Here is a 72,089-nt window from a genome sequence, read left to right as displayed (position 1 = left end):
AGATGGTATCGAGGCGCACTGGGTCGAATAATAACAGTACTAAAGGGTATAGAAGCGCACTGGGTCGAATAATAACGGTACTAGAGGGTATAAAGGTGCACTGGGTCGAATAATAACAGTTCTAAAGGGTACAAAGGTGCACTGGGTCGAATAATAACGGTACTAGAGGGTATAAAGGCGCACTGGGTCGAATAATAACAGTACTAGAGGGTATAAAGGTGCACTGGGTCGAATAATAACAGTTCTAAAGGGTATAAAGGAGCACTGGGTCGAAAAATAACAGTACTAGAGGTTATAGAGGCGCACTGGGTCGAATAACAGCAGTGGTAAAGGGTATAAAGGCGCACTAGGTCGAATAATAACACTGCTAAAGGGTATAGAGGCGCACGGGGTCGAATAATAACAGGGCTAGAGGTATAAAGACGCACTGGGTCGAATAATAAGGGTGTTAAAATCTAAAGGCATATCTGAAGCTTCCAGATTATGGCGAGAAGCTATAGAGACGAACTGCCAGCTTATAGATTCAAACACCATTAGGTTTTCAGTGTGTGTGTGTGTGTGTGTGTGTGTGTGTGTGTGTGTGTGTGTGTGTGTGTGTGTGTGTGTGTGTGTGTGTCCTTTCTCCCCTTTCATTCCCTCTCCTCCTCCTCCTCTTGCCATTCCCTCTCCTCCTCCTCCTCTTGTTATTCCCTCTACTCCTCCTCCTCTCTCCCTACTAATCCACTTCACCGTCGTGTGTTGCATCAACCAAGTATATTTGGACAACGGGAGAGTAGAGGCGCCACCCTCAGCACCAGACACACTCCCTCTCTTGCCTCCACCAGCACACGCTCCAGATTTTGTCTACCATGTTAAAAGTAAACAGAGTCCCCCAAGGCAGGCAAATGGGTCCATGTATATCCAGAATGATTCCAGTGTGTTTCTTGGTGCATGCAAATGGGTTCATCGATGTTCAAAATGGATTCAGTGCATTTGTCAGTGTCTGGATATTATTTCAGGTACGATTGGAATGTTTTCGTGTGTTGCCTGATACATGCAAATGGGTTCAGAGAAGCTCAGAATGCTTTCAGAGGTGGATGGAAATGGGTTTCACGTACACCCAGAATGCTTTCAGTTGTTCCTAGGTGTATGCAAAAGCTTTCCTATGCAACCCAAATGCGACAGACGATTTCGTGTGCGTGGGTTCAAAATGCACCAGTAAGTGGCTGCTCACATCTCTGTCATCAACTTACTCTCGTCCTGAAGACAAAAACTTATCCTAGATTTTCTGTCATGTAAACAAAAAATGACCTAAATGCAAGCAATGAAGTTCATATACGCCCAAAATACGTTCAATGTGTTTACTTGGCAACTAAGTACGTTCATAAACTCCCCTTAATGGTCAGTGTGTCCCGGATCACATGTCTTTTATCACACTTCCTATTTTGTTGACAAAATTAATTTCAGAATTTCCCCCATCGCGTAAAACCACATAACAGTTCTTTAGGGGAGGTTTGTGCGTGTATGTACTGTACCCTGGGCATTAATGTAGGATAAAACCGCGGTGAATATCACCTGGGAGGAAGGAGCATTCACTGACCCCTAAACAGCGTAATGCTTAGTTGATAACATTTATTTTGACGACATTACCACTCAAAAAGGAAACAGGCGAGTGAGGTGGTGTTCGCCGGAAATAACCAAAGCGTCGCCGCGCGGGGTGGGGGGAGGAAGAAGTGTGTTTGTGCTTGACACAAGTATAATCAATGCGTCTCCCCGACAAGTAAGTGCGTTCATATTCATCCAAGCCAGCTAAAACACTTTTAATTTTTTAAAAGGTCTCGACGAGTGTGAAATCCGAGACTTGTAAAAGGAGTCTAAAGACCTCAGCTGGGGAATCACCCGGCTGCATTAAAACAACAACTATAACTTCCATTCAAGCCAAACATCTGGCCCTTCAACACCTGTACACACACACACACACCTCTCATGTGACCAGGAAAGATGAGGTTGAAGGCAGCAATTAAGGTGTGTGTGTGTGTGTGTGTGTGTGTGTGTGTGTGTGTGTAATAATAATTAATAATAATAATAATTAACGGTTTATTGAAAGAGCTTGGCAGCCAGAAGGCTGAAAATATACAGTTACATATTTGGGGAATGGGTTACGAGTTACAAATAATATACAAGTAACATAAGTGACACAAATAAGACATATAATAACTTAGATGGGGATCAGCTCAAACTACAGTTCATTTCAACATAGTGACAGTGTAAGGAGCAGTGTTTACCGGGAGTGAATACACTGATTTATTACATGTTATTGATAATTTTTACAATGGGTGGGACTGGGCTGTTCTTATAGCGATCGGTTCGTGCACGTATGGGCTGGATGCGGTTGTGGTGTCGAACAGCAATTCTCGGACAGGGGATGTCAGGTGGTAGTAGGAGCCGGTGTCGGGGATGGTGTAGAAGCTTCTTACCAAATTTGCAGATAAGGTCGTGGTGATGGTCAGTATGTGTGTGTGTGTGTGTGTGTGTGTGTGTGTGTGTGTGTGTGTGTGTGTGTGTACGTACAATTCTTACAGCAACAAAGTTTTAAAAGCCTCTTATCAGCAATATACCGGCTAATTAGACTCCAGGTACCGGAACGAAAGCTCTCTTACACCTCACCCTGCCACCACGACTTTAAGCATCGCCATGTGTTTACAGCCAATATCGTTTGCTGATAACGTTTGCTGTAAATAAAGTTGTGTTTACAACACTTGCTGGCAACATTTGATTCTGTAAATATCGTTATGTGTTTAGAGCTACGATCTTCTGTTGGCAACGTTGTTTCGATATTCACAGCAAGGAACCGTGATGGTAACGTTTTTCTCTGAATGTAGTCATTCAAGTGTTTACGTCTAAGAACGTTTATTGACAAGATTATTATGTTAATATCACCAGACGTTTATAACCATGAACGTTGGCTACGAAAATAATTGTAAATACGACCATATGATTAATATCATAAGGAACGTTTGTTTATGTCAGGGAACAAGACATAAACAATAAAGACGTTCCACCATCAACAAAAAACAAAACTGATTATCCCAGACATTATATAACATATCACCTCCATATAGAGCGTTACAACCTGGTTATATATTATATAATTCCGCTTATACGACGCAGACCAAATTAATTGCCCGGAACCTGATTTGAAATTTTATACCATTAAAATGTCTCATGTAAGGTTAAACAGAGAGTAAATTTACCTTGGTTGTATAAGGAGTAAGTGAAGCTTTGTTAGGTTAGGTTATTAGTCGGTTAAGAGGTACATTAGGTTAGGTTAGGTTATTGATAGGTTAATGGTGGATTATGTTAGGTTAGGTAAAGTATGGGCTAGATTGAAGTTATAGTTGGCATAGGTTAGGTTAGATCATGGGTCGATTAGGAATATATTAGAATAGGTTAGAACAGATTAAGTTAAGGGTCCTAATGGTTAGGGATAGATTTGCTCAGTTAAATTAGTTTAGGTTAGAATACGATAGGTTAGTTTAGGTTAAGTTAGGTCTCGGTTAGGTTAAGTTAGGTTAGGTTGGGTTTGGTTAAGTTAGTTTAGAGGTTAATTTAGGTTATGTTAAGGTTAAGTTAGGACTCGGTTAGATTAAGTTAGGTTTGGTTTGGTTAGGTTAGTTTAAGGTAGGATAGGTTAAGTTTGGTTTGGTAAGATTAAGTTAGGTTAGGTTAGGTGTGGTTAAGTTAGGTGAGGGTAGATTAGCATAATTTGTGATTTCCTCTACGTATTTATAACCTTAATAAATATTGCGTCGTAACTGCCCAAGTAGCTCCTTGACCCTATCCCATCTCTCTACTCCAAAATACCCTTAACCCCTTTACCCCCAAACACCCTTCCCCGCCTTCCCCTCCCTTCACTCATGTTGCTTCGGGTTCACGAGTCCATAATCTCGGGGTGTATTAGTCGGGAATGTCCCCAACTGCACCTGTATGCCACGTATGCTGAGAGGTTAAGCTATGAGGTTAAGCTGTGAGGTTAAGCTGTGAGGTTAAGCTGTGAGGTTAAGCTGTGAAGTTAAACTATACCCGTAGGGTCTGGTCACCCGCAAGACTAATTTCACTAACTACTAAACTACCACCCTAATCACCCAAACTACTTCAAATTATCAGAATTAATTGAGATAATTGCATAAGAGCATTTCACCTCTAATAACACCTCCGAGTACACCTTGAAATCACCTAACAAACAAACTACAAAGTCATTTTACATTTTATCCACGCCAAAATAATGAATTAAATAAAAAAAAATTGGATCACAGATTAATATTTATGTGTGTGTGTGTGTGTGTGTGTGTGTGTGTGTGTGTGTGTGTGTGTGTGTGTGTGTGTGTGTGTGTGTATGATGAGTAGTCTCGAGTGTAATATTATTTCCCCATCACTCAACTCAAGGAAGTAATTATCAGCATTGCTCGAACCTTCACTGTAATTAACGTCCTGAAAAGCAATTTGTTGCGTGTCAGAATAAATCATCATCTTTCATAGTATTTATTTCCACGGTACCAAAGGTGAATTTTCCCAAACAGAACATTAAATTAACATAACTTAACCTATTCTAACCTAAACTAACCAAGCACACCAAACCTAAACCTACGATACTTAAATTAACGTAAACTATCCTAACCAAACAAACCTAACCTAACCTAACTTACAATATTTAAATTAACCAAACAAACATAATCAAACAACCTAATCTCTCCTATCGTACCTAACATAACATATCCTAACCTACCTTACCTTACCTAACCTAACCTAATCTTTGCTAACCTTATCTAATTTACCTTAACACACCTCATCTAGCTTCAAGGTGATCAACAGTCTCCAGGTTAATTAGTCTAATGACTGCAGAAATTATTATTGTCTGCAGTCTTCATTTTCTCTGTACATTTAACTTAATTACTTTGGCTCGTTAACGTGTGTGTATGTGTGTATGTATGTAATATACACACACACACACACACACACACACACACACACACACACACACACACAAATTGGTACTGTACCTTAATTATCTTCCGACGATCAGAAATTGTGATGTTCTTCAATCACGCGAACACAACTAAGACTGTAATTTCGTTATTAATTTACTTATGATCGTTATACCATCGACTTAGTTTATACAAGAATCTCTCCTGTATAAGTGTCCTGTAAGACTATACTGAAAAAAGTGTCCAGTAAAAATGTCAAATAAAAGTCTTGATACTTATTTTTTACAACTGAAAATATTTACTGTGGTTACGTGGTTGGTGTTTTTTTTTCTGTGCGTGTAAACCATAACGCTGATGAGATTTGTATTACTGTACGGCGTTGATAAAGATCATTATATACATTTTCAACGCTAATAAATATTTACATTACCATATATATATATATATCAATGTACAGTATTTCCAACGCTAGACATTACGGCGTTGGCATGTTGGCATAAATATTCGCCCCCCCCAATTCATTTTCCCAACCCAAACACGAAAAAAAAAAAAAATATATAATGTTCACTTGTTGATGTAAATCTAATTTAAAACAAAGGGACAAGATTGCAACATCGAGAGGCATTTTTACAACTACGCATGTAAAAAAAAAAAAAAAAACTCACCCATTTACATATGTATATTTATTTAATCCTTTAATAAATTCTAGTTTTATTTTTGTCCCGAGTTTCACCTACCTGAGAGCGGGCCATCATTACCAGTGTATAATTGTTATGATCTTAGCTAATTACCTCTCTCAGCGTTGGTAACAGTGGTTTAGTCGGCGGGCGATAAAATGCCGGGGAATTTGTAGGATTATATCACTGAGGCTTTGGCAACACTGTAATGGTTGCTGGATAGGAGGAGGAGTGATGAAGAGAGGAACAGTGAGACAAGAGGGAGAGAGAAAAAAAGAGACACAGAGAGACACAGAGAGAGAGAGAGAGAGAGAGAGAGAGAGATATTTATGAGCCTCTCAATTATACAGATACACACATCCAATAACATCTGTTTTTTATTGGCAAGGGATTGAGGGAGAGAGAATTATTTACATCCAATTTACATAAGTCTCTCTGTCTCTCTCTCTCTCTCTCACTGCGTTGCGGGTTGGGAGGGGGGCTCTCCTGGTCAGCCTCTTATCGCAGTTGTTTATTACTGAGTCTCACACACAAGAAACTCCTATTTTTCCTGTGAGTGTTTCCTACGACCTATAGTGCATGAGTCTTATATTTCTTATGGGATTACCTATTGAGAGAGAGAGAGAGAGAGAGAGAGAAGGGGGGGATAGGGAGAAAGAAGAGAGAACAGAAAAAGAGGAGAATGAGAAAAAGAGAAAGGACGAAGTAGGGAGGTAGGGAGAATGAAGAGATAAAAGAAAAAGAGAAGAATGAAAAAAAAAGATAGAGAGAGAGAGGGAAAAAGAAGAGAGAAAGTAAAGAGAGAGAGAGGAAATAGAGACTTTCTTTATCTACATTAACAAACGTACATAAAAAGTTTTTGTTTTTCACGAATACGATGTTACAAAAACACTGTCATACTCTTAATAACATTCCATCGTGGAGACTCGCCTTTGTGTTCCTGACTAATTGATAAAAAAAAAAAACATTGTAGTATTTTTAGATAAAGTCCACATATTCGGGTGACGTGACAAGGACGGGGAAATACCCGAGACTGGGAATTTTCACTGATTTTTTGAACACGGTCATTAAATTCTACGTTATTTTGTGATTTAATTCCTGTCATTTAAATGTAGTGATTCAGGAATAATAGCAATAATAAAGATACAGGTACAGATGCTAATACAGGTACAGACACAAGAACAATTACAGGGCCAAACATAGATATGGATATAGTACGTGTCCCATTTTTTTCTAACTGACTAACTGCTATAATTTTCCCCGAGATTTTGCCTGATTTCCTTTTTCAGCTTTTTGTAAATTTTCTAATTCTCTCTCTCTCTCTCTCTCTCTCTCTCTCTCTCTGGAATATAACAACCATAACCTATAAAATCCACAACAAACTCACTAACAAACTGGTGGTCACATTACTCAGGGCAAAGGTCACAGGTTCAGGAGTAGGTGAATGTGGATGCTTACTGACCCTATATTTATGTGTATTGAAAGCTAAACCTTCTACAATGTATCTCATCAAAGACAGACCTTCTACAATGAATTTTTCTAAGATAGACCATTGACACTTTCTTTTCAGTGGTCTACAATGTATACTTCTAAGGCAGACCCTTTACGCTGTATACATTTCAAATGACCTTTCTTTGGAGTAATTTATTGATTTTTATCTAATTTGCTTTATCTACTATATAAGAGAGAGAGAGAGAGAGAGAGAGAGAGAGAGAGAGAGAAAGAAGATTGGACGCGTAATTAGTCACCCCTAAACCCTTCTCCTTAATATAAAACGTGTTAATATTTTGAAGGAAAAGATCTTTTTTTTTTCCTTGGTAAAATATGGCCTTGTGTATAGCATGTTATTACCTCCCTGTCTCTCTTACCCCTCTTTATCTTCCTTCTCTTTCCTCTCTCATTCTTCTATCTCTCTGTCTCTCCTTTCTTCATATTTTATCTCTCCCACTCTCTTCATATTCTTTGTCATCCCTCTCTCCACCTCATCTCTCTTTCCTCTATTTCTCTATTCTCTCTATACATACCTCTCTTTCTTTCTCTCCTCTGTATCTTCTTTCTCTCCTCTTTATCCTCACTTTCCTCTCTTTATTTTCACTCCCCCAGGTCACCCCCCAGGCTCATAACCCCAGGCCACAACATCCCCGGGCTAACACCGTCGCCCCACAATATTCCACACAGCGCAACCATTGTCACTCAGGTCCTGCTTTAAATTCCTTCACCATCCTACCTCCTCCTGCCGACCTCATGATCTCCCGACTTTCCGACCTCCTTTCTCTTATACTTTTCTCCACTGTTTTATAATTTATATGCTACCGATTTTACTTAGTTAAAACCAGAAGCCACAAACGGTTTACGATACTACTAATTAAACTGGATCTGACATATTTCGGGTTTTTATCTGTAATATATATACAGTGCACGTATAAGGGGGGGGGAGGAAGGCGCTATGGCTAGTAACCAACTCTTTAGTTTTTCTTCAAATATTAAAAATATAAAAATAAATAGACATAGCTAACTAACTAACTAACTAACTAACTAAACTAACTAACTAACTAGCTGAATAAATAATAAAACACAGAAGAATGGAGTATTTTAATGAGAGAATGGGGGTTGATGAGTGACCGAGCGAATGGTGAATGTTGAGCCTCGAGTCTAACAGGCTGAGGACAGAGGTGAATAATGGGACAGTCTATTACTCTGATTAACAGCGGAGAAAAAATGGGAAAAAAATTAAGAAAAAAAAATTACACTTTATTCTTTATAACAGATCAGTCCAACAATAGCACCACCAACAACAACAGCAACAACAACAGCAACAAGTTACAGCAACAGCATTATAAATAGCAACAAAAACAACAACAAAAACAGCAACAACAGCAGCAGCAGCAGCGACAGCAGCAACAATAACAACAGCAACAATAACAACAACAACAACAGCAACAACAGCAACAACAGTAACAATAACAGAAGCAACAACAGCAAACAAAACGAGTGTAGAAACAGCAACAAGAGCCACAGTAACAGCAACAACAGCAGCAACAACAGCTACAACAGCAGCAACAACAGCAACAACAGAAACAACAACAAAAAAACAAAAAGCAACAGTGGCGAAAACGAAAAATGGCAACAATTGCCTTACATGTGATTAAAGGCAACAGAGGGGCGAAAACGAAAAATGGCAGCAATTGCCTTAGATGTGACTAACGGCAGCAGTGGGGCGAAAACGAAAAATGGCAACAATTGCCTTATATATGATTAACGGCAGCAGTAACGGCAGCAATGGAGCGAGAACGTAAAATGGCAACAATTGCCTTACATGTGATTAACGGCAGCAGTGTGGCAAAAACGAAAATGGCAACAATCGCCTCACGAATGATTAACAGCAGCAGAGGGCGATAACGAAAATGCAACAATTGCCCCACATGTGATTAACAGCAGCAGTGTGGCGAAAACGAAAATGGCAACAATTGCCTTATATGTGATTAACGGCAGCAGTGTGGTAAAACGAAAATGGCAACAATTGCCTTATATGTGATTAACGGCAGCAGTGTGGCAAAACGAAAATGGCAAAAGTGACTGCGATTAATGGCAGCAGGAAGAAACGAAAATGGTAACAATTGCCTTACATGTGATTAACGGCAGCAGTGTGGCAAAACGAAAAATGACAACAATTGCCTTACATGTGATTAACAAAAAACTCCATGAACAACCACAACAAGCAACAACAAGATGAAAACAGCAACAGTGTCAATAACAGCAACAATGACAGCAACAACAACAGTAGCAACAACAACAGCAATAACAATAACAGCAATAACAGCAATAACAGCAACAACAGCAGCAATAAAAATAATAATAATAATAAATAATAATAATAATAATAATAATAATAATAATAATAATAATAATAATAATAATAATGACAGCCGAAAATGTACAACTGGGGTGGGGTGCAAGAAAAGACGAACAGACCAACGAAATCCTAAGTGACGTGTCCAACCTGATTTGGACACGACCAGGAAGAATACATCAATTATAAAAAATCAAACAAACAATTAAGCCAAAACAATAAAATAAATAAATAAATATACAAATCATTAGACGGGGTTTATGGTGCGGGTGATTGTAATGATCAAATTAAAATAACATTATCATTATAACATAAATAAATATAATAAGTTGTGGTACGTCCACTTTACACCGACCATCCCACAGCGCGGCACATAGAGACAGGAGGGGAAAGGGGGATGGATGAGGGTCGGAGAGGGTGGAGAGGACGATGGGGATTGGTGGACGGAAGGAGGAGAAAGGACGGAGGTGTTGGAGGACGGTTGGGGAGGGGAAACGAAAGGGTATGGGCGGAGGGGAGGAGGGGAGAAGGAGAGGGATAGGAAGGAGGAGGAAGGGGAGGGGGAGACAGAAGGAGAAGGAAGACGGAGGAAAAGGGAAGTGGGGAGAAGGAGGGACACAGGGGAGAAGGAGGGACGGAGGGAGAAGGGGGACGAAATGGGGAGGTGGGAGGGAGGGGAAGAGGGTGAGGGATGAGGGGCAACGGAGGTAGCAATAAGAACAAACCGCTGTAACGTCATAAACCTTATACAGTATTAGCTCCGTCCCGGTCAATGACGTCATCTGATAACATTTGATTGTTTAATTTTTTTAGAATTTTCGTATTCGTAAGGCTAAGGCTTTTCTGTGGCTTGGTAAACAAAGAATACCTATGTTTTCATAGTCCTCCAAAAATAAGTGATATAGCGAAAAAATATTACAAGGAGGGGAGGTTGCGGCATTTCGCTGATGGCATGGACGAAGAAACTTAATTTTGGTTTATTAGCAATGTAAAGATTTTCATTTTGCCAGACATGGAGACATGGCAAGGTGAATGCCTGAGGGTACTCTGGACCAAGGATGAAATACTAATAAGGATAGTTCACCAAGCACTTGTTTTACCCACAATGCACAGCTCGGTGACGTCACTTATGTCAACACGCATCTTTAGGTAAGCTCCGTGTGTGCCCGCGTTCGCTCCCGGCACCAGTGTGCCAACAATAATGGTTATTTGTACAATATAGGTGCACCAGCAATGCTCAAATCCCAAGCAGAGAGCACATCAAGTATTACAGGTTTCCAGAAATAAGAAAAACTTGTGAGAAATGGGTAAACGACGGCAAGTGCTCGGATAAAATAAACACCAAATTTTCCTGTGTGTGTTCCGTCCACTTCAAAGAAAGTGATTACCGACTTGAGGAAAGAGTAAAGAAAGTCCAGTTAAAAGTGTCATCAAGAAAAAGTAGACCACTGCATCCATGGGCTGTACGGACTTCTAATGGCAAAATCAGATGCAGATATGTATTGTATTATCAATATTCAAGTCTTCTAGTCCTTTCTGTATAAAATTAAACCTGAAATTGACTGACATTACAGAATTAGAAACTACAAAAAATCTCCCCTCGCGTCTTGAAACACGTGTGGTAATGACACCCGAAACCCACGTACTGAGATAATTAACTTAAATTTTTTCAAGATTATTAAATATGTTCAGAGTTGTTTTTGACCACATGTAGCAAGATGACTGTCTCACCTTCCTGTATATACCTGGATATCGACAAACATTCCAGACTTAAGGAGATACAAAAAGAAATATGAACCCTCTTCAAACAAGTTCTCGGCTAGCCTAATGTGGTGTTTATTTTATAAGCGCACTTGCAGGCATTTATCCATTTATTACAAGTTTTCTTATCTCTGGGAAGGTAAAGGGAGGGGACGATATACAACAACCAAAATAACACGGCACAATTAAAGACCCATCCCACGGTACAGTACACAGTAAGGCGAATATATTAAATAATTATCTATTAAAACAAATGATACATTCACCTTACCAAGAAACAGATATATGTAAATAAATAATAATACTATCAGGTAAAACATGTTAGTGAAAGAGATTGACTTTATAAATTAGTTTGTTTACTAACCATTGGCGATCTGTTGATGACGTCATAGCCTCATGTCCTTAATCTGTTGCCATTCATTTATCAAACTCTTCATTATGTTCACTTAAGTAAATTAACTTAGCATACTCGAGTTGTAAGTAAGCATACAAAGTATCACTGCTTAAGTTAAAAATCACTTACATAAGTTTTCAAGTTACTAAATTAATTGCTTGCCATGGAGTCCCCACAGCTGACAAACGAGTGTTACTCTATTTTCCTAATTAAAAGTTTCCTGAGTCTTTTCAACTCGCGATTTCTGTCACTAACGTTTCTTTAAATTTTTACTTGAAAACCTTTACACAGAAAATTCACAGAGAACTTACTGAAAGTAATAATTAGCAAAATTCAACAGTCAACACACTCCCGCACACAGTTTGACAGTGATCACTCGTATGTAATGGCGGCGGAGACGGAGGCGGTGCACCTTTACCTGAAATACATCCAGAACATCTTTACAAAGTGTCCACATTATTATTATTATTATTATTATTATTATTATTATTATTATTATTATTATTATTATTATTATCATTATTATTATTATTATTATTATTATTATTATTATTATTATTATTATTATTATTATTATTACACTATTATTATTATTATTATTATTATTATTATTATTATTATTATTATTATTATTATTATTATTATTATTATTATTATTAATGTTGCTATTGTTATTATTATTATTATTATAAATATTATTAATATTATCATTATTATTATTATTATTAGGATATTTTTATTATTACCATTATTATTAGTTACTACTACAACCACTACCATCACCACTTCTACTACAACCACTGCAACTACCACCACTCCCACTACCACTACTACTACTACTACCACTACCACCACCACTACTACTACTACCATTACTACCACCACCACATCTACTAGTACAACTATTACTACCACAACTAATACCACTAACACCACTAAACTACCACCACCACTATTATAACCAGAACAACCACAACAATTCTCACTCCAAATTAAACAATAACAACCACTACAACAACGCCAGTAATGAGGACCACTACTACTACAACAACAACAACAATTACCACTACCACCATCACCACAACGCCACACTTACGAAACACTTCGCTAATATGTAAACAATGAGAGTGGGAGTCGAACCAGTGTGGCAGAGAGAGTCGTTTGGGTCAATATGAACACACCTACATGTTTCTGTGTGAGGGTAAAGTATGAGTGTATTTTTATGATGTATAATTCAGTAATTTCCTTGGTTTACGGAGCTGGGAAGAGAGAGAGAGAGAGAGAGAGAGAGAGAGAGAGAGAGAGAGAGAGAGATAGTTTTATTTTAATTGTATTTGCTTTCTCTTTAATGCGGGTGTTTGTTTGTTTGATTTTACTTGATCTACCTGTTTTACTTTTTGTTTTATTGAGTTGTTTTATACACTGTGAATTACCTAGGTATAGTGTCTCCCCTCTTATACACCTGGATGATATATTAGTGTGGGAGAAATGGGGTGATAAATTATCTACCTGAGGGCTTGATTACCTACCTACCTACCTTACCACCCACCCACCTACCTACCTACCTACCTTACCACCCACCCACCCACCTACCTACCTCTAATTTCTTGTTTTTTTCTCAATTTTTTTCTCTCTCTCTATCTTATTTCCTTTCTTTGTCAGTCTGTCTGTTCTGGTTCGTCTGTCTGTTTTATATATATATCACTGTGGCCATTCTCTGGTCTTCTCTATATTTGGTCTCTTCCTCTGGTCTTCCTCCCTCTGGTCTTCCCTCATCTGGCCTTTACTCCTCTGGTCTTCCTCCTCTGGTCTCTCTTCCCTCTGTCTTTCTCCCTCTGGTCTTCCTCCTCTGGTCTCTCTTTCCCCTCTGGTCTTTCCTCCCTCTGGTCTTCTCCTCCTCTGGTCTCTTTCTGTCTTCTCTCCCCTCTTGGTCTTCTCCCTCCCCCTGGGTGTCTCCCTTTGGTCTTCCCTTTTCTCTGGTCTTCTTTGTCTGTATTATATGACGTGTTGGGATAGAAGAAAGGAGGAGGGAGGCAGGGAGGATTGAGGTAGGGAGGGGAGGGAGGGAGGAGGCAGGGAGGAGAGGGAGAGGGAGGATGGAGGAGGGAGATACAGGGATGGGGGATGCAAGGAGGGAGGGAGGGAAGTGTGTGGGAGGAAGGTGGTGGAGGATCTTTGTTTACTAGGAAAGTTCTTCGGAACGAGTGGGTGAAGTGAGGTTATTGACACTGAAGAGCACTCTAATGTCTCTCTCTCTCTCTCTCTCTCTCTCTCTCTCTCTGTTTGCTTTTATCTCTAGGTATATATCTCGTTCTTTATCTATCGCTCTCTCTATTGTAATTTGTCTCTCACTCTTCCTCTTCTCTTCTGCTTTCTCTCTGTATTTCAATCTCTCTCTTACTCTCTGTTTGTCATTCTCTCTCATTCTCTCTTCTTCTTTTTACCGTTCTCCTCTCTCTCCCTCCCCCTGGTTCCATCTCTCCCTGTTCTTTCTCCCTGCACGTGTTATTGTGTGTATTACGCCTCCCTGTTTACATTCATCTCGTCTCATCTCTTTGAATAGAAACTGGAATTCCTACAATTTATTAAATTTCCTCGTTTGTGTCGTTGTAAACATATACATACATACATACATACATACATACATACATACATACATACATACATACATACATATATATATATATATATATATATATATATATATATATATATATATATATATATATGTGTGTGTGTGTGTGTATTTGTTGCCCCTCGTGTAACGAGGTTGGCCGATCCAAGGGCCACCTAGGCTTGAATTTGTTTAAGGTGTAGAAGCTGTCACCAACACAACAACCACACCCTGAGTTAATGAGTTGTATGACCCAGTGTCAAGGAATAGTCCAAGAAGATCGGACAACTCGCCAACTGCACTGGCTAACCAGTACTCCGGAACTCGATCCACAAGTCGATTAACATCCAGGTCCCCAATTATTGCTTGGTAGACAGAGGCAAATGGCGTAAAGAAACTTGCCCATACATACATACATACATGCATACATACATACATACATACATACATACATGATATTAGTTTGCATAGCTATAAACAAAACTTACATTACACACACACACACACACACACACACACACACACACACACACACACACACACACACACACACACACACACAAACATACTTAATCCACATGATAAATATATACATTTACATATATACGAGTATACATGCAAGACAATACACGCATTTGATGAATACTGAAAGAATATATGAATACCTTCCCGGCAGCATATCTGTTGTCTTCCACTTGTAATAGAATATTCGAATGGTTCCTCGTGGCTGGGGGATAATATATATTTCTTGGTGGCTGAGAATATATTATTTCTGGTGGCTGGGAGTATATTTCTGGTGGCTGGGAGTATATTTCTGCTGGCTGGGAGTATATTTCTGGTGGCTGGGAGTATATTTCTGGTGGCTGGGAGTATATTTCTGGTGGCTGGGAGTATATTTCTGAGTGGCTGGGGAGTATATTTCTGGTGGCTGGGGTATATTTCTGCTGGCTGGGAGTATGTTCTGCTGGCTGGGGGCATATTTCTGGTGGCTGGGAGTATATTTCTGCTGGTTGGGAGTATATTTCTGCTGGCTGGGGGTATGTTCTGCTGGCTGGGAGTATATTTCCTGCTGCTGGCTGGGGTATATTTCTGCTGGCTGGGGAGCCGCTGCTGGCTGGGGAGTATATTTCTGGTGGCTGGGAGTATATTTCTGCTGGCTGGAGTATATTTCTGGTGGCTGGGAGTATATTTCTGCTGGCTGGGGGAGTATATTTTCTGGTGGCTGGGAGTATGTTTCTGGTGGCTGGGAGTATATTTCTGGTGGCTGGGAATTATATTTCTGGTGGCTGGGAGTATATTTCTGGTGTGGGAGTATATTTCTGGTGGCTGGGAATTATATTTCTGGTGGCTGGGGAGTATATTTCTGAGTGGCTGGGAGTATATTTCCTGGTGGCTGGGAGTATATTTCTGCTGGCTGGGAATTATATTTCTGGTGGCTGGGAGTATATTTCTGGTGGCTGGGAATTATATTTCTGCTGGCTGGGAGTATATTTCTGGTGGCTGGGAGTATATTTCTTGGTGGCTGAGAATATATTATTTCTTGGTGGCTGAGAATATATTATTTCTGGTGGCTGGGAGTATATTTCTGGTGGCTGGGAGTATATTTCTGTTGGGTATATTATAGGATATATTTCCTTGTGGTTACGGGTATTTTTTTCGTTGTCTGGAAGTATATTATTTTTAGTGGTTGAGGATAAAATATTTTTTTCTTGGTGACTGGTGGGTAATATATCTCTTCTAGTGTTTGAGGATTAATATAGCATTCTTGATGGTTAGGTTAGGTTAGATTTGATGTTTTGTGTTTTTTTGTGATTAGACTCCAAAGTACGATGTTAATCCCTTGAGTACAGTGAGTTGAGTACTTTATTTTTAACCCCTTGATGGCATTATTCCCCTGGGTACATTTAGTTAAGTAAGGTGTTAGTTGAGAAAGAAGTTTTAACCTCTTGAGTACAATACTAAAGCTTTGAGTACATTAAATTAGTTCACTTACTCTGATGACTTGAGTGCAATGTCTTACATAATATTTTGAATGCGGTGATTAATTCCCTTGATTAAGATGACTTTGTATTTAGGGGGGTTATGCCATCGTACTCAAGGGCTTAGGTCATCGCACTCAAGGGAATAAATCATCGTACTCAGGGGGTTAAGTCATCGTACTCAAGGAGTTAAGTCATACATCATACACATATACATACACAGGCAACTCTATTTATACGCACATACACACATATACGTACACAGATATGTACACACAAACTATATAGTACACATATACGCACACACACATATCTGCCCCAACAAGGTGAGGTTAAAATCTGCAGTTTGTTGTTGTTGTTGTAGCAATATATTGTACTGTACTGAGTTATGTTCTTAGCCTCGTAAATACTTGGCCAGGTTAAGACAGTATGTTACCACTTCCTTCTCTCTCTCTCTCTCTCTCTCTCTCTCTCTCTCTCTCTCTCTCTCTCTCTCTCTCTCTCTCTCTGCTCTCTTTCTCTCTCATTTTTTCGCACTGTATATGTATGTTTGTCTCTATGATCAGTATATTAAAACATCTCACCATCATTTTCATCATCATTCTCACCATCATTTTCACTATTATCATCATTCTCACCACCGTCTGCATCATCACCATCATTCCCACCATCACCATCAATCTCACACAGGTCAAGCCCATCATTCTCACTATCACCATCATTCTCACCATTACCATCATTCTCACCATCACTATCAATCTCACCGTCACTATTTCTACACCAGCTACTGAGCTTGACCAAGTGATCACCTTGCTGATGAAACCAATTTATTATTTGTTCCATCGGCGCCCACACACCCACTATACCAAGCTATCTAATTGTTCCATCGATTGTACCAAAGCCTGTTCCTCACGTACCTAATGCAACAGCGATTATACCAAAGCGTATGAATTGAGATATACAGGGCGTTCCGTAAATACCTTTCATAAATCAGGGTGTGTATTCCTGAGACATAAATAAAGATAAATTACGAAATGACAAATTGTCAATTTTCAATAGTTTCAGAGTTACAGCACATGACAGGTTTGGTAATGTGATGAAACTTACAGGTATATGGGGTGTAAATGAAACATCCACTGCTGTTAGTGTCACTTATTAACAAGAATAAAAAGGCCATATGCCATAAGATATGTAATGAGATTAATATTTAGAGCAAATGTTCAAAGTTCCGCTCCTCTTGGTCACTGCAGGCTTCAGCCCGTCTCACAAATGAATGTCGCACACGTTTAAAGACCCCAGGGGAGTTACGAATTTTTGTCACACTTTCCTTCCTGTACACGGCGCCACAATTCCTTGCGGTTTGGGACCTCTGTAACATACACCTTGCTCTTTATGTGACCCCACAGGTAGAAGTCAAGGAGATTTATTTCTGGTGACCGTAAGTTTCATCACATGACTACCAAACCTGTCATGTGATGTAACTCTGAAACTATTGAGAATTGACAATTTGTATTTTTCATTTCGTAATTTATCTTTATTTATGTCTCAGGAATACACACCCTGATTTATGAAAAGTATTTACGGAACGCCCTGCATAATGGTTGTGTCAGGGATTATACCAGTGCCTTTGATTGATATAAGGATTATTCCATCGATTATACGAGTGCTTATAATTACCTTGCTATTTATTCCAACGATTATACCAAATCCTGTTATTATTTGAATGTTCCAGCGATCATACCAAAGCCTATAATTGACTGATCTGTTGTTCTAAGCAGTTTATTAGCAATTTCGTTTAGTTTCAGAACAAAAAAAAATTATCAAAAATATGAATATATATTTTGCTGTAATTCAGGACAGAAACTCATCTACTGTATATTAAGAATATTAAACAAGTTATGAATATTAATTATATTTTGTCAGGCGCTAATTAAATATATCTAATATCCGTCAGAAAATTTATTTTATACATTAAGAAAATTTACCACTGCTAGAAAAAAATAATTTATGTAACTAAGCATGAAATAAATAACATTGAAGTTAATATCGTCTGTTTAATTCATTACGGATAATTACATATATAAAATGAGAATATATACAACTTTTACCAAAATATATAATCCTCCCCAAAAAACATGAACAATATTCCATATAAATTTACAGGTTCATATCAATTTTTCATATTTTATAATATATTGATTGGATAAAAAAAGAAAATTCGTATCATATCTTACGAGAAAATAACACTGAAAAAATTATTATGTTATCCCTTACAAAAAACAAATAAATTAAATAAAACGAGAGAGACTCACTACCTAGGTAAAAAAAAAAATCCCATTACTGAAAATTTAACGATGGTTCAAGATTTCACCTGTGATTACCATAAGTTAATTTTTATGATCCAAATAACGGAAAAAATAGTTTAATACGAGGCCAAACCTAAAAAAAAAAAAATATTATCTCTTTTTTTTTTTTTTTGGGCAATTATCATAACCTGTATCTTGTTACCTATACATAGTTTATTTTATTTATTTATTTATTTATTTATTTATTTATATTTTATTTTGTCGGTTACTGATTTTTTTTTATTTCTTGTTTTAATACTTATTTTTGTCATTTTATTTCTATATTAAGGAGGAGGAGGAAGAGTAGGTGAAGGAGAAGTAAGAAGAGGAGGAGGAGGAAGAGGATGGATAGATTGTGTGTTTTACTTAAACATGAGACATTGGCTAAGAAAGACATAGACGGGATAAATAAGACTATTTTTTTTAATTTAGACATGACAAAGTTGGCTGAGGGAGAGACATAAACATCTAAATCAGGAAGAGATGATAAGTTAAATATTAGACATGATATAAAAAGGCTAAATAAGACATAAAAAACGCTAATAAGACAAATAATTTTAGACATGGGAAAAAGTGAACAAGACTCATGGAGACTAATAAGATATATTTCATCCTAGACATAAGACATGAGGAAGACACAAACGGCCCAGATAAGAGGATATTTCTCATTACCATTTATCTTGATGAGTTACGACACTTCCTCACGAGTATTAGGAGGCATTAAATTGTTCTCGAGATGTATAAATATTCTCTCAAAATGTGTTACGTCTTGAGTGATGTTGTGTGTGTGTGTGTGTGTGTGTGTGTGTGTGTGTGTGTGTGTTTTATATGTTTTTTGTCTTTTTATCTGTCTATCGTTTTTTTCTTGAAGTGTCTGTCTGTCTGTCTGTCTCTTTTGCCCCATCTGTTTTGGAGTGAGTCATCCCTTCTTTCCTCATTCATCCCTCCTCTTCCTCTTCCTCCTCCTTCTCTTCCTCTTCCTTCATCTTCCCCTGTTCTTTTGCCGCTCTTCTTCCACTCTCCTTCCTTCTCCGTACACCTTCCCCATCCTCTCCATTGTCTTCCCTACCCCTCCTCCTACGTTCCTTCTCTGTCTCTCTCCTTCTTGCTCTCCCCGCTTGTTCTCCTCGACTCTCCTTCCTCCTCTCCTCCTCTTCTTCCTTCTCCTCTTCCTCCTCCTATCGGCTTAACACAGGCGACTGGTCACGTTCCCTCATTAATCACTTCAAGGTGACCCAGGTGATGACCTCAGTGATGACCCCAAACTAACCTAACCAAAATAACTTAAACCGACATAATCTAACTTAAGCTACCCTAACCTTATCCGAATCGTGACTTAACCTAACTAACCTTAACCTAACCTAAATCTAGCCTAATCATAACTTTATCCTTTAACTATCCTAACCTAACCTAACCTTAACTTAACCTAACCTAACTTAACCTAAGCTAAACCTGGCGTCACCCTAACCTTAACCTTTAACGATCCAAATCTAACCTAACGTAAGCCTAACCTAACCTAAACTAACCTAACTTAACTTAAACTTACCTAATCTAATCTTAACCTGAAGTTACTAACTTAACCTACCCTAAGCTAATATGACATAAATTACCCTAACTTAGCCTAACTTAACCTAAACTATCCTAATTTTAACCTAACATGAACCTAACCTAAACTGGGTCGACAAAGCTTCTGGTCTAATATTTATCTACTAAAACAAAAAATACACGCATTATAGTAGTAAAATTCAAGGGACGTAAACTAATTGAAATTCCTTAAAAATTCTCCTCCACACACGCCAAGTTTTTGTCTGATATTATAAACACCTATAAATTAACCTATTCATCTGGTAAAATTTCTTCACGTGTTATATGTTAAGTTGTAATGAATATGTCACTTTATGTTAAAAACGGGAATACAGGTGTTTTTTTTTGTAATATAACCGCGAAATTAGATTCTTGTACTCGAGTAATTATAGTTATCGATGACCTAATTGGATTATAGGCTTTGAGGAACATGATCATTGTATTTATTATAGGTCGTTTATTACGTATAGTGTGTGTGTGTGTGTGTGTGTAGATATTACATATATTTTTGCATATACCCTGTATTAGCATCGTTATCAACAACAGTATATCATCATCATTATCATCATTATCATCATCATCATCATCATCATGAATATCATCATCATCATCATTCATCATCATCACTACCATCATCATCATCATCATCATCATCATCATCATCATCATCATCATCACTACCATCATCATCATCATCATCATCATCATCATCATCATCATCATCACTACCATCATGATCATGATCATGATCATCATCATCATCACCCAATTTCGAAAACATACGAATAATAGGTGAACTTTCTCTCATTTTCATCACACGATATATCAACTTTATATTTCACTTTCTAAAGATATGATACATGAGCCTTATAGCTCACTTTCACAGAGTAATGTAGAAGTTTTCTCTCTAAATAATGCATAAACTTTCTCTCCCATTTCATTTTACGACCTACTGTATACTTTCTCTACTTTCGTAATAAAATGAACTTTCCTGCCCACTTTCATGATAAGATGACAAACTTTCTCTCTCACTTTCATATTATAACATCAGCTTTCACTCGCACTTTCAACACGCACACATATTCTCTCTTATAATATGCTACGCAGACTTTCAAAATTTCCCTCTCCCTTTCACCGTTTAATAAACAAACTTTCACTCTCACTTTCACTCTCACTCCCTCACCCCAGCCTCACCTCTCCCCTCGTATACTATTATTATGTAAAATATATCACAAGGGATTCGAACCCTGGAAAGCGGAGCCATAAAGTGTTGGTGTAATTCTGTGCCGTTTTAGTGGCTCGTGGCGGAGAATAGCTGAGGAGCCATTCCTAATTGGTTCCACAGCTCAGGAATCTCGTTCCCGGTTCCTGGGAATGGTGCTTCGAGGTGTAGCGATGGTCCTGTTTACTTCTGATTTCTCTCTCTCTCTCTTTCTCTAAACAAACTTTCACTCTCACTTTCACTCTCACTCCCTCACCCCAGCCTCACCTCTCCCCTCGTATACTATTATTATGTAAAATATATCACAAGGGATTCGAACCCTGGAAAGCGGAGCCATAAAGTGTTGGTGTAATTCTGTGCCGTTTTAGTGGCTCGCGGCGGAGAATAGCTGAGGAGCCATTCCTAATTGGTTCCACAGCTCAGGAATCTCGTTCCCGGTTCCTGGGAATGGTGCTTCGAGGTGTAGCGATGGTCCTGTTTACTTCTGATTTCTCTCTCTCTCTCTTTCTCTCTCTGCACCACTAACCCTGAATATATGTAGTAGCACCACTAACCCTGAGTATATGCAGTAGCACCACTAACCCTGAGTATATGTAGTAGCACCACTAACACTGAGTATATGTAGTAGCACCACTAACCCTGAGTATATGTAGTAGCACCACTAACACTGAATACATGTAGTAGCACCACTAACCCTGAGTATATGTAGTAGCACCACTAACCCTGAATATATGTAGTAGCACCACTAACCCTGAGTATATGCAGTAGCACCACTAACCCTGAGTATATGTAGCACCACTACCCTGTATGCAGTAGCACCACTAACCCCTGATATAATGTAGTAGCACCACTAACCCTGAGTATATGTAGTAGTACCACTAACCCTGAGTATATGTAGGAGCACCACTAACCCTGAGTATATGTAGTAGCACCACTAGCCCTGAGTATATGTAGTAGTACCACTAACCCTGAGTATATGTAGTAGTACCACTAACCCTGAGTATATGTAGTAGCACCACTAACCCTGAGTATATGTAGTAGCACCACTAACCCTGAGTATATGTAGGAGCACCACTAACCCTGAGTATATGTAGTAGTACCACTAACCCTGAGTATATGTAGGAGCACCACTAGCCCTGAGTATATGTAGTAGTACCACTAACCCTGAGTATATGTAGGAGCACCACTAACCCTGAGTATATGCAGTAGCACCACTAACCCTGAGTATATGTAGTAGCACCACTAACCCTGAGTATATGCAGTAGCACCACTAACCCTGAGTATATGCAGTAGCACCACTAACCCTGAGTATATGTAGTAGTACCACTAACCCTGAGTATATGCAGTAGTACCACTAACCCTGAGTATATGCAGTAGCACCACTGACCCTGAGTATATGTAGTAGTACCACTAACCCTGAGTATATGCAGTAGTACCACTAACCCTGAGTATATGTAGTAGTACCACTAACCCTGAGTATATGTAGTAGTACCACTAACCCTGAGTATATGTAGTAGCACCACTAACCCTGAGTATATGTAGTAGCACCACTAACCCTGAGTATATGTAGTAGTACCACTAACCCTGAGTATATGTAGTAGTACCACTAACCCTGAGTATATGTAGTAGCACCACTAACCCTGAGTTTATGTAGTAGTACCACTAACCCTGAGTATATGTAGTAGCACCACTAACCCTGAGTATATGTAGTAGAACCACTAACCCTGAGTATATGTAGTAGCACCACTAACCCTGAGTATATGTAGTAGCACCACTAACCCTGAGTATATGTAGTAGCACCACTAACCCTGAGTATATGTAGTAGTACCACTAACCCTGAGTATATGCAGTAGTACCACTAACCCTGAGTATATGTAGTAGCACCACTAACCCTGAGTATATGCAGTAGCACCACTAACCCTGAGTATATGTAGTAGTACCACTAACCCTGAGTATATGTAGTAGCACCACTAACCCTGAGTATATGTAGTAGCACCACTAACCCTGAGTATGTAGTAGCACCATTAACCCTGAGTATATGTGGTAGCACCACTAACACTGAATACATGTAGTAGCACCACTAACCCCTGAATATATGTAGTAGCACCACTCAACCCTGAGTATATGTAGTAGCACCACTAACCCTGGGAGTATATGCAGTAGCACCACTAACTTTATATGCAGTAGCACCACTAACCCTGAATATATGCAGTAGCACCACTAACCCTGAATATATGCAGTAGCACCACTAACCCTGAATATATGCAGTAGCACCACTAACCCTGAGTATATGTAGTAGCACCACTAACCCTGAGTATATGTAGTAGCACCACTAACCCTGAATATATGTAGTAGCACCACTAACCCTGAGTATATGTAGTAGCACCACTAACCCTGAATATATGTAGTAGCACCACTAACCCTGAGTATATGTAGTAGCACCACTAACCCTGAATACATGTAGTAGCACCACTAACCCAGAGTATATGTAGTAGCACCACTAACACTGAATACATGTAGTAGCACCACTAGACCCAGAGTATATGTGGTATATGTAGAAGCGCAACTAACCCTGAGCATATATAGTAGACTTCACTAATTGACTTAATTTAGAAGCGATTACTGTCCAGCAAGTGAATGAGGACGATGATCTGGATCCACACGCCTGTGAAGCCTTCGTCCAGGATCCACATATATAAACAAACCAGTCCAGAAATTCTCAGTGGTACCAGATATAAGTGAGGCCCTCCCTACCTCGACCAGCTGTTTAAAGTTCTCTCATAACTGAAGAGGCTGCGTCTTTATGATCTCATTCTGGGAGGTCATTAAGGTCATGGCCTTGACCTCATCCTCCACTCTACCTTTTCTTCTTTTCTGGTCTCTCCTCCCCACCCTCCTTTACTCTTTACCTTTCCATATTCTCTACTCTCTTTCTCCTCCTTCCCCACCCTCTCTCTCCCTCCCCTTCCAACCCTCGTTCCCTTTTCTACCTACCCTCTCTCTTCCTCCCTCACTCCCCTCTTCTTCTCCACCTTCTCTCCTTCATTTTCATAACCCTCTCCTCCTTCCCTTTCCTATTCCCTCTTCTCTTTCTCCACCTTCCTCGCCCTCTCTCCTTCTGCCTCACCCTCCACCCCCCTTTCCCCTTCCCAATTCTCTCCTCTCCTCCTCTCCCCAGTTTTCTTGGCCTGGGATCAAGAAAATGCCAAGACCTGTAGTGAATTGTCTTCATCAATTTATTTTTGGACTTTAATAACGCAGATCATTAAAGTGTTGGAGACGAAGATAATTTCTGCATGACTGACGGAGAAGAGAGGGTTATGAATGGAGGAGAGAGAGAGAGAGAGAGAGAGAGGGGGGGGGGATGCTGTTGAAACGTGGAGACAATGACGGCTGTTGGAGGAAAGGGACAGATACCGTGTGTTGGAGATACTTAAAGGGATAAATATTGTGTGTTGGAGAAACGGGAGTGTATGGTTTGTGTTTGAGATACAGGAACAGAGAAGAAGACAAAAGGACATGAAAAGAAACAAAAAACCATAGAACGAGAGAGAGAGAGAGAGAGAGAGAGAGAGAGAGAGAGAGAGAGAGAGAGCCCTTTATCGTATAGCATAACTGGTCTGAGTGAGATAATTTTCTTTCACACCATCGCAACTTTCTTCAAGGTTGGTAATAAACAGTAAAGTTTCTCTCTATGCTGACTTACGTTATCGCCCGGGTTATATCTGGCCTCTTATGGCAGCCTCACCACACTGCCCAGGTCTTTCTTTAAGATATTTCATTCGGTTTAAAATTATCTTATGGATTGTCCGAAGTTTATTGACACCAGATGGGTTTGGGTGAAAATTTTTGTTCTCAATGTTGATCCTTGTTTATAGGTTTACCTGGTTATGTATTTATTGTTGTTTTTTTGTTATTATTATTTTTAAAGATCCTGAATGAACACCTCTTGAATACGTTATGTTTATCTATAAAATTTATGTATATAAGGATTTCGAAGACAGTAATACAAAGGCTGAAACTCAATTCTCGTACATTTTATATGCAAATGCTTTTGTCACTTCCAAACTCGTTCATAAATTTAACTCTGACACAGTAATTTCCTCCTTGACGACACTGGGGGAGAGAAGCTTCCCCAGTGGTTGTATGCAGTTCTGTTTTGTCTTCACTTTTCTTCAACTCTTTTTCTGGTTGGGACAATATTTTTGAACACTTCACATAAAGTTATGTTTATTGTTTAATGTGTGTGTGTGTGTGTGTGTGTGTGTGTGTGTGTGTGTGTGTGTGTTTAAAATATACAAATGTAGTGTCCCTGAGTATAATAAACATATTTGAAAACTCAGAAATCTCTCTCTCTCTCTCTCTCTCTCTCTCTCTCTCTTCCCAGCTCCGTAAACCAAGGAAATTACTGAATTATACATCATAAAAATACACTCATACTTTACCCTCACACAGAAACATGTAGGTGTGTTCATATTGACCCAAACGACTCTCTCTGCCACACTGGTTCGACTCCCACTCTCATTGTTTACATATTAGCGAAGTGTTTCGTAAGTGTGGCGTTGTGGTGATGGTGGTAGTGGTAATTGTTGTTGTTGTTGTAGTAGTAGTGGTCCTCATTACTGGCGTTGTTGTAGTGGTTGTTATTGTTTAATTTGGAGTGAGAATTGTTGTGGTTGTTCTGGTTATAATAGTGGTGGTGGTAGTTTAGTGGTGTTAGTGGTATTAGTTGTGGTAGTAATAGTTGTACTAGTAGATGTGGTGGTGGTAGTAATGGTAGTAGTAGTAGTGGTGGTGGTAGTGGTAGTAGTAGTAGTAGTGGTAGTGGGAGTGGTGGTAGTTGCAGTGGTTGTAGTAGAAGTGGTGATGGTAGTGGTTGTAGTAGTAACTAATAATAATGGTAATAATAAAAATATCCTAATAATAATAATAATAATGATAATATTAATAATATTTATAATAATAATAATAATAACAATAGCAACATTAATAATAATAATAATAATAATAATAATAATAATAATAATAATAATAGTGTAATAATAATAATAATAATAATAATAATAGTGTAATAATAATAATAATAATAATAATAATAATAATAATAATAGCCTAATAATAATAATAATAATAATAATAATAATAATAATAATAATAATAATAATAATAATAATAATAATAATAATAATGTGGTCACTTTGTAAAGATGTTCTGGATGTATTTCAGGTAAAGGTGCACCGCCTCCATCTCCGCCGCCATTACATACGAGTGATCACTGTCAAACTGTGTGCGGGAGTGTGTTGACTGTTGAATTTTGCTTATTATTACTTACAGTAAGTTCTCTGTAACTTTACTGTGTAAAGGTTTTCAAGAATAAACTTTGAAGAAACGTTGGTGACGCAGGAAACTTTTAATTAGGAAAATATAGTAACATTGTCGTTTGTCAAGTGTGGGGACTCGGTGGTAGGCAACAACTTGTTTAATAACTTTAAAACTTATGTAAGTGATTATTAACTTAAACAGTGATACTTTATATGCTTACTTATATTTCGTGAATGCTAAGTGATATGAACAAAGTTAATTTACAAGTGAATGGCAACAGATTAAGGACATGAGGCTATGACGTCATCAACAGATCGCCAATGGTTAGTAAACAAACTAATTTATAAAGTCAATCTCTTTCACTAACATGTTTTACCTGATAGTATTATTATTTATTTACATATATCTGTTTCTTGGTAAGGTGAGTGTATCATTTGTTTTAATAGATAATTATTTAATATATTCGCCTTACTGTGTACTGTACCGTGGGATGGGTCTTTAATTGTGCCGTGTTATTTTGGTTGTTGTATATCGTCCCCTCCCTTCACCTTCTGCCCGTCCCTCCCTCCCTTGCCCCCTCTATCTATCTATCTATCTATCTATCTATCTGTCTCAATATAGGAAAAGCGATTCCCAGTGTACTCAGAGAGGTGGGAATCAGCGAGGACTTTCCTGACACGTTCATAAAGATTAAAGAAATTACTTATGCAAATGAGGTTTTAACTAGTATAGGTTATTTGCTCTGGGTTGGAACATGACTGGAAATTTTATCCCATCAAGGTAAAATTATGTTAAGTCAACGCGGATTTGATCAGCTCACAAAGTATATAGTACAACGTATGTTAGTAGTTAGTGAATGTGAGATAATGCAGGAATATTCTACATCGATACTGGAACCGTCTTGGCATTAGTGAACCTGAGGCAAAACAACCCCTGTGATGTGCACCTCAGTGAACCCAGGAATTCGGATCTCGGGTAGTCCTGAGAGCTCTTATTTTTATTTATTTATTTATTTATTTTTTTTTTTTTACGGGCATTATCCCACCCGGGCACAGGTAATTTTTAATGACCCACATCACGGCCTGGGGGGCGAAAATATAATACAATAATAATAATAATAATAATAATAATAATAATAATAATAATAATAATAATAATAATAATAATAATAATAATGTAATAATAATAATAATAATAATAGTAATAATAATAATAATAATAATAATAATAATACAATTAATAAAAACAAATAACAATTATAATAAAAGAAAATATTAATACAAATAATTTTTTTAAATAATAATAATATACTACTACTACTACTACTACTACTACTAATAATAATAATAATAGCAATAATAATAATAATAATAATAATAATAATAATAATAATAATAATAATAATAATAATAATGAGCCAGAAATAAATACAAAAGTTAAACAAAAATATCAAGAGTGAGAAATGATAGATGTATATTGTGTTGTCAAGGTTAGAGAAACAATTGAGACCCTGCAATTGTGTGTAAATGAGCCAGAAAGTCAGATCAGCAACCTAGGACTTGGTCACAATTTTTGTGATGCCATATGGCAGCAGGGTCTACCATTAGACAACACATTATGCTTCCAATATTTTCCCAGGCGGTAGTACCTCCCTGTTTAATAGATGCCAACTACCCACTACCTACCAAGCGTATATTGATCAGAGTGGTCGACCCTGGGCGGCGAATGGCTTCACAGTGTTTGCATAATAATCGTCTCGTTAATATCGGATATAACACAAGGTGCAATTTTACTCTCATCCACCTAACCTAACTTAACTTAACCTGTGTTAAAATACTCAAGTGTAGTCATGTTGGCAGAGACAAAAGACGAGAAAAATCACAATAATGAATGAAAGTAACATAGTATGAGTCAAACTAGGGATCCATTAAGGGTGATGATCATCCTGGGTAAGGGAGTATAGCGGCCCTGAGCTCTCCCTCTCTTATAGGCTGACACTCGTGGTGGATATCACGGTGTCAGTCATCCACGCCAGCTGACACACCAGGATGGTAAACAGCGCCTTATAATACTTACACAACAAGACAAAACAGAGCGATTTATCTCTTACTGTAGTCATGTCGCCCGTCTCTGCGTAGCTTCAGTACAAATTCTTCTTCTTAATGGGCCAGTAGCACTTAACTTCCGAAAACAGGAGAAGTGACTAAACAGCGGTAAGTGACGGTGGTGTTGTGAGGTGAATACTACTGTATATGGCGGAGAGTGACAGTTGCCGTGCGAGGTGCGTGTTGGACCAAGTGCTGTTGATGGATGCTGGCTTTCAGTGTCGATCTTGGCAGCCGTAATTTTGATGTTTTTTTGTTTTGTTTTTGAAGGGAAGAGGCTGACACTGGGAGGGATCAACTGGTCAAAGTTTTCCCGATTCTCATTAATTGCTTTTTTTTATTTATTTATTTTTTTGACAGGGATTAGCCCACCCGGGCACAGGTCACTGACCCACATCAGGGCCTGGAGGGCGAAATATAATAATAATAATAATAATAATAATAATAATAATAATAATAATAATAATAATAATAATAATAATAATAATAATAATAATGATAATAATAATAATAATAATAATAATAATAATGATAATAATAATAATAATAATAATAATAATAATAATAATAATAATAATAATAATAATAATAATAACAAAAATAATAATTAATAAATTAATAAAAAGTATAATGATAATAATAATAATAATAATAATAATAATAATAATAATAATAATAATAATAAATAAATAAATACAAAAATGAAAAAAATCAATCAATAGTGAGAAACGATAGTATGTATGTTGTGTTGTCAATAGTAAGAGAAACAATTGAGACCCTGCAATTGTGTGTAAATGAGGCAGAAAGACAGATCAGCAACCTGGGACTAGGTCACAATTTTTGTGATACCATGGTTGTTGATTATTCGTAAAGTTAACGACCCAATCACTGGTCCGCCTGAATTACCTACAGGAATAATAGTCATAAAAAACAATTATATAATGATAATAAAAATTAGTGACTGTAAAACACAACGACAGAAAGTGAATAACTACAGTGCTGTAATATACGAGTCGGCCTGATGATACAGTCACGTGAGTATTACAGACAGTGAAATATTGTTTCCTGTCCTCTGACGACCAAAATTGGGCACCAAACCCTGCACACAAAACAAAAGTGACTAGAAATTGGTTAAAGCTGCGTTAGTGTAGGACTGATCGTGCGTCTTGCAGCGAACATTATGATACGTATCTAATTCTCTCCAATTATATACAAAATTTTTCGCGGAATATCATTATCAGTAAGTCAGTAAGGAGAGGCAGGATTTAGATTGAATAATATAGCCGAATATATTACCAGGGTTAATATCAGGAATATTTGTGTAATAAATAGTATCTGTGACGTCATAGTTCATCACTGTGTGCTATAATACCCGGGTCACATTAAACCCAAACTGTGCCACGGAACCGAACCCAAATGGAAGGGTACTGTTGGGTTATGCGAGGCGAGGCTAAAGAAGTAGGTTAAGTTAGGTTAATGTTAGGTAATGTTAAGGGTAGGTTACATTAGGGGTAGGTTCAGTTAGGCTAATGTAAGGTAACGTTATGGGTAGGATATGTTAGGGATAGGTTAAGTTAGTGTAGGTTAAGTTAGGCTAATGTTAGATAATGTTAGGGATAGGCTACGTTAGGGGTATTTTAAGTTAGTTTACATAAGAATGTAGGAAACTGCAGCGGGCATATTGGCCCACATTGGGTAGTCCCGTTTACACCCAACCCCTATCGCTCATATATCCATCCAACCTATGTTTGAAGCTATCCAGTTTATTCGAGTTAATGATGATGTTTGGTAACTTGTTCCACTCAGCCACTACTCTATTTCCAAACCAATGTTTACCTATCTCGCGCCTAAATCTAAATTTGTCTAATTTAAAACCATTGTTACGAGTTCGCTCCTGGATGGATAGTTTGAGTACCTTTGTTATATCACCTTTGTTTCGTCCTGACTTCCAGTGATGCACCTCGATCATATCGCCCCTCACTCTACGTCTCTCGAAGGAGTGCAAATTAAGATGCTTTAACCTGTCTCTGTTCTCAAGGTTCCTAATGCCCGGGATTAGTCTTGTCATTCTCCTCTGAATTCTTTCTAGGGATTCTATATCCATTCTGTAGTACGGTGACCAGAACTGAACTGCGTAATCCAAGTGAGGTCTCACAAGCGCAAGATATAGTTTTAGGATGACCCCGCTAGTCTTGTAACTAACACTCCTTTGTATGAACCCAAGTACTTTATTAGCCTTGTTTCGAGCAAATGAACATTGATTACTTGGTTTAAGGTTCGTACTTATCATTACTCCTAAACTTTCTCACAGCCGGATTTCTCTATAACATCGTTGTTCATCTGATATCTGGTTTCTCTGTTTACATCTCCTAGACTAAGTACTTTACATTTGTCCACATTAAATTTCATCTGCCATTTTTCAGACCATTCGAAAAATTTGTTTAGGTTAATGTCGGTTATTGTTAGGGGTAGGTTATATTATGGGTAGGTTAAGATGGTGTGTTTAATGTTAGGGGTAGGTTATGTTAGGGATAGGTTAAGATAGTGTAGGTTAAGTTAGGCTAATCTTAGCGGTAGGATACTTTTGGTGTAGGTTAATTTAGTGTAGGTTAATGTTAGGGACAGGTTATGTTTGGGGTAGGTTAAGTTGTGTTAAGGGCAGGTTAAGTATGGTTAGATTAGATTAGGTTAGGATAAGATAAAGTTAGGTTAGGTTCGGTTAGATTAGGTTAGGTTAGATTAGGTTAGGTTAGGTTGGGTTAATTAATTCGCACAGTATCCAGGGACTCATGGAGTTATTAGTGACGTTAATGAATCCTCAGATAACGCTATTAACTAATGTATGAGAATTTAAAGAAAATAATAGTAAATAAAAGAACAGAAAAGTGCTATTTAAAAGGCAAAGGCATGCCAAGCAACATTAAATTCATTTATATGAGAGAGACGGTAACGTGGAAGGAATTTTTGGATAATAGAAACGACCAAAATATATTTCATTAAGTAAATCTCTTGTAATTAGCATAGTTCTTCCATAATTAAGACGGACATAATTCACCCCAATTATTATTTTATAGCGCGGGATGTAAAAGAGAGAGAGAGAGAGAGAGAGAGAGAGAGAGAGAGAGAGAGAGAGAGAGAGAGAACGAACTATACAGATTATGTCTGACCATAATACATGCATATATTATCTATCTATCTATCTATCTATCTATCTATCTATCTATCAGTCTGTCTGTCTGTCTGTCTGTCTGGGTATCTATCTATCTATCTATATTTATTTATCTATCTATCTATCTATCTTTCTATCTATCTATCTATCTATCTATCTATCTATCTATCTATCTATCTATCTATCTGTCTGTCTGTCTGTCTGTCTGTTTGTCTGTCTGTCTGTCTGTCTGTCTGTCTGTCTGTCTGGGTATCTATCTATCTATCTAGCTATCTATCTATCTACATGTTTACTTTATATGTATGTGCTTATACTCTTATAAAATAATACCCTCCTTCCTTCCCTCCCCTTTCCCCTATCTCCCCTTTCCCTACCTTCCTGCTGTCTCCCCTCCCCTCTCTTATTCCCTCCCCTCCTCTCCTCCTTTCCTTTGCCTCCCTTCCCCCAACCTCCCTTCCCCTTCCTTCCCCTCCCTCCTCTCTTCCCCTCGTACACTCCTCCCCAAATTTATTCTCGCAGTAAAAATATCGGAGAAAGATCACCTGGACAAGTCGTCGTACCGGTGATCATCAAGTCCAGAAGTTCGGCCTCCGTGTATGTGTCAATTTGCTCACCTGTAAAATCCCACATCAGTGTAATTCTTCATTTTTATTGGCTGATCAAGACAACATTTTGAGTTCCGTATGACATTTATAGTTTTATTTTGAGCTGTTTTAGTAGTTTTAATGTCTGGAAATCCTTACCTTCTTGGCGTATCGTAAGTGAATTTATTTTATTTTTTTCAATTTGATTCATTATAAAACTTGACGAGCTAAGACATCTATGACGTATTTTTATAGCTACCCTTTTTGTATGTGGTGTAATGGTCAGCATCCTCGCCTCGCAAGCGAGCGGACCCGAGTTCGATCTTCGGGCAGGGTGAAACTATGGGCAAGTTTCTTGACCCCATTTGCCTCTGTCTACCCAGGAGTAATTGGGAACATGGATGTTAATCGATTTGCGGACCGTATTTCGGGGTAATGGTTAGCCAGCGCAGTTGGCGAGTTTTCTAGTCGTCTCGGACTATTCCTCGACACTGGGTTACGCAGCTCGTTAACTTGGGGTGTGGTTGTTGTGTTGGCGACAGCTTCTACACCTTAACAAATTCACGCCTAGGAGGCCCTTAGGCCGGCCATCCTCGATTTCGAGGGGCTTCCATTATTATGTATGTATGTATGTATGTATGTATCTGGTAATATTAACACTATAAATGAACTCCATCTACGGTTTAAGCGATGTAAAACTTTGTGAAAGAAAAATGTATAACAGGGTGCGTTCTCTCTTCAACCCTGTGTTCCCCGCCTCCACACGGCTAGCTACCTCCACACACACACACACACACACACACACACAAGCTTCACTCTCCACAGAAAAAGAAAGACAGTGAAAAAACGAGCTCCAATGCCTGTAAAAATGTGCGAGAAATGGGAGAAATGTGAACCGGGAAACAATTGTCAAGCCATTTTTAACATTCCACCCTCTGACGCATAAATTTTGAACGTTGTTATTTCAGGGTTGACATTTACCAGGTACTCGTTAGGAGATATGTCCGGGTTGTGTTTTGGGGGATCAATAATATAGGGTAAAAATATTTAAGGAGAGAGTGATGGAGAGAGAGAGAGTGACAGAGTAAATAAAAGAGGCAAAAGAGATAAAGAGAGGAAAAAAGAGATAAAGAGAGGAAAAAGGAGATAAAGAGAGGAAAAAAGAGATAAAGAGAGGAAAAAAGAGATAAAGAGAAGAAAAAAGAGATAAAGAGAGGAAAAAAGAGATAAAGAGAGGAAAAAGAGATAAAGAGAAGAAAAGGGAGATAAAAGAGAGATTAAGAGAGAGAAACAAAATAGAGAGAGAGGAAAAAGAATAAATATACTAAAATATTCTCAACACGGGAAATAACAAACACGACTTATTATATGCTGTGAATATATTGTATATATGTTATTATATAGCCATTGAACACTGATATACCAGGCATATATGGGTGAAGGAATGGTCAAGTTTACACGTGATGTTCAGGTGTATCATTAAGTTTACACGTGATGTTCAGGTGTATCATTAAGTTTACACGTGATGTTCAGGTGTATCATTATGTTTACACGTGATGTTCAGGTGTATCATTAAGTTTACACGTGATGTTCAGGTGTATCATTAAGTTTACACGTGATGTTCAGGTGTATCATTAAGTTTACACGTGATGTTCTGGTGTATCATTAAGTTTACACGTAATGTTCAGGTGTATCATTAAGTTTACACGTGATGTTCAGGTGTATCATTCAGTTTACACGTGATGTTCAGGTGTATCATAAAGCTTAAACATGATGTTAAGGTGTATCATTAAGTTTACACGTAATGTTCAGGTGTATCATTAAGTTTACACGTGATGTTCAGGTGTATCATTAAGTTTACACGTGATGTTCAGGTGTATCATTAAGTTTACACGTGATGTTCAGGTGTATCATTAAGTTTACACGTAATGTTCAGGTGTATCATTAAGTTTACACGTGATGTTCTGGTGTATCATTAAGTTTACACGTAATGTTCAGGTGTATCATTAAGTTTACACGTGATGTTCAGGTGTATCATTAAGTTTACACGTGATGTTCAGGTGTATCATTAAGTTTACACGTGATGTTCAGGTGTATCATTAAGTTTACACGTGATGTTCAGGTGTATCATTAAGTTTACACGTGATGTTCAGGTGTATCATTAAGTTTACACGTAATGTTCAGGTGTATCATTAAGTTTACACGTGATGTTCTGGTGTATCATTAAGTTTACACGTAATGTTCAGGTGTATCATTAAGTTTACACGTGATGTTCAGGTGTATCATTAAGTTTACACGTGATGTTCAGGTGTATCATTAAGTTTACACGTGATGTTCAGGTGTATCAAGTTTACACGTGATGTTCAGGTGTATCATAAAGCTTAAACATGATGTTAAGGTGTATCATTAAGTTTACACGTAATGTTAAGGAATACCATAAAGTTTACACATGATGTTAAGGGATACCATAAAGTTCACACGTAATGTGAAGGAATACCATAAAGTTTACACGTAATGTTAAGGAATAACATAAAGTTTACTCGTGATGTTAAGATATACCATTAAATTTACACGTGATGTTCAGGTGTATCATAAAGTTTACACATGATGTTAAGGTGTATTATTAAGTTTACACGTAATGAATACCATAAAGTTTCACATGATGTTAAGGAATAACATAAAGTTTACTCGTGATGTTAAGATATACCATTAAGTTTACACGCGATGTTAAGGTGTATCAAAGTTTGCAATAATTAATTTTCTTGATGACTTACGAGTATAATGACTTAACCATTTGATTATAATGAATTTACCACTTGATTATAATGAATTTACCACTTCAGTATAATTATTTAACTCCTTGTGTGTTAATTTAGCCAACGTTGAGTATCTGGTCCTACGTTGTAAGTGTACATGTGTGATTTAAGTCAAAGTTAGGAACTGTGTATGAAGAAAGTTGGGGGATGATTCAAGTCGTCCTCTTACTAGCCCCAGCATATAGGTAGAGTGGGTCAGTGATGTTGATAGTGACTACAGGTGAGTCTTGAAGGCTTCTTATGTGGTACTCTCTTACATCAAGACTAGAGAAACAGACAGTGATAGATACAGTATATGATATAGGAGTGATAGATAGAGTAACTGATATAGGAGTGATAGATAGAGTAGCTGATATAGGAGTGATGATACAGTAGATGATATAGGAGTGATAGATAGAGTAGCTGATATAGGAGTGATAGATAGAGTAGCTGATATAGGAATGAGGGATATAGTAGATGATATTATAGGAGTGAAAAACAAGTACAGTATTAAGATTCACATTCCATAAATCTAGCGTAACCCTGAGTCGAAATAGGAAGCTGAGTAAGAGCGATATTTTAAATTCGAGGCAAAATTCGGAATATTCTTTCGTGGTTTTGTCATGTCCTGATTCGAGGAAGGAGAAGGTTGTCGTTGTTGTGGGTGACTGCATAGAAGAGTTAGGAATAGTCCTCTTCAGTACCATGAGACTTGAAACTCGTAGTGGAGGCCAGACAAACTTTCTAGAGTAACTTCCTCTAGTCCTGTTGATGCCAGAGAGACGCGCTGATGACGTGCATTATTTTGGTGATGTCAAGTAGGCGTTGAGGACCAATTCTATTACGAACACCATGAACGCCAACCACAGCCCTGTAGGTTAAATTAGGTTAGGTTAGGTTAAATTAGGTTAGGTTAGGTTAAATTAGGTTAGGTTAGGTTAGGAACTACTGATTTATCTGCTTCCCATACATTGTTAAACGAGAAAAGTGTTGATAGTAATTAGTGTTGACTGTAGGATTTATTTTCTCACATTGAACTGAAATTATTTACACAATGTAGGGGATAGATTAGTTGATAACACAGAACAGATTATAAACTAGTGAATTAACTATCTTGGGTTACTAAAGTTTATAAAGAGTGTCTATCAACCCCCCCTCCCCCCCCCACCTTCCAGGCCAGCGACGAGGAATCACGAGAACCTCCCTAAAAATCATCGTCTTTGAATGGAATATGAGGGACTATTACCATATCTTTGTAAGGGTCCTTGTCTGAGTTTAATGCATTTGGGTTTTCATATGATAATTTCTGGAATGTATTTATAGGAAACGTTTGTGTAGGAGCTATTGAACTCAAACGTTTCAATTTAACGTCGCGAAATTTTACTTTACCCATTGGGATATTTGTTACTTCTTCTTCTTCTTATTCTTCTAAATAGTGATATTAGAAGTAATATTTGTTTTTGTAGCAATATTAATCGTACTTTTACTACTTATAATAATAATAATAATAATAATAATAATAATAATAATAATAATAATAATAATAATAATAATAATAATAATAATAATAATAATAATAATAATAATACGAAGAAAAAGAAAAAAAACATATACGTTTTATTACATTACATTATAAGTGATATTAAGGAACATAAAACGTGGCCTAAATATCAAATAGGCCTTTGCACTACTCACTCGCTCACGTAAGCATAAACACCTAAGGTAAACTCTTATATACCACGTCTTCCCCCGACACTCCCACCTCCAGAAAGCCAGAGATTCATAAACAAGTTTCTTTACCTCCGCCATAGATGCAGAAGACGCCAAGGAAGTCCTCCAGCTCAAGCGGTCGGAGACTGTTGGTTGGTAGGCCAAAATTGACTGAATTCAGGCACTTGGTGAGGTTTATCATGTTGTTCGTGATGATATAGTCCAGAAGGCCGGACTCACGTAGACTGTATACTCTGAGGGAGAGAAGTGATAAGATCAGCAGCAACAACAACAACAACAAAATAAATATAATAAATAATAATAATAATAATAATAATAATAATAATAATAATAATAATAATAATAATAATAATAATAATGAATTAACTTTCCGGTGTACGTATTTTAAAGACTTATTGTCCAGTACAAAACCTGACCCTTGGAGAATAATTGGTCTTTGTTTACTCTCAAGAATTAACAAAATACGTGTTATGGTATTATTAGATCATTTTTGTTTTGCCATGCGAAATTAAGCGTCACTTTTGTTTTTGTTAATATATAATAGTGGGTTTTAACCACGTAGAAAGCCTATATACAGGAGTTAGCATTAATATAAAAATTATCCCTCCTCATATGTTCAGGTAGGGTTGTCAGTGACCACTGTATTATTTAATTTCTCGATTTCACCCGTAAACTCGTCTGGTAGCACAATGTAACGCTGTACTTTATGGGACGAATTATACAGAATCAATTACAAATCACTCTTATAGGTCACTTACCCTTTAATTCAATGGACAGGACAGTTTAATTAATTTACCCTTTTTATATGGTGCCGAATAACCCCCCTTCGATTTGACAGACAAAAAGAAACCAAGGAATCACTCACATTGGATCGACTTTCTGTTTGAGACCTGACCCCTTTGTAAATCCCACACAAAGGCTGAGAGCACTAAAGATTGGCTCCCTGGCTATGTACATCGGGCACTCGTTCAGCTGTAAGTGAGAACAGATAAATATGTTAATTAATAACAGGTAACTATGTTAATTAAGAACAGGTAACTGTGTTAATTAAGAACAGATAAATATGTTAATTAAGAATAGGTAAATATGTTAATTAAGAACAGGTAAATGTGTTAATTAAGAACGTAAATATGTTAATTCAGAATAGGTAAATACTGTATGTCAATTAAGAACAGGTAAATGTGTTCATTAAGAACAGATAAATATGTTAATTAAGAACAGGTAAATTTGTTAATTATGAACAGATAAATGTGTTGATTAAGAAGAGGTAAATGTGCTAATTAAGAGCAGATAAATGTGTTAATTAAGAACAGTTAAATATTTTAACTATGAAGCAGATTTTTTGGGGGATGACTCTTTTATATGACTGTTTCTCTTTTTCTCATCCTTTTGTCTTGACACATTTTCACCTCTCTAGACCACTCGAGGCTCTGTCACTGAAGAGACTCCGAATAAACACTCTTATGACATTAAAGCAACACTGTTATCTCTAAAGACTCATATCAGTGGCACTACCAGCGAACACTAGCGCGTGATTGGCTTTTCTTTCTAAGCCGGAAATGATACCTTTAAATAGAGTAATGCCAGGCGAAGATTCGTCTAACACGTTGATGATGACTGTTCGTACCTGGTTGAAGGTGTCCACAATAATAGACTGGAGGGCTATATTGGGACTGATCACTGAGGTCTCTCCTTTTATGATCCTTGGGATGGCGCTCTTCGGCTTGCTGTGAATGTTCACCTGGTCCTTCATCCTCCACAACAAACTGCCCGGAGTAGCTGTCTGGTGGGGCAAGACAAGAACAAAAGCGAACTGAGAAAAATATCCACGACAGGCATATCACGTGGTTAAAGAGTGAAATAGAATAAATGTTTGCATAATTACATTAATCATTAAAACTGGAGCCAAATGACATTTTTAGAAACTAAATTATTTAAATAACGGAGGAATACAATGACTTAATCCTATGAGGGGCAGAAGTTTCTCTCAGGTGAAGAAAATCGTCTGGCTTTAGCCGGAATAAAATACTCGAGATAATTAAACACACGACAAAAAAAACTCGTCAATTGATGTTTATAAAATAGAATATATATGTAAACACACCTCTAACCAATCCTTATTCTACCCGGCCAACCTTTATTACCTGTATAAAATTATACATCATGCTACTCTTGACGATGTAAACAGGGATATCTGTGGCCGCCAGCTCCTCCATGGTGTCGAAGGGAAGCTGCAGTTTAGGCATAATCAACATGGCCTTCAAGTTAGAGCGGTAGACAGATCCCATCACAAGTGCCGACAACGCCCACAGCCCCGATAGGAGGGTTAAAGAACCTCCTCTCGGCCACCAGACAGATGCTGTTGGCAGAATGAGGTTAGGTTAGGTTAGGTTAGATTTAAATTACGATAGTAATGAGTAATGTTGTCAGGACAAGACACATTCATATTGTGTTTTCAGGACAAGAGACTCACACTGTGCGAGAGTTGCACTCAGGGTCCACAGAGCGGAGGTTGAGGCTAGAGTGAGGAGAGACACCTCCTCTGGTCTTTCCGTAAGCCTTTCCGCCGACTCGCCTCTCCCGCCCTTACTGTAGATAAACATTATTGACACTTACTTTACCTTAAATTAATTACACGGTGAATTAACTTCGACGATTACAGCAATATATCATTAATGTATATATATATATATATATATATATATATATATATATATATATATATATATATATAAAAAAATATATATATATATATATATATATATATATATATATATATATATATATATATATATATATATATATATGTATGCATATATATGTATATATATATGCATGTATGTCTGTATATATGTAATCAGTCTATCTAGCCTTAACGATGCCTATCCTTATGTATTGAATTCTATCCACTTATCATCGTACCTATATATCAGGCACTTACTGTGGGTCGGGGTGCTGGAGTGTAGACCGACCCCACTGTAAGAGGAACACGGCGAGGAACACGAAAATGGAAACCAGGAAAAAGAGTCCCCATACCTGTAATTAAGATCCGTTTACCTGTTATTATGATCCTTTTACCTGTAATTAAGATCCGTTTACCTGTTATTATGACCAATGTATCTGTTATTAAGAGTCGTTCACCTGTTATTAAGTAGTCGTTCACCAATTATTAAGATCCGTTTACCTGTTATTAGGATCCGTTTACCTGTTATTAAGATCCGTTTCCCTGTTATTTAGACCACCCGTTAATCTGTTAATTTAAAACCGTTCGCCTGTATTAAGAACCGTTCCCTTTAGATCATCCAATTAATTCAAACTAAGGCTTTACAAACCAAATCAGAAATTATCAAGGCTTCACAGACACCATCCAAACCTTACCAAGGCTTCACACACTTAACAAACCAAGGCTTCACCCATCTAACATGTTTAAGGCTTCACAAACCCCACCCAACTTATACCAAGGCTTCACAAACGCACTCAGATCTTACCATACTCGTATAAGGTTTCACGAAGCCAGTCAGATCCGCTTGGTAAACTGGGGACTTGTACATCGCCACCTGCTTATCGACGACGAAGGGCACACTGAAGTCTAGGACCTCCACCCTCTCAAAGTCGATAGCGAAAGGGGATCCTGACATGTCCGCTTCCTGAAGGTGAAACGTATGTGGTTAGGACATCATATAGTTGTTGATGTCTATTTCCTGAAGGTGAAATTAGGATTGGTGTCTATTTCCCATGGGTGAAAAATATGTAGTTAGGACATTTCTAGGGATATATATATATATATAGTTTGGACATCAATTATGTGCTGATGTTATGATGTGTTAGTGAGCTTTTAATATCTAAGGTCTTTAAGCAAGTAATCTAGGTTAGTACATACACTAATGATCATCAGTTAAAGATTAAGAGAGAGAGAGAGAGAGAGAGAGAGAGACAGACAGACATACAGACAGACAGACCATAACTCACCCCACGAGAGATCTGACCAATAACACCCGTCCAGGACCCATTAGGTTGCCGTGTACCGTAATGATAATCCGGATCCGCTAAGACGAACTCGTAGCTGTGGAGATGAGTAAGTGAATGGGTGAATAATGTGTGGAGATGAGTGAATGAGTGAATAATGTGTGGAGATGAGTAAGTGAATGGGTGAATAATGTGTGGAGATGAGTGAATGAGTGAATAATGTGTGGAGATGAGTAAGTGAATGGGTGAATAATGTGTGGAGATGAGTGAATGGCTGAGTAATGTGTGGAGATGAGTAAGTGAATGGGTGAGTAATGTGTGGAGATGAGTGAGTGAATGGGTGAGTAATGTGTGGAGATGAGTAAGTGAATGGGTGAGTAATGTGTGGAGATGAGTAAGTGAATGGGTGAGTAATGTGTGGAGATGAGTAAGTGAATGGGGTGAATAATGTGTGGAGATGAGTGAATGAATGGGTGAGTAAATGTGGAGATGAGTAAGTGAATGGGTGAATAATGTGTGAGATGAGTAAGTGAATGGGTGAGTAATGTGTGGAGATGAAAGTAAGTGAATGGGTGAGTAATGTGTGGGAGATGAGTAAGTGAATGGGTGAATAATGTGTGGAGATGAGTAAGTGAATGGGTGAGTAAATGTGTGGAGATGAGCGAATGGGTGAATAATGTGTGGAGATGAGTAAAGTGAATGGGTGAGTAAATGTGTGGAGATGAGTGGAATGGCTGAGTAATGTGTGTGGAGAAAGATGAGTGAATGGGTGAGTAATGTGTGGAGATGAGTGAATGGGTGAATAATGTGTGGAGATGAGTAAGTGAATGGGTGAGTAATGTGTGGAGATGAGTAAGTGAATGGGTGAGTAATGTGTGGAGATGAGTGAATGGGTGAATAATGTGTGGAGATGAGTGAATGGGTGAGTAATGTGTGGAGATGAGTGAATGGGTGAGTAATGTGTGGAGATGAGTGAATGGCTGAGTAATGTGTGGAGATGAGTGAATGGGTTAGTAAAAGTAGATAGCTTAAGAAGTGAGTGAAAGTGAGTGAAATTAAACGGGAATAATATCAGTAAGAAGACAAACTTAATGAATAAATGAATTGATAAATGAATAAATTGGTAAAATAGTGAATAAAGAGATGAATAAGTCCATAACGGAATCAATAAAACTAGGAAATGAGATACTTAATAACTTAGTAAATCGAAAGATAAATGGATAAGTTAGAATAGTAATGAACAAAGATGTGAATAAGCTCATAGCGAAAGAATGAATGTATAAAGACATGAGGATACTGATGAATAAGATAATTAATGAGTAAGCTATTGAAGAGAGGAATATGACGAAGTGCATAAATGAGTAAAAAATTAACATATTAATTAATTTTTTCATGAATTAACATTAGCTGATTTAAATATGTAGATAAAAATGCACACACACACACACACACACACACACACACACACACACACACACACACACACACACAAGAGGTAAGACAGTGCCATACAAGCCCTTGAGACACATGTACACAGTGCCAAAAATAAATAAAGAGTGCCAGCACCTTACCAGTAGTTGAGTTTCTTTGTTATGAGGTTAAGAATTTCCACCATAGCGCCAGTCACTACCCCGGTCTTCGAGGTGACGATGAAAGGTGGAAACTGTAGGAGTAAATAAAACAGTGTTAAAAGTCAATAGAAAAGTATCACTTGAAGATTAGATATTCTAACCTAACCTAACCTAACCTAATCTTCAGATGATCCGAAAAATAATATTCAGAAATATTGTATAAGTGAGGTACAAGCTTATTTATTCAGGTCATAGCATAGTTATTACATTAGTGTGACAGTGATGTTAAGTTAGTGCTATGAGCTGGATATAAGTTTAAAGACAGATATAAGTTGAAATATTCTCAGTAAATAAATAAAAAAATCATCAAATTATAATTATACTGAAAGGAAAAAAATGCTGCGAATTTACCAATGTGGCGGCGTTACACACACACACACACACACACACACACACACACACACACACACACACACACACACACACACACACACTCACATCTCTATAAAGTTTTGGTTTTACACAACAGCAACATCCATCGCTTTTATAAATGTTCGTTGTGCTTCAGTGAACAGCGTCGATCACGTTCTACAACCACCAGAAAGAAAGACAAACAGACAGACACCCACACCCACACACAGCGGGGTATGTTTTCACAACCTTTGCTCTGGTATCAACACTGTGAGTCCTGTTCCATTGTTTTGACATCAGCTGTTCTCTGTTTTAACGTGTTTTGGTGTGTGGCTGTTTTTCCCGCCCCTGCTAGTTGAGAGAGAGAGAGAGAGAGAGAGAGAGAGAGAGAGAGAGAGAGAGAGAGAGAGAGAGAGAGAGAGAGAGAGTAGGAGATATAGAGAGTAGGGGAGAGAGAGAGGGAGAGAGAGAGAGAGAGAGAGAGAGAGAGAGAGAGAGAGAGAGAGAGAGAGAGAGAGAGAGAGAGTTGTGAATCCTGTACTACACAATAAAAGAAAGTATTTACCTCAGGTGGGGGAGATTCATGTAATTCTCTAAAGTATCCACAAGAAAGAAGACGATTCCCTTCTGCATCACCAACGAGGAACCTAACTTCTGACCTCATCCTGGTAACTCACTCTTATTAGCAAAACTCAACCCATCTCAATATCCGGTGAAAATACTACCCGCCACGCTTGCACTTCCCGTCATTCAACTAAGAAATAAGACGCGTTGGTTGCATTTCCGTTATACTGAATGACCCACTTTGTGACACCGGATCAGCGCCGTCCATGGCAAGTGACAGAAATGCGATTAGACTGTCAATTCTATAAAGATTAGCACATCCCCACGAATCGACGGGAATACGATCAGAAGGACAGTTCTTCCAACATACTGAGATTTATTACATTTTCTCCCGAGTTTTGTGGATTTTATGGTCTGGTTATATAACCACAACCTCGAGGCGGATAATTCAGTACAAATAACACGTGTGGAAAATGCTCGTAAAATAATGATGATAATGATGGTGGTGGTGGTGGTGGTGGTGGTGGTGGTGGTGGTGGTGGTGGTGGTGAGCATACATTCGATAAATTCCATTTGGGACAGCAATATAATGATAGTCTTTTTTTCATAAAAATAACCTAAAACGTCATACTTTTAGAACACACACACACACACACACACACACACACACACACACACATAGACAAAAAAAATATTTCATACAATTTTCATCTAACACTCAACAATATGTAACGACAATATTTTAACGAACACGAGGGGAGGTTTTGGATTTTTTTTTTCCAGTTTAATTTCCATTCACTGTCTTATTCAGGTCATTGTTATTCACTGCCGCGCCGAACAGTCCAGTCGCTCTCTAACCGGGTTGGATAGCATGACATTTTTCCTGTTCTTTTATTTTAACGATGGAGGAATTACCTTTTTTGGCCTTCAGTAATTTTGAGACCTTATAGTCTACTGAACTTGTTAGTATACCATCAGAAACCTTCATTCATCGCCTATCAAACTAAACACTGGAAGAACAACTCACATATTCGGCAATAACTCTCAGGCAAGGTGGATGAGGTGAAGTAGAAACAGTACCATTACCACCTTGAGCTGACATGACGACACCACGTACACACAGAAGGAGTCAGATCTGTCCCCTCAAAACGACACCTTGATTTTCCCCTTTTGATGATCTGCCTCTGACTTTCCAATCTGATTCTCCACCCTGACTTTCCACTCACTTCCACCAGGATAGTTAATGTGACTGAGACAACAACACCAGACCCAACCCCTTAGCCTGACTTCTGTCTGATGTGGCACTGCTCTTCCCCCGCACTACTTCTCCCTACTTATGTGAAATCAACTCCCCCGTTTGGTCACTTAGAATACGATCTCTCTCTCTCTCTCTCTCTCTCTCTCTCTCTCTCTCTCTCTCTCTCTCTCTCTCTCTCTCTCTCTCATTCTGACGTTGTTATTGTTCACTGTTGATTAATTTGTTTTTGGGACTTTGTTTTCTATCTGGGCAGGGTTAATTCGCCTTGGCTACCTGGAGTGAGACAGATAAAATGAGGGATGGAGTTTTATGCAGTAGTGTGTGTGTGTGTGTGTGTGTGTGTGTGTGTGTGTGTGTGTGTGTGTGTGTGTGTGTGTGTGTGTGTGTGTGTGTGTGTGTGTGTGTGTGTGTGTGTGTGTCTGTGTGTGTGTGTGTGTGTGTGTGTGTGTGTCTGTGTGTGTGTGTGTGTGTGTGTGTGTGTGTGTGTGTGTATTTCAATATTGATGAGACGTGTACAGATCAGCCATCTGTCAGCCAGATTGAAAACTGCTGTCGTTCAGATTAGGTATATTGCCATCTGCTGTCAGCCTGCTAGTCATTATTTCAGTGTGTGTGTCGGCCGCTGACATCACACCACTCTGGGTCTGTTAAAAGGTGGAGGGTTGAATAGCATACGAGCTGTGGGTGGGAGTAAGAGAAAGATAAATAGATAAATAGATAGATAAATGGTGAGAGAGAGAGATCCATGAAACAGCCCCCCACACAAGCGTACGCGTGAGAAGATGATTAAATTTCTCCAGCAGGGAGGGAAGTATCCAGGAGTAGTGAACAGCTAATCAAAAGTTGCCGACCAATAAGCCGCCAGCACACAAAAGTTGGAAGTAGAGCCGCCTGATTGTGTTGGAGAAATGTTGAAAGTCAAATCAACTTCTCAGGGCCGACGTGCCGCAGTCTGAAAGGCCAAACCCCAATTTGGCCAAACTTATACGGGATCCAAATATGAGGAGGCCTGATTGGTCTTGTACACCCACTAAAAAAATTATTCGGCACCCGTGTCATATTGTATCACGCCGTAAGGGTGCCGAATATTTTTTAGTGGGTGTATATGTATGTATCGTGCATGTATACATGTGTGTGTGTGTGTGTGTACAAGTATCACGTGCACCCACTAAAAGATTATTCGGCACCCTTACGGCGTGATACAATATGACACGGGTGCCGAATATTTTCTTAGTGGGTGTACATCTATGACGTCACACCACGCGCGCTAGTTGGCCCTTTATTGCTAGGATGCCACTCCGCGTGTTCTGATTGGTCCTTGGCCGCTGTGACGTAAGTTTTCATGTCCTGATTGATCATTTACTCACCATGACGTCAGTCCGCTTGAGCTAATTAATCATTTATACCTATAACGTCAGTCATAACTATAATATATAGATCACGGGAATGATATATAGCTAGATAGATAGAGAGATATGTAGAGAGAAGCGGAGACACAGACAGAGAGACCAAGATATCGACGAAAAGAGAAATAGATAAGTTGAAGAAGCACACAGTCCTTCAAGACCTTAGTTGTTAAGGCCTGTACTCCAAGCTTTGTCAATAAATTTGTTAAACTAATTAAAAACTGGGTCACCTACAGCCGATCTATCATAAGCTGTCCCTGAAATATTGAAATTTGGGGACCTTAACATAATTTTATTTTCCAGTTAGCATTTCTACCCTCCCCCTCTCTCTCTGTTTCTCTCTCTCTGGTTCATTTAATTTTTCTCTCTTTCATTTTCTTTATTTTTCCGTTTCTTTGGTGTTGGACGATTTGGAGTGCCCTAGTCTGGACTGATAAAAGAGAGAGAAAAGGAAATAGAGAGACTTTCATTGTACTAAAGTCTCCACAGCCCAGCCCATTATATATGTCTGGTCATAACAAAACAGAGGCAGCCTTTTAGGTAACCCATCGAGAGAGTGAGACCACAGAGAATAGCAAATGGACCTCGACAACAACACCAGCAGTGTGTGTGTGTGTGTGTGTGTGTGTGTGTGTGTGTGTGTGTGTGTGTGTGTGGTTCTCTGACGACGTGCTGCCTGAATAAACACCATTTCTAAGAACTCCTCCACTAAGACTCGGTAATCAGGTTTATTGTTGTACTGCATTTAGGAATCTGTACTGGATGAGATAGCCTAGGACATACTTTGTATATTTTGATGCAACTTTGAGAGATATGTAATTGGTGACTTCTGATTCTTAAGAGTTAGAACTGACTAAGACATGAAATATATAATGTGTGTTTATATATGTATACATTATATAAATTTATTTGTAGCATATACACAGAGAGAAACATACAACCACATACTTTCAAACAGGAGATATGAAAACCTCCAACTGAATAACGCCATTAAGAAAATTAATATATCAAAGTGAACTCTCTCTCACCAAAAATCTACACAGTACTTCCGATAATGGTTTCCCTCCTCTCCTCCAAGAAGCTTTTAGCATTTTTGTAACTTGATGAGGAGAGGAAATACTTGGAGTCTTTGAGGAGATAGTTACCCGGATTTTGATGAAGGGTTGAGATGGTGGTGGTGGTGGTGGTGGTGGTGGTGGTGGTGGTCAGTTGGGTAGGTCGACTTTACACATACAGGTGCAGTTCAGTTACCCCTGGTCAACCTTCTTCTTGTCCGAGCTCTCTTTTTTTTTCTCTCTTTCTCTCTCTGTTGATGTTTCTATCTTTCTCTCTCTCCTGATGCTCTTTCTTTATCTCTCCCAATGTTTCTCTGTCTGTCTATCTGTCTGTCTGTCTGTCTGTCTCAATGGTAAAGTTGTCAGATCGGCTTTAGCATTGCACTCTCATTGTCTTGATTTTTCACTTTCACTCACTCTTACATTCTCCCTTCCTGTCTGTCCATCTGTCTGTCTGTCTGTCTCTCGCTCTTTCTCCCTCTCTTCCCCCCTCCTTTCTTGAATATAGAGGACCCGCATTATTCAGTCACACAATGAAGCCTTAAAATATTCATGTGTTTTGGTCATAGGAAGGTCAAAGAATATAATGTAGGAAATATAATACGCACACACACACACACACACACACACACACACACACACACACACACTTCAGTAAATCTTTCACAAAACTCGCAATGTTATGAAATGAATCAAGTTGGTTGAACACATTGACAGCAGCAGTTACTAAAGCTGTTGCTATTTTCGGCGAGGGGAATATTCATAGGAGTTTACACAACTAACTAAGGTAAATATTGATGCTGGTGTTGTTGGTCTAGTGTGCGACTTGTAAGGTCTTGTAGGAAATATCAACAATTGAATTCACTCCATTTCTGATATTTTCAGTTCATATTTGGCACAGATGTAATCATGTATGAAAGTGTGTGTGAGTGTGTGTGTGTGTGTAGCTTATCTCTCTCTCTCTCTCTCTCCTCTACAAGCCATGGCTGGGTCGTAATCGAGGCAATTAATCAGAGAAGTAATTTTACGGTGGCCAACACACCATCAGTCATTAGTCATCACACAGACAGGCGGGCGGGGCCGAGGTAGTGTCAGCAATGGTGGGTAATAGCTAATGGTCTGCTTCAATGGTTAATGGTTCGATATTACCTTTAAAGGCTCGTTCTAATGGCAAATGGTTCGCTTTTGTGGGTAATTTTTTGGTCTAATTGGATATTGGGATGCTTCTAATGGATCTTTTTTAATGGTTATGGCTTGGTCTAATGGCTAATGGTCCGATCTCATGGGTAATGGTTGGTTCTAATACATCTTAACGGCTGATTGCCATGACTTGTTCAAATGGTGTGATTTAAGTGGCTTATCACAAACCACCGTCAATACACTACCAATCACAATACGTGTTGGAGGAGAGGAGTGTTATCATTGATCTAATTACCAAGGTAATTTACATCAGGGACAATGAGAAAATATTCCCCTCCGGTAAAAATTAATGGCTCGGGGAGGTGGTGCATTAAGCCATTGTAAACTGCGCCACAAAACGTAATTTAGTACTTGATGGTAACAGAGCAGATTATCTGTTGAAGCGCCAAGCAGTAGTAACGGATGGATAGTGACGGTGGTAGGTGGTGATGGTGGGAGGTGGTGATGGTGGTAGGTGGTGAAGGTGGTAGGTGGTGATGGTGGTAGGTGGTGAAGGTGGTAGGTGGTGATGGTGGTAGGTGGTGAAGGTGGTAGGTGGTGATGGTGGTAGGTGGTGGAGGTTGGTGGTGGTGAGGGTTGTTGGTGGTGTAAGTGCTGTTGTAGGTGGTAGTGCTGGTGGTAATAATGTTAGTGGTGGTCGGGGTAGGTGGTGGTAGGTGTAGGTGGTTGCTGGTGCTGCCGCTATAGGTGGTAGTGGTGGTGGTGGTGGCAGCGCACTGGCTGTGTCATGACTGTTGCGTGAATGTTTGTGTGTGTGTGTGTATGTGTGTGTGTGTGTGTGTGTGTGTGTGTGTGTGTTACAGTTTCCCAGGAGAAACTGAAATATATAAATATTAACTTAACTGAAAAAGGTGAGAGTGAAAATGAGACAGTGTGAGTACATAACAGTGTACACTCGCGGCACACAAAAACACAACGTGATCGACACTACGCTAGACCGCCTTCTCTTCCCCAGCGTTTAAAGTTTGGTACCTGCGCACACACTGGTTGACTTGAGAGTGCCGTGGGATCAAACTATCGTCCTTTTAAGACAGGAAGCGGGGTATTCACTCTGCCACCGTATCCTTACATAATACTTCCTTGAGATAAATGTATAGTATATATCAGGTGCCTTCAAGAGTGCTCAGGTTCTCAACTGGCTCAGCCATGTTATTATTGTTATTATTATAGACTCTGTGTTTGTCTGGCTAAATAAACTGTTTCAATATCAATATCAATATCTTTATTCGCTTCAGTTACCATACTAAAAAAAATCACTTCTCCCTCATCTCCCTTTCCTTTTCTCCCTCCTTTACCTCCTTACCCTTTCCTCCCTTTTCCCTCCCCATTATTCCTTACTGTCTTTTTTCTCCTCCTTCCCCTCTCCTCTTCCTTCCTTCCTTACCTCCATTCCTTCCACCCTACCTTCCCTCCTCCCCCTTTCCCTCCACCCTTCCATCCTTTCTTTCCTCTACTCCTCCCCCCCCCTTTCCCTCCCCTCTTTCCTCCTTCCCTCCTCCTCATCCCAAAACAAAAACACTTCACTTACTTAAGGAACTTCGGTGGAAAGATTATAACAAGTAACTTAATCTGGAGCTAAATTGTTAATTTTTATAAAGCTAGTGATGTAATTAGCAGCACAAGGCGCCAGCTCTCATGGGATGTGACCTCCGGGTAACACCTAACCTAACCAAACCTAACCTAACCTAACCTAACCTAACCTAACCAAACCTAACCTGAAACTTTTAGACTTTGTTTTTAGTCTAAGTCTCTGATGAGAATTTAATTTTGCAAGTTTTTATGGCGAGAGAAAATAGAAAATATGTGATGACTTGAGATTGGTTCTGTAGAGGTGAGGGAACTAACTAATGGCAGGTGAGATACACTTCCCCTTAACACCTGAAAAATCTGCCATCAGCTGATCTCAAATGTAAATATTGACATTCGGGGGTCAACGTGGTGAGATGAGATGTGCTGGTGAATGGTGGCTGATCATAGTAGTGGGAGAGTGAAGACGGTGATAACTGGTAGAGGGATAAGGAAATGAGAGGGAATGAGATGGAGGGAAAGAGATAGACAGCGAGATGAGATGGGATTGAACTGAGGTTCTTATGAGGTGGTAATGGATGTTCCTGATAATAATAGAGAAGAGAGCGAAAGGAAGAATTGGAGAGAGAGAGAGAGAGAGAGAGCTTCCCCCTGTGGCACTACTAACACCTTCCCCCTGTGGCAGTACCAACTCCTCCCCCCTGTGGCAGTACCAACACCTCCCTGTGGCAGTACCAACACCTCCCCCCTGTGGCAGTACCAACACCTCCCCCTGTGTCAGTACCAACACCTTCCCCTATGACAGTACCAACACCTCCCCCTGTGGCAGTACCAACACCTCCCCCCTGTGGCAGTACCAACACCTCCCCCTGTGGCAGTACCAACACCACCCCCTGTGGCAGTACCAACACCTCACCATGTGGCAGTACCAGCAGGAGGTGATAAAGTTAGCTGAGCTTAAAAAATACACAGGGGAAAAGGTAGATATAGTGGTTCAGTTTTCGGCTTCCTTCCCAGACTATCTATGGCTGTTTTTTAATTGGGGAATAAATTTGACCTCCTGTCTACAGAGAGAGAGAGAGAGAGAGAGAGAGAGAGAGAGAGAGAGAGAGAGAGAGAGAGAGAGAGACTACATGCAACAAACTCTGACCAGGTAAGTCTATGATAAATATCACTGCGATGCGTCATATTTACTCACACAGGAGCAAGACCGACGCACCGAAAAAACACAAAAATCAGACACACAAAAAACACCACGAAATTCCCACATAAAATGAAGTCTTAAAGGACCAGAGAATGTTTCTACACCACACAAACGTATTAACTAAGTCGCCCCATTTGCTGGTGAGTCACCACAAATCGATATATTTCGCGTGCAAGTCTCCCAAATCACCGTCAAATAATGATCTCAATGTATTTTACTCGAAATTGATTACAGTTTATGTACCTGCGGATCCTGGTCCTCATTTACATTGTGGTAAGCTTAGCCGTACGTTACCGGAGTATTACAGATATTTTTGTAGTTTTACGAGGGATACAGTTTGCTGTAATCACGCTGCGGGGAGGTGAAATGGCACGCCCGTCGCGTCGGAGTAAAACAAACAAGGATTCGGAACTCGAGGTGATCACGCGAGTTTGTAAGATTAAGAATAATGCACACACGACGTAAACTACCCGCTAAAACATTGTACAACATCTGCATAAACATCATATGAACACATAAAATCGTAGCATGAACATTAAAATACACCAATATGAACACACAAAATACATCCATGCAAACATAAAAAAAACACTGCCCAAACATCGTCCACAACATCCGCCATCACATCAAACTGCAGGAGGAATTACTAAAAAGATTTTCCCTGATTTTGGGGAATTTATTAGCGAGAGTGTGGGAGAGACCTGCATAATTTCCCTCAATGGGGACGTTTTATGCCTGGGTGTCCGGGAGGCGGTATCGACAAGACCTCCAGCTTGTAATATGAGCCAGGGAGATCGACGGAGCTTTCACCAGTTAGTTAAGACAGAGCTGAGGTGAGGCTCTCTTTATCTCTCTCTCTCTCTATTTCTTTTCTCTCCTCTTTACCTGCATGTTTATCATTTAGATCTGTTTCTATCTATTTATTTCTATCTATTTATCTGTAGGTATAAATAAATAAACACACACACACACACACACACACACACACACACACACACACTCTCTCTCTCTCTCTCTCTCTAACACAGAACTTTGCGAGGCAGTATAACTCACTCTAACTTCTCCTCTAGCTAAGGCAGGAGAAGCAGCATATCAACAGTAAGGATGTACCAAGTCATTTCCTGCTTCCTCTGCAAGGTGTGTATAGTGGGGATGCTATGTGGCCTCTTCCTCCTGTACTACGACTGCCGAGAGAGAGAGAGAGAGAGAGAGAGAGAGAGAGAGAGAGAGAGAGAGAGAGGAGAGAGAGAGAGAGAGAGAGAGAGAGAGAGAGAGAGAGAGAGAGAGAGAGAGAGAGAGAGAGAGGAGGCAGGTTGCGCGACGCCATGGAAATCATTAATGTCTCTCTCTCTCTCTCTCTCTCAACCATTCACATTCGTCACACCAATCTTATCTCAACATACACGTACACAGGCAGACGTAACACCACTAATAATTTATACCAATACTAAAAGAAAAATACCAACTTATCGACAGAAATAGTCAGAGACAATCATTCCACTTGATCGATAATTCCCGGTTGTTTATGTGTTAGTGGTGAGGAATTATTGTTAGTGGTGAGGAATTATTGTTAGTGGTGAGGAATTATTGTTAGTGGCGAAGAATTATTGTTAGTGGTTAGGAATTAATTATTGTTAGTGGCGAGGAATTATTGTTAGTGGTGATGAATTATTGTTAGTGGCGAAGAATTATTGTTAGTGGTGAAGAATTATTGTTAGTGGCGAAGAATTATTGTTAGTCGTGAAGAAATTATTGTTAGTGGTGAGGAATTATTGTTAGTGGCGAAGAATTATTGTTAGTGGTGAGGAATTATTGTTAGTGGCGAAGAATTATTGTTAGTATGAAGAATTATTGTTAGTGGTGAAGAATTATTGTTAGTGGCGAAGAATTATTGTTAGTGGTGAAGAATTGTTAGTGGCGAAGAATTATTGTTAGTATGAAGAATTATTGTTAGTGGTGAAGAATTATTGTTAGTGGTGAAGAATTATTGTTAGTGGCGGAGAATTATTGTTAGTAGAGGAATTATTGTTAGTGGCGAAGAATTATTGTTAGTGGCGAAGAATTATTGTTAGTGGTGAAGAATTATTGTTAGTGGCGAAGAATTATTGTTAGTGGTGAAGAATTATTGTTAGTGGCGAAGAATTATTGTTAGTGGCGAAGAATTATTGTTAGTGGTGAAGAATTATTGTTAGTGTGAAGAATTATTGTTAGTGGCGGAGAATTATGTGTTAGTGGTGAGGAATTATTGTTAGTGGTGAGGAATTATTGTTAGTGGTGAGGAATTATTGTTAGTGGCGAAGAATTATTGTTAGTGGTTAGGAATTAATTATTGTTAGTGGCGAGGAATTATTGTTAGTGGTGATGAATTATTGTTAGTGGCGAAGAATTATTGTTAGTGGTGAAGAATTATTGTTAGTGGCGAAGAATTATTGTTAGTCGTGAGTTTTTATCCTGATATATTTTTGTCCATACACCGGTTATGACACCAAGTATATAAAGCCTTTCACATATTGTAATTACTGTACCTGTTCTGTAATATCCAGGTTAAGGCATCACCTTTATATTACTGTACATTGAATTACAGTTTAACTATCAGTATATAATTCATTTTTGATACTCATTTGGGAAAAGCGAAAAAAAAATTAGTAGATAAAACTCAGATTATTTTACCTCATCGCCATAATACGACTCTAATTGCCGCTAGAATTAAAAAAAAAAACATATGGTTGAATAATTCTTACTCGCCACAATTTCGTTTATCAGAGTTTGCTTCACCGATTGGATAAAAGTGGAAATTTATGCTAATGGCTGTAGTTTCCGTCATTCTTATCTTCAATTACAGTCATTGTCATCGTCATTTACGTTAGCCTTATCTTTACCCCAGACTGCTCTACTATATCAGGGTCGCTGAGACGTGACTGAGCTTTTGTATTGTGTGAAAATTCAGAGAGTTTGTTTGTCTATCTCGAGTCCTGTTCTGTATCATGTGTGTAGGTATTTGTTTACCAGAATATATATCAGAAATATGACCAGATTTTTTGGTGTATCTACGTTGTGATTTAAATTTGTTATTATCAACGTTCACTACATCTACCTTACAGTAGATGGAAAAAAAGAAGAATATTTCTCTTAAGACAATATAATATAAACGTTTGCTATGAATGACATATGCTCGTATATTAAATGGATAATGAGAGATAACAAAAACAAAACAAAGAACGAAATATACTGAAATTCACTTACACTAAATTTGACATTGGAATTAGATGCTTAAACAAATAAAGGCAAATAAAAAAATCATATAAATTAATGATTAAACAAAAAATATACAGTACAACATAGTATACAATTTAACAATACAGTTTATTGATTATAAAATAAGCAAATATCGTAGCTTGTAAGACACATAATAAGACTGAAGCGATACATTACTGGTGAACGTAAAAATACACAACGTGAGGCAGGTGAGAGTTATGTAGTTTTGCTTACACACTTACTATAGATTACAGTAAGATGCTATACCTGAACACGCTACGTATATGTGTGTGTGTGTGTGTGTGTGTGGGTGTGTGTGTGGGGGGGGGAGGATAAATATTCATCCTATAAATCTTTGAGACCCTGAGACCTCATTACAAATCAATAAAAAAATAAAATAAACGTTCTTAAACTCCCAGTTACGAAATGCACTCAACTTACGAATATTTGTGAATCTAGCAAATTATTACCAAGTAGACGGGTGTTTTCTGCCATTTCAAGTTATGGTAAATATTCACTCTTTACCCTTCGGGAATTAAGTGCTTAAGTGCTTCCTTTATCAATTAGTTAAGTGTGTTCTTACGTCTTGAGTTACGGAAAATATTCAACCTACGTACCTTTGAGAATCCTACCTGTGATTACCTGCAGCACCGCGGATACCTCATATTAGTAATGGGATATTGCCACGATAACCCACGAAAAACGGCGTATTTGGTGAATTTAGGGACAGTATCGATGCTAAGCTCAGAGTAAATAGTGGAGTGTTGAGGTGTCATTAACCCTGATTAGTGTTTTTAATCAGCGTTATGGGTGTTATAATCTGTGTTATTCGTGATATAATCAGTGTATGTTGTGATATAATCTCTTATTTCAGTTATAATCTGTGTTATTGGTGTTCTAACCTGTGGCATGTGTTCAAATCTGTTATTTCTGTTATTTTCTGTGTTGTTTGTGTTCTAATCAGTGTAATTCGCTGTATAATCGGGGTTATTAATGTTATAATCAATGTCAATAGTGTAATTAATATTGCAATCAACATCCTTAGTGTTCTTATCAGTGTTATTAGTTATGCTGTCTTTCTCCTAAGTGTTATAACAATAATGATGTTGTAATAAGTATTATTAATGTTATCTAAAAGAAGAGAACTAGTGGACGAAAGATAAACACACAGACAGACAGACAGAAAAAGGGAGACGAGAGAAGGAGGAAAAGGGTACAGATACGTAGATAAAGATAGAAAGAGATTGACTAAAATATAAACTGAGCGAAAGACACAAAATAAAGAAAAACTATGAGAAATTGAAGACATACATACATAGGTTGAGGGGGAGAAAGACTCAGACAAATAAATAAATAAATAAATACATAAATAAATATATATATATATATATATATATATATATATATATATATATATATATATATATATATATATATATATATATATATATATATATATATATATATATATATATATATATATATATATATATATATATATATACATATATATATATATATATATATATATATATATATATATATATATATATATATATATATATATATATATATATATGTGTGTGTGTGTGTGTGTGTGAGAGAGAGAGAGAGAGAGAGAGAGAGAGAGAGAGAGATACTCCACACACATGAAGCCACAGTCAATATTTACGGTAATTAACACCTGACTCTGGAGACCAAATGGTACTAGTTTTGTGTAACAAGTAAACAGTGAATCCTTTTCGATATACTGTAGAAACAATAGTCTCTTCTTTAACTTTATCTCTGTATATTCACGTCTGTCTTTAATTACTCTTTAAAACTGTTTTAACTCTCTCTCCCTTGCAAAATAACTTTCATATATTAAACTTAGATATAGAAACAATGGAATTATAGAAGAGTCTAATTGAATCTTTAGGTGTTATATATAAAAAAACCGTTTAGTATAATCAACAGCTGTTATAGGGATAAATGCTCATATAACCAACAGAGTTTATAGGAGAAAACCTTTATAATAATCAGGTGAGAAACGTTTAGTATAATTTAACAGTTGTGCTTAGGTAAAAACTGGTGTAATCAACAGGTGTTATAGGTGAAAAACGGTTTAATCAACAGGTGTTATAGATAATAGACACTATGTATAATCGCCAGGTATTATAGGTAAAAAAAATATGTTAATAATCTCGAGTTAAAGCAGGTGCCTCACATCAAAGGCAGACAGGTAAACAGGCTCAAAGACCTAATTACCACTTAGGATTGAAGGTGCCGCGAGCATGATCTTGGCATTGCAGGGATGTGGCACTGGAGGGGAGGGTGAGGTCTGTTTGGCACTGTGGAAGAGGAGATCTGTATGGCACTGTGGGGAAGGGTGAGGTCTGTTTGGCACTGTGGGGGTGGGGGTCTGTGTGGCACTGTGGGGGAAGGGGAGCGGGAGGTTATTGTGGCATTAAGGAGAGAGAGAGAGAGAGAGAGAGAGAGAGAGAGAGAGAGAGAGAGAGAGAGAGATGAATAAAGTAATATCCATTTCACTCGTACCTCACCATAACAACAGCAAGAACAATCACTCAAGTACTGTAACACACACACAAGACCATGATAGATACACATGGTTATTGCTTGTGGGAATAACACAATATATATATATATATATATATATATATATATATATATATATATATATATATATATATATATATATATATATATATATATATATAAAACCCTCCTCGTGTGTACATGTAGAAATTCATTTATACAATTTCAACGCCGTTAGAGCTGCGTTTCTTGTGTCTGCATTTAACTGGTTGCTGACATGAATCTGTGCATCATTTATTTTTATTTTCATCTAAATGTAAAATAAAATTGATGTAATTAATAGGTGTTATATGGAGATGGTATTAACACACACACACACACACACACACACACACCCAGCATGCCACCTGCCGCGCCTGGAGGTAACGCAGCTTTAACCCTGTAGTCAGTCTACCGGGGTAATTGTGAACGAAGGCGACGGGCGGCATGTTTATAAGCTGACGGCTCAGGGTAAGCTTTGGTACAAGGTCTTCCTGATCACCAGCTTGCTCTGATCACCAGCTTGTTCTGATCACCAGCTTGTTCTCTGGTCACCATTTTAGTTTATTTTGATCACCAACTTGTTCTGATCGCCAGGTTGTTCTGATCACCAGGTTGTTTTGATCACCAGGATGTTCTGATCACCAGGATGTTCTTATCACCAGGTTGTTCTGATCACCAGTTTGTTCTGATCACCAGGTTGTTCTGATCGTCAGGTTGTTCTGATCGTCAGGTTGTTCTGATCACCAGGTTGTTCTGATCACCAGGTTGTTCTGATCACTAGTTTGTTCTGATCACCAGGATGTTCTGATCACCAGGTTGTTCTGATCACCAGGTTGTTCTGATCACCAGGTTGTTCTGATCACTAGTTTGTTCTGATCACCAGGATGTTCTGATCACCAGTTCTGATCACCAGGATGTTCTGATCACCAGGCTGTTCTGATCCCCAGGATGTTCTGATCACCAGGTTGTTCTGATCACTTGTTCTTGATCCATCTGGTAGATGTCTCTGATCACCAGGTTGTTCTGAGTTGTTCTGATCACCAGGATGTTCTGATCACCAGGTTGTTCTGATCACTAGTTTGTTCTGATCACCAGGATGTTCTGATCACCAGGTTGTTCTGATCACTAGTTTGTTCTGATCACCAGGTTGTTCTGATCACTAGTTTGTTCTGATCACCAGGTTGTTCTGATCACTAGTTTGTTCTGATCACCAGGATGTTCTGATCACCAGGTTGTTCTGATCACCAGGATGTTTTGATCACCAGGATGTTCTGATCACCAGGATGTTTTGATCACCAGGATGTTCTGATCACCAGGTTGTTCTGATCAGTAGGTTATTTTGGTAACCAGGTTGTTCTTCACCTTTCCTCACCCTCCCTCACTCTTCCTCGCCCTCCCTCACTCTTCCTCACCCTCCCTCACTCTTCCTCACCCTCCCCCACCCTCCTCACCCTTCCTAACCCTCCCCACCCTCCCTACTCCCTCACCCTCCCTCTCTCCCTCACCTTTCCTACCCTCACCCTCACCCTCACCCTCCCTCACCCCTTCCTCCCTCACCCTCCCTCACCCTCCAACCCCTCCCTCACCCTTCCTAACCCTCCCTCACCCTCCCTCACCCCAGCAAGCAACATACTAACGGGCAAACATACTGGTTTCAAGCAACATACTCGTACTTTAAACTGCTACACAGGCATCGTACAGACAGGCAGCTCTCATACAACATACAACATACAGGCAACATAAAGCACTGCCTACCACCCTAACTTCTCCCCCTTGCCAGACAGTCCGCGAACTACACCATTACCAAACTAATCCACCTCTATCGGATTTACTCCCCCTTCTCTCCTCCTTCCCTTCCCCTCTCTCTCTGCTTCTTCCCTTCCTCTCTCCTTCTTCAGTTCCTTCCTTCCTTCCTTCCTTTCCCTCGTCACTTCTTTCTCTGTCCTCCCTTGCTGTCTCCCTTCCTCCTTCTCTTCCTCTTCCCTCTTCCTTTCTTCACCATCCTCTTCTTCTCAACACTTCCTTGCCCTCCTTCCCCCCCCCTCCCTTCCTGCCTCTCTCCTTCCTTCTGTCTACACTTCCCTCCCCCTCTCTCTCCCTCCTACCCTTCTCAACACTTCCCTCCCTGCCCTCTCTTCATCCCTCCCTCCCATTCCCCTCCTCCTTTCTCTCAACACTTCCATTCCTTCTCTCTCTCCCCTCTTTCTCTCACAGGCTCGAGACTCTCTCAGTATACATACTAAGTCAATATCAAACTAATTCACCATCGCTGAGTTCCCCCCTTTCTCCCTTCCTCCCTTTCCCCTTCCTTCCCGTCTCCCTTCTACCCTTCCGCCTCTCCTTCCATCCTTGCATCTCCTTGCTACCCACTCACTCACTACTTCCTCCAATCTTTTCTTTCAAATTTCCCTTCCTTTCCCTTCCTTTTCATTATTCTCCCTTTCTACCTTCTAGTCTTCCTCCTTCTAGATTCCTCTTTCCCTCCCTTTACCACTCTTTCGTATTTGTCCCTTTCCTGTTTTCCTCCTCTCCAACTAGATACCTCCCTTTCCCTCCCTTTCCTCTCCCTATAGATTCTTCCTTCTAGCGCTTTCTGCCTTCTCCCTTCTATTCTTCCCTCCCCTTCCTCATACCTTCTTTTTCTCCCCTCTAGATCCTTCCAATCCTCTCTCTCCCTGTCTTTCTTCCCGCCCTTCTCTTCCTTAGATCCTTTCCCCCCTCTCCTTCCCTTTCCCCCTCTCTCGCCCTCACTTCTTTCATCCTTTCCTCTCCCTAGGCTCGTCTATCCCTGCCTCTCCCTCTTTTTTCTTCTTTCCTTCACTCCCTACCTTTCCTTTCCTCCCTTTCTTCATACCACTCCCTTTCTACCTCCCTCCTTTCCTCTACCCTAGATCCTTCCACTCCTCCCTTTTCCCTCTTTTCCTCCCTCCTTTCCTCCCTCTCTCTCTCTGTCCCTCCCTTCTTCCCTCTTTTTTCTCTCCTAGATCCTTCCATTCCTCCCTCTTCCTTCTTTTCCCCTCTTCCAACCTCCCTCCCCTCTTTTACTCCCCTCTCTCGTTTCCGTTTTTCCTCTTTCCTCCCCCTTTTCCTCTCCCCTAAATCTTCCATTCTTCCCTCTTTCTCCCTTTCCTCCTCCTTTTTCCTCCCTTTTTACCCTCCCTCTCCTTCTTTCTTTCCTCCCCTCCCTACCTCCCTCCCTCTCCTGGACCAGACTATCACGGGCTAGATACAACTTGTGGGGGCAAGTTTATGTCTAGTCTGTACCGTATTACAGCCGCTGGAAATGCTGGGAAAGTTAAGTTGCACTGAGAAGGAAGATCCCAAGTTAAGTTCCACTGAGAAGGAAGATCCCAAGTTAAGTTCCACTGAGAAGGAAGATCCCAAGTTAAGTTCCACTGAGAAGGAAGATCCCAAGTTAAGTTCCACTGAGAAGGAAGATCCCAGGTTAAGTTCCACTGAGAAGGAAGATCCCATTGGGGTGTACTGGAACTGTGGTGAAAGTTTCTTAAATGGGAGAGAGAAAGGGAACGACTTTCAATGGGTGTTTGGGACTTAAGGTGAAATTTCTAACTTAATGGGGAGGAAAGAGTGTATATCAGTGGGTGTTTGGATCTAAAGGGAAAGTTTCCTAAGTGGGAGAGAGAGAGAGAGAGAGAGAGAGAGAGAGAATATTGAGATGTTAAAAAACTTTGGATGTCTTACACACACACACACACACACACACACACACAACAAATCTCTCAGACGCACCAATAACACAACAGGTAATATCTCTCCATAAAGTCATTCTCGACCAATTACAACGGTCGTATTGGATCTTCATATCTTCCTGGAGGACCAATGACGGGGCAGAAAGCTGGCTCTCCATCAAGCCATTGTTAACCAATAATAGAACGAGTATTGACTAAACAAAACCAACTGAACCTGTACCGAAGCGGGTATTGAACTGTCAACGTGCCTGCCAGCCAGCCAGCCTGCTGTGCCTACCAGGGTGACTAACCTCAAGTCCTGCATGTGAGAAAAAATTATTATTTTTAACCAAAACATTTAAATTTTATTGATTTTCTGATATCTTCTCTGTCTGTCTGTCTGTCTGTAAGTTTCTCTGTTTTTCTCTGTCCCTTTCACATACGTTGTAAAGAAACAGACAAATTCACTAAGATATATTTCCCTCTAAACATACACATCTCTTGTCACTCACCTACATTTACACATCCATGGCTACTCACACATGCTATCGTACCCCTAACCTCTTTACACACACACACACACACACACACACACAATAACATTATCCCTCCACTGCTCTACCAGAAATACAATAACGTTAATACACAAGAGATAAATATTACCTCCCATAATATAGACCCCGTGTCCTCAACAAGGTAATATTCTACCTGTCATTGTATTACTTCATAATTCCAGGTGTACAACGTGTTATTAGAGTGAATAATTTAATTACTATGCATTATAATTGTGTTTTATATTTTAGATGTTTATTTTATTTATTTTCGTCTAGGTATTGTTATTGTTGTTTGTTTTTGTTGATTGTTATTGTTATTATCGTTATTTTTTATTGTTTTTTGTTATTATTATTATTATTATTATTATTATTATTATTATTATTATTATTATTATTATTATTATTATTATTATTATTATTTTTATTATTATTATTATTATTATTATTATAATTATTATTACGGCCTCTAAGGAAACACCCAGAGCAGCCTTCACGTCACAGTGCACTAAAGGCCACTGGCTATATTCAGGACACTTATATAAGAAATAAATTGACTTTTTATTCTGAATAGTTATGTCTGAGAGCATTCCTGGTTATTCCATTCAGGTATACGATGACAGTCCACGTGTGTGTGTGTGTGTGTGTGTGTGTGTGTGTTTTGTATACATTGTGGTTGGGACTTCAACATGGACGCTCTTGGCTTGTTTATTGCCTTAGGGGATAATTGACTTTTCTTGCCGAATTGGATTGAGAGAGAGAGAGAGAGAGAGTAACCTAAAATGTAGATGACTTTTCCTAGAACCAAAGAAAGAAATATAAACTTTTTCCAATATATGCTCAACAAACCAATAACAGAGAGAAAGAGAGAGAGAGAGAGAGAGAGAGAGAGAGAGAGAGAGAGAGAGAGAGAGAGAGACTATGGGACGTTGCACTCTTATGTAGCTCTCCGGGGAAAAGCGACACAACAACAAGAATAACATGTCGATTGCACTCTAGGGAGGTCCCGGATCATGGCGGATGGCGTCTCTTCTTTTTTTTTTGGATGTGTGGCCTCTATCGTTAGTCTGAGAGAGAGAGAGAGAGAGAGAGAGAGAGAGAGAGAGAGAGAGAGAGATGCTCATTTGTTCTCTTTATCCTACTTGCAATAGAAAGGTCGAATCGCCTTCTTTCTCTCTTTATTTTAATTGAGAGAAAATGGGTTATTTGCTTTCTCATCTTGCTTTACTTATTAGTGAATGGGTGAGCTTCTTGCCTTTCTTGTTTTACTTATTATAGAAAGAGTTATTATCCTCTCCTTCTTGATTTACTTACAAATATATTTAGTTAACTTTCTTGTGTCCCTTTACTTATAATTGAAAAGGTTAGTAGTCTCTTGTTTAACCTGTTTTACTTAAATCGGCTTACACCTTTAGTCACTTTACTCCAACACTTATAAAGGCAATGCTACTTCCTTCCTTCACTTACATTACTTAAAAAAACTGATCTACTTACAGTACTTACATAATAAATGGAAAGTTCACCTAGACTTTCTTTACCACCTTTATTTACTTTCGATTCAAGACACGGACAGTGGATTTGTTTATGTTTGCGAAATACAGCCGAGAATCCGGATACTGGGAACAAGAACGATGCTTTGGGGTCACTTTATAGACGCGACAGCTGGTGTTTGTATCTTGTTAGGATAGGGTGACGGTGACTTCTATTTGATGGTGGTAAAGCATATGGTAGGTACTTCATGTCGAGGGGTGGAATAAAAGAGAGAGAGATGAATAATCTATTATTAGTAGTAATGATATTATTATTATTTACCACCACCACCATTATTATTATTATTATTATTATTATTATTATTATTATTATTATTATTATTATTATTATTATTATTATTGTTATTACAGGAAAATAGAGAATAAAAGAATCAACACTCGGTATTCCTGACCTCATCATAGTAATCCTTTTAGCCCGAGTCAGGTATAAACACTTGAGCTTCACACACATCCCCATTTTAAGTTCCCCTGACGGAGATATCATCTTAATTTCCCCACCAACAATGGCATGCCACCTGATTATCCCGTCAAATGAGTGCGTCGGGAACTTTTTTTTCCTCTCTCTCTTAATATCTCCCTTTCCACGAGGGAAATTTCCCTCTTGATGTCCTCCTCAGGGCGTAATTATCTGTCGTATATCTCTTTCGTGTGGACAATTTTCTTTTCCTGTCGTCTGTTCTGGGAGTAGGGCGTCTTCTCCCCCTTCTCCTCCTCCACTTCCTCTTCCGCTTCCTCCTCCTCCTCCTCTTCCTCTTCCTCCTCCGCTTCCTCCTCCTCCTCTGCCGTCCGTCCCTTGCATTCTCTTCTCTGTGATGTAATGGACGCCAAATGACCAACCACAAGTTAAACTCAATCCTTAAAAAAAAAAAATAGCAATTTGAGTGTTTTAAAAGAGACACAACGATGCTCATTGTTTTGTCACGAGAGCAATAAACGGAGTAAACATTGTTCTGGGAATTCCGAACGTATTAAAATATTAGACACAGCGCTTTTGTTGATGCTTCTTTGTTTTTTGTATAAATTAAAATATTTTTTAGTAGTTTATGAACAGAGAGAGAATCGGAATGCATTAAAATACGAAACCCGTCTTTTAAATTTATATATTTTGTTTATATTCCGGTGATAAAAACAACGAAAAAAACCGGAAAATAAATGAATGGTGTAAAAATAAAAGCCCAAATAACCATGAAACAAAAGAGATGCTGAATGAAATAATATAAAAAAACCCTCACTACATACAGGATCGCTTAGTAGTCGTAATAAATCTTCTCCATAGAGCTATGAGTATCGTAACCCAAATATAGCTGAAGAGTCTGTCGTTTATTGTCTTAACTCAAAGGTAAACTTGAGTGTTAAGAAGAATTTTATAAGGCATCGAGTAAACCAGGTTAATAGAGTAAATAATCCGGGCTGTATGTACATGTTAGTTACTGTTTTGTTATGTGTGTACTTTATAAACAACTCATATATGCTGGAATATAGATTTATTTTATATAAACAACGGGGGCAAGAATGAGATACAAAGTTGACAGAAAAAAAAAATATGAATTTCTCTGTCTCTCTTTGATATGTATGGTGAGATTTTTAGAGAGAGAGAGAAACATCACCACCAACATCATCCAGGTTGAGGCTCCGAGTGCTCCATTATGCACAACACTTTATATAAATATTTGGCAAATTATCAAGGAAAGGGGCAGTGTTAAGTACGTGATTGAGGAGTAGTGTTGTGTGGTAGTAATAATATAATATTGATGACAATATTGTGTTTACAGTTTTAGAAGATGGAGGTGGATTAACGGAGGGTTGTGTGTGTGTGATGTGTGACGCCATGGGTTAATTATCCTACCCTGTGTGTGTGGAATGTGATGCTGCCAGGCCCATGTAGGTGACACAGTGGGTTGAATCGTAAAAGAACCCACTATGGTACCACTAAGGGGCTATCCATACCAAACCACTGAGAGAAATTCCTGCCATTTGGTTATCATTCATTGAGTTGTTTGCTCGTGTTAGTCTTCACTCCTACACTCTACCCTCTACAGTCTTTACTCAAGCTCTCACACTTTTCTCCCACGAACTTATACACTCTCAAACACCCTTACGCACTATTAAACACTTAACCACTCTCACACTCTTTTAAAACAAGTTCACACACTCTTACATTTTTCTAATACGGATTTAAACTCTCCCAAGCGCCTTTACACACTCTTATTCACAATCACATACTCCCTCACACTCTCACACACTCTCAAATACTCTCACACTCTCACACACTCACACACTCTCACACACTCTCACACACTCACACACTCTCACACACTCTCACACACTCACACACTCTCACACACTCTCACACACTCTCACACACTCTCACACACTCTCAAACACTCTCACATACTCTCACAATACCTCCAACATTTTCCCTCCCCCTCCCAAATCTCCCCAGAACGAGAAAGACAATTCAACATTTCTTTTTCACGTTCTTCTAAGATTACCTCCTTACCTTATGCTCTTACCTTGGCACAATTCTCGCCTGCTCTCTCTCTCTCTCTCTGTCTCTCTATCTCTGTTTCTATCCCCCTATCTCTCTATCTCTTTTCTTCTTCCAGTCGTCGGTTATTTACCTTTATTGTAATTCCTGCCATTTCTTTTTCTCGGTTTATTTTAAGTCCCGCTCCCTCTAGCCAGGAGAGTCTAGGGCCCCAAGTCTTCACCTAAAATACTTGCGTCTTTATTATCCTTTTCTTTCTCTATCGTCCTCTTCGTCATCTGAGAGGAGGAGGCATTTAGTGAGTTCAATCTGTATGGCTTTGTGCTTGTCTCTCTCTCTTTCTGTTTGTTTGTCTCTCCATCTGTAATTATTCTCCCCCTTGTGTATGCTAAGTGTAAGTGGGTTCCGTAGGCTTGATGCCGGGCTAGTGACTTCCCTAACTCTTAAGAGAGCGTCAGTCAGCCCCTGGGTCAGTAGCCCGTGCGTCCGTAGCCCCTAGGCCAGTTAGACTCTGGTTCAGTCACTCAATAGGTCAGAAATACGTACACGGGTCTTCAACACTTCTCTTAAACCACGGACACGAGACAACGAACAACGTACACAAGACCTGCTTCCCTTCACCAGTTTTATGACGACGTGTGTAACAACTTATAGCAAGAGAACAACTGTGAAAAAGGAACAGAGAAAAGCGTCTTGGCACAGTCTACCATCTGTGTGTCAACAAAGACCTTGAGGGGGAAAGATAGGAGGTTATTACACAGAGACATAGAGATAAAGACACATAAACAGAGACACATACATAGTCACAAACACAGAGACACATACACAATCATAAACAAAGAGACACATACGCAGTCATAAACAAAGAGACACATACACAGTCACAAACACAGAGACACATACACAGTCATAAACAAAGAAACACATACACAGTCATAAACAAAGAGACACATACACAGTCACAAAAACATACACAGAGACAAACATAAAAACACAGATACATACACAAAGACACAGATGTAGAGGGACAGAGATAAAGAGACAGACAGACAGACAGACATACTTCATGACACACACCTCCTTCTTTTTTCGTTCTGAAGAAAACATTGAACGAAGAAAATAACTTGTCTCTCAAACTACTTAAAGTTATTGTACTAAGACCACCAGAGACCATTGTACCAAGAGAGAAACCACCAGAGACCATTGTACCAAGAGAGAAACCACCAGAGACCATTGTACCAAGACAGAAACCATCAGAGACCATTGTACCAAGACAGAAACCATCAGAGACCATTGTACCAAGACAGGAACCACCAGAGACCATTGTACCAAGAGAGAAACCACCAGAGACCATTGTACCAAGACAGAAACCATCAGAGACCATTGTACCAAGACAGAACTCCACAAGAGACCATTGTATCAAGGTAGAAACCACCAGAGACCATTGTATCAAGACAGAAACCATCAGAGACCATTGTACCAAGACAGAACCCACAAGAGACCATTAGACAAGACAGAAACCATCAGAGACCATTGTACCAAGACAGGAACTACCAGAGACCAATGTACCAAGACAGAAACCACAAGAGACCATTGTAACAAGAGAGAAACCACCAGAGACCATTGTACCATGACAGAAACCACAAGAGACCATTGTACCAAGACAGGAACCACCAGAGACCATTGTAACAAGAGAGAAACCACCAGAGACCAATGTACCAAGACAGAAACCACAAGAGACCATTGTACCAAGACAGAAACCACCAGAGACCATTGTATCAAGACAGAAACCATCAGAGACCATTGTACCAAGACAGGAACTACCAGAGACCAATGTACCAAGACAGAAACCACAAGAGACCATTGTACCAAGACAGAACCCACCAGAGACTATTGTTCCAAGACCATAAACAACATAGACAACCTCACTGAGACCCACAAAGACCAGGCTCTACCATTTTCCTCTGCTCAAGTGACTCCATATTGAGGCGTCGATGACATAATCAACTAACTTGATCACCAAAACGTGCTGCTGAGACGGAGAGGAGGTGGCGAACGTCTCTACTGATGCCGACCAATCAGGAACGAGCTTGAAGACGATCCCCAGAGCCAAATTGTCTTGAAGATTTCGTCATATTTCGGACATAAAAAAAGGGGAATGGGGTTATTAAGTTTGGGATATTTGTGAGCGAAGTAAAGTGAGTGTATGTTGGTAAATATATATTGGGTGAATAAACGAACGATAGTCATTGAATGGGTAGGTAGATAAAGAGAGAGAGAGAGAGAGAGAGAGAGAGAGAGAGAGAGAGAGAGAGAGAGAGAGAGAGAGAGAGAGAGAGAGAGATAATAAGATTCATCTCAGAGGAGTAATGTTTAGGCCTGGTGTCAGGTTTAAATAAGGTGCTTAATTAGACACTGTAAGACCCAGGTTATGGCTGCCAGCTGGAGGGTAAGTGTGTGTGTTTTGAACCCCCCCCCCAACACACACACACACACAGCAACAATACAGTAACAGGCAACAACACGAAAAAGAGCAAACAACAACAACAACAACAACAAATAAATAAAATAATTGTAGCATTCCGTTGTTGTGCTGGAACCTACACTCGTACCAAAGTTGCCGTGGGTGATAGTTGTTGCTGCTGTTGTTATAATGTTATTACTGCGGTTCAACAACGAAGGTCATAAAGTGGTGTGTGTTTGTGTTTTAAAACCGTTGTTGTCTGTCGGGTTTATTCTTTCCCTCAATACCCGATCACACCCTTTCTCCTCACTTTCCTTTCCTTCCTCCCTCCCTCCCTCCCTCACTTCGTCTCTACCTATCCCCCTCTCCCCCTTCCTTTTCTCTCTTCCTTCGTGTTGTTGTTAAAAATAATAATAATAATAATAATAATAATAATAATAATAATAATAATTATAATAATAATAATAATAATATTAATAATAATAATAAAAAATAATAATAATAATAATAATAATAATAATATTAATATTATTATTTTTAATTGTAGTAGTAGTGATAGTAGGGCAGCGCGAGGTGGGTGGTCGTGTGTGTGTGTGTGTCCTCCCTGATCTAAAGTGTTCTACTGGAGGGACATATTCGGAGATTTATTATTATTATTATTATTATTATTATTATTATTATTATTATTATTATTATTATTATTATTATTATTATTATTATTATTATTACATATTATTATTATTATTATTTTATTATTATTATTATTATTATTATTATTATTATTATTATTATTTTTATTATTATTATTATTATTATTATTATTATTATTATTATTATTATTATTATTATTATTATTATTATTATTATTATTATTATTATTATTATTATTATTATTATTATTATTATTATTATAGGTAAATTTTCATCGAGTAATAATAATAACATGAAATAAAACAGTAAAACATATACACATAAACCTCTTTCGTAACACATTAACACAGAGATATTAATGAACCGGAAATAAAGATAACGCACAAAAAAACAGTGAACACAGGATCAACTACCAGATTAAATAGGTTCTTATATCTGAATAAGTATTAAGAATTTATCGTAAAAACAAACGTGATTGTTGTTAATGAGACACCCGACTTATGTGTTCAGAATCTATAAATTTTTTGTTTACCTTTCTGGACCACACTTCGTTAAATGGTTAAAAATTTGGTGAAGTTTGAATAGATTTGGGTCAGATTTTTTGAGGGGGTCAATGTCCGCTGGCGAGGATTTCACTCGACGCTTTCTTTTTCTCTGTCTCTATTTCTCACTGTATTCTCTATCTTTCCTTCTCTCTTTCTGTTTCTCTGTCTCTATCTGTCTGTATATCTCTGTCGGGTTATCTCTTCCTCTGTTTTTCTCTCTCTGTTTCTGTCTGTTGTCTCTGGGTTTCTCACTGTTTCTGTTTCTCTGTCCATTTTACTCTCCCTTTCTCTCTATTTAAGTGGATAATTTTTGCATACTTTTTTTTTACAGGATTAGCCCACCCGGGCACAGATCACTGACCCACATCACGGCCTGGGGGCGAAAATATAATAATAATAATATTAATAATAATAATAATAATAATAATGATAATAATAATAATAATAATAATAATAATAATAATAATAATAATAATAATAATAATAATAATAATAATAATAATAATAATAATAATAATAATAATAATAATAATACAAAAACGAAAAAAAATAAATCAAGAATGAGAAACGATATACATTATGTATGTTGTGTTGTCCAAGTAAGAGAAACAGTTGAGACCCTGCAATAGTGTGTAAATGAGGCAGAAAGTCAGATCAGCAACCTGGGACTTGGTCACAATTTTTGTGATGCCATATGGCAGCAGGGTCTACCATTAGACAACACATTATGCTTCCAATATCTTCCCAGGCGGTAGTACCTCCCTGTTTGATAGCTGCCGACTACTTATTACCTGCGTCAATAACATCAAATCTCTCGCAAGACTCACTACAGATGGGTCTTGGGATACACTTAATGAGCTCTTGAGGGTCAGGTATCTTTGAGGAGTGTATGCCTTGTTTCTTGATTGTTTAGTGGGGGCAAATACACGACATTCATGGACACACATACACACTTACTAACAAAACGGGACAATGGCGGATGAAACACAGTGGTACAGTTATCTTATTCTGGAATATCTAATTGTACCGTTGTTACGTGGGACACCATTTGTACCTTCACTACGTCTCTTTACCCTTCCTCCTTCCATACAACTACGTGTCTCTACCCTACCTTTTCCCCTCTCACCAGGACTTCTAACTCACTAAGCCTCCCTACCCTCTCTCTATCCCTCCTCTGTCCTTCCCTATCACCACGTCTTCCAAACTCTCTCTCCCTCCCTCCCTCCCTGATGAAACAATATGCTTTGTTATGTTATTGGTTCTCTCCCTCTTTACCGTCCTGTGTATATATACGTATGTTTGTTTAGTAGCTCTGTATGTGTGTGTGTGTGTGTGTGTGTGTGTGTGTGTGTTTGTATACTATGTATGTGTGTCAGCATTAGGTTAGTGTTAAAGCGCAAGCACTGATTTGCTCCCCCTTGCTTTCAGCTGCCGCAGCTGGCTAGTCCTCGTGGCGAGCAAGGAAGCAACTTTCATAAGACTTCCCCTGCCAGTACACAGCCTCCTCACCATCAAGACTCCTGTTGTGCCTCCTCGTGGCAACACACGGTAACTGGGTGCCTCGTGGACCCAGGCTAGGTCAGCAGAGGATCTCGGAGTAGCAGTGGGCTCCAGAGGGACGGCGCATAGGCCCACTGGCATGTGGACACATCCTGGCGCCTACCAACCACCGCCCCGATGCCTTGCGGATTAACCTTGGCAGGATAAGGCTACGGGGGTAAAACCCGAACGAAAAATCAGCGGTGGAGCCCCGCATCAGGCAGACATCTTTACAGAGCTCCAACAAGACCCCAATGGCGGTGTAGGCGGAAGAGGTGACCATCATAGAAACCCAACGACTACATCGGCGGACGAAGGCAATGCATGATGGACAGGCTACTTCGGCGAAACCCAAAAAAACTGGGCTATCGGCAATCCATTGCAACTCTCCCTCTCCCCAGTCGTTACAACACTTGCACCACTGGATCAGGAAAAGGGAGAGCCAAGATGTGTGGTTGCTGCCTGCGCTCCTTCTTCACCACATAAATCAACTCACGCACAGCCATCACCCAGCTCATCATACCTCTCATTATCATCAAAACCCCTATACCCCCCAAAAGTCATATGACGACGGACGAGTGGCGACGGGGACAGGCGGAGATGACTGCCGGGAGCCTCTAGTCACACTGCACATAGGCGGCACAGATAAGATGGTTGTTTATGCACTGGGATCTATGCAGCAGTGCAATCCGGTCCTGTCTGTGCGACTGCGCAGCCCTTCCAAAGAGCCACTCTGCTCACCCCACATGGGGAGGGGGCTAGAAAAGGTGCCCTAAACATAGTCTGCCTAAAAACCCAACCTGACTGGGCAACCGCACCCAGTAAGGTCATCCCTATGCAGTCGAAAACACAATCACACATCTTGGCTCTTCCTTTTCCTGATCCAGTGGTGCAATTGCTGCAACGACCGGGGAGAGGGAGAGTTGCAATGGACTGCCGATAGTCCAGTTTGTTGGGTTTCGTCTTAGTAGCCTGTCCATCATGCATTGCTTTCTTCCGTCGATGTAGTCGTTGGGTTCCCATGTTGGTCACCTCTTCCGCCTATTCCGCCGTTTGGGGTCTTGTTGGAGCTCTGTAAGCAAGTCTACCTGGTGCGGGGCTCCACCACAGATTTTTCGTTCGGGGTTTACTCCTGTAGCTTTATACCTACCAAGGTTAATCCGCAAGGCACTGGGACAGTGTTTGGTAGGCGCCAGGAGGTGTCTACATGTCAGTGGGCCTATGCGCCGTCCTTCTGCGGCCCACTGCTACTCCAAGATTCCTTGCTGGTCTAGCCTGGGCCCACGAGGCACCCAGTTATCGTGTTTTGCCACGAGGAGGCACAACAGGAGTCTTGATAGTGAAGAGGCTGTTTACTGGCAGGGGAAGACTTTTGCAAGTTGCTTCCTTGTTCGCCACGAGGGCTAACCAGCGGCGTTAGCTGAAAGCGAGAGGAAGGAAGCCACACTGGCCTTAACACTAACATAATGCTGCCACACTAGACGCATTACACCACCCTGTGTGGTGCAAACACACACAAATA

The 72,089-nt window shown here is 39.0% G+C and overlaps 2 protein-coding genes across 2 annotated transcripts; one reads left to right on the top strand and one right to left on the bottom strand.

The window, feature by feature from the left end:
• Positions 1–35,797: 35,797 nt before the first annotated feature.
• On the bottom strand, positions 35,798–44,906 carry LOC121864718 (glutamate receptor 1-like). Its single transcript, XM_042363875.1, has 11 exons — positions 44,636–44,906; positions 42,634–42,725; positions 41,066–41,159; positions 40,585–40,743; positions 40,038–40,132; positions 39,570–39,685; positions 39,241–39,455; positions 38,724–38,879; positions 37,962–38,068; positions 37,166–37,329; positions 35,798–36,236 (listed from the first exon to the last, which is right to left on the bottom strand). The coding sequence occupies exons 1-11, from the start codon at positions 44,708–44,710 to the stop codon at positions 36,166–36,168; spliced, it is 1,344 nt and encodes a 447-aa protein (XP_042219809.1). The 5' UTR covers positions 44,711–44,906; the 3' UTR covers positions 35,798–36,165.
• A 15,467-nt stretch (positions 44,907–60,373) lies between these two features.
• On the top strand, positions 60,374–66,876 carry LOC121864704 (early nodulin-75-like). The gene is made up of 2 exons (XM_042363863.1): positions 60,374–60,590; positions 66,515–66,876. The coding sequence occupies exons 1-2, from the start codon at positions 60,374–60,376 to the stop codon at positions 66,874–66,876; spliced, it is 579 nt and encodes a 192-aa protein (XP_042219797.1).
• Positions 66,877–72,089: the final 5,213 nt, after the last annotated feature.

Source organism: Homarus americanus, unplaced genomic scaffold, assembly GCF_018991925.1.
Source record: "Homarus americanus isolate GMGI-L3 unplaced genomic scaffold, GMGI_Hamer_2.0 scaffold57965, whole genome shotgun sequence".
Lineage (NCBI taxonomy): Eukaryota > Metazoa > Arthropoda > Malacostraca > Decapoda > Nephropidae > Homarus > Homarus americanus.
Note: the sequence above shows the minus strand (reverse complement) of the source record. Positions and strands in the feature narration are given on the sequence as shown.

Excerpts from the sequence above, each read along its gene's own strand:
- LOC121864718 (XM_042363875.1), bottom strand. The coding sequence starts at position 44,710 with ATGTCAGCTCAAGGTGGTAATGGTACTGTTTCTACTTCACCTCATCCA. Across the intron at positions 40,133-40,584 it reads TGAAACCTTATACGAGTATG|GTATGGGGACTCTTTTTCCT; the intron begins GTAAGATCTGAG and ends TCTTAATTACAG. Across the intron at positions 39,686-40,037 it reads CTCCAGCACCCCGACCCACA|TAAGGGCGGGAGAGGCGAGT; the intron begins GTAAGTGCCTGA and ends GTTTATCTACAG.
- LOC121864704 (XM_042363863.1), top strand. The coding sequence starts at position 60,374 with ATGCTGGGAAAGTTAAGTTGCACTGAGAAGGAAGATCCCAAGTTAAGT. Across the intron at positions 60,591-66,514 it reads GTACTGGAACTGTGGTGAAA|TTATTGTACTAAGACCACCA; the intron begins GTTTCTTAAATG and ends AACTACTTAAAG.